Source organism: Heptranchias perlo, chromosome 6 (assembly GCF_035084215.1).
Source record: "Heptranchias perlo isolate sHepPer1 chromosome 6, sHepPer1.hap1, whole genome shotgun sequence".
NCBI classification, from domain to species: domain Eukaryota; kingdom Metazoa; phylum Chordata; class Chondrichthyes; order Hexanchiformes; family Hexanchidae; genus Heptranchias; species Heptranchias perlo.
In genome coordinates this window covers 99,538,120-99,610,208 of record NC_090330.1, presented here as the reverse complement: position 1 = coordinate 99,610,208, position 72,089 = coordinate 99,538,120, and the positions used below count along the sequence as shown (strand labels likewise).

The 72,089-nt window shown below is 42.7% G+C and overlaps 1 protein-coding gene across 1 annotated transcript; it reads right to left on the bottom strand.

The window, feature by feature from the left end:
- Positions 1-36,354: 36,354 nt before the first annotated feature.
- Positions 36,355-69,148, bottom strand: LOC137323095 (endothelin receptor type B-like). Its single transcript, XM_067986502.1, has 8 exons — positions 68,842-69,148; positions 67,755-68,304; positions 52,523-52,635; positions 52,205-52,409; positions 50,589-50,738; positions 44,867-45,000; positions 42,414-42,522; positions 36,355-38,217 (listed from the first exon to the last, which is right to left on the bottom strand). The coding sequence occupies exons 2-8, from the start codon at positions 68,211-68,213 to the stop codon at positions 38,065-38,067; spliced, it is 1,323 nt and encodes a 440-aa protein (XP_067842603.1). The 5' UTR covers positions 68,214-68,304; positions 68,842-69,148; the 3' UTR covers positions 36,355-38,064.
- Between the last annotated feature and the right edge of the window lie 2,941 nt (positions 69,149-72,089).

Below are 72,089 nucleotides of genomic sequence, written 5' to 3'. Positions count from 1 at the left end.
GGTTGGCTTACGTGTAGCATGACATGAACCCAAGATCCCGGTTGAGGCCATCCTCATGGGTGCGGAACTTGGCTATCAATTTCTGCTCGACGATTTTGCGTTGTCGTGTGTCTCGAAGGCCGCCTTGGAGTACGCTTACCCGAAGGTCGGTGGCTGAATGTCCCTGACTGCTGAAGTGTTCCCCGACTGGGAGGGAACCCTCCTGTCTGGCAATTGTTGCGCGGTGTCCGTTTATCCGTTGTCGCAGTGTCTGCATGGTCTCGCCAATGTACCATGCTCTGGGGCATCCTTTCCTGCAACGTATGAGGGAGACAACATTGGCCGAGTCATAGGAGTATGAACCATGCACCTGGTGGGTGGTGTCCTCTTGTGTGATGGTGGTATCTGTGTCGATGATCTGGCATGTCTTGCAGAGGTTACCGTGGCAGGGTTGTGTGGTGTCGTGGACGCTGTTCTCCTGAAAGCTGGGTAATTTGCTGCGAACGATAGTCTGTTTGAGGTTGGGTGGCTGTTTAAAGGCGAGTAGTGGAGGTGTGGGGATGGCCATAGCGAGGTGTTCGTTGTCATTGATGACATGTTGAAGGCTGCGGAGAACATGGCGTAGTTTCTCCGCTCCGGGGAAGTACTGGACGACGAAGGATACTCTGTTGGTTGCGTCCCGTGTTAGTCTTCTGAGGAGGTCTATGCGATTTTTCGCTGTGGCCCGTCGGAACTGTCGATCGATGAGTCGAGCGTCATATCCCGTTCTTACCAGGGCGTCTTTCAGAGTCTGTAGGTGTCCATCCCGTTCCTCCTCGTCTGAGCAGACCCTGTGTATTCGCAGGGCCTGTCCATAGGGGATGGCCTCTTTGACGTGGTTAGGGTGGAAGCTGGAAAAGTGGAGCATCGTGAGGTTGTCTGTGGGCTTGCGGTAGAGTGAGGTGCTGAGGTGCCCGTCTTTGATGGAGATTCGTGTGTCCAAGAAAGAAACTGATTCTGAGGAGTAGTCCATGGTGAGCTTGATGGTGGGATGGAACTTGTTGATATTATCCATTTCCCTCAGCATCTTTGGATGTATCCCATCAGGTCCTGAAAACTTTGTCATCCTATAGCTTTTAACTTCTGACTAACTCCTTTAATACTTTTATTTTATTGTAATATCTCTCATCTCACTTTTTTTATAGCCAATTTCAGAGTTACCTCCTCCCTGGTAGTCTTCTATTTTGTAAACACTGAAGCAAAGTACTTGTTAAGTATCGCCACCAATTTCTGCTATCCTCTACCAGCTCACTATTGTTTCGTCTCAAGGGGTCCCATCTCACATTTAACAATTCTCTTTTTACTGATATATTTCTGGAATACTATTCTTTTTATTTTTTGAGATTATCTCCTCACACTCCCTCATGCTTTTTTCATTATTCTCTCATATTCATTCTTACTTTTATCATTTTTACCATACCCAGATGCCCTCATCATTAATTTGTTTGATTCTAGCCTCTTTATTTATCTAATGACATCCTGAAAGTGATGGTAACCATCTTCTGAAGTTGATGTATAATTGTTACAATTTTTTGCATATAATTTGATATTTTTCAAAATTAGGCAATTTTTCAATTCTACTCAAATATTAATAATCATAATTGGAGACGCACAACCCGGAAGTCACATTAAGGACCTCCAATTGAGTCGCGATTACTTGAGACAATGCACGCAAAATTTTTAATACCTCAATAATTATACTCCTTACACTTTAAATATCTGTAATGTTTTCATTTTTCAAAAGACAGTCCATTAAATTCTGCCTATAGAATGCAGACCACCAATACTATCTGCCTACATGACGTCACCCAATAATTATTAGTTTGTGCGACTACCTCGGTTATAAGAAAATTGATTGTCCCAATTGTTTTCTTTTCTTTTTCTGTTTTGCGTTCCTCCCTTTTTGTTTTCTGCCAAAGCCGGAGCTGTGTCTTTTGCCAGGACAGTGTATCCTACAGCGATCTCAACACTCAGTGCTGCCAACAATGTATGACAAAAGTTGCAATTGCAATATATAATATAGACATTTCGGAGTAAATTTTAACATATCGGCGGGAGCTCAGCAGTGGGGTCAATACGTGTGTGAGAAACCCGGAAAAATTTTGCATGCATTGTCTCAAGTGATCCCGACTCAATTGAAGGCCCTTAATGTGACTTCCGGGTTTCGCGTCTCCAAGCTGCGCAGCGGGCATGCTGCGCACTTGAATGACATGCTGGGAGCTGGAGTATTTAAAGAGCCATTACGACCATGGATTTTGAGGGAGAAAGGAGGAATTAAGCCAAATGGGACAACAAACATCGAAGCCAGCACCCCGGTTCAGTGACTCTTCTCTTGAGTTGCTACCAGCTGGTGTGAGGAGCAGGAGGGATACATTGTACCCGGTTGACAGGAGGAAGCACCCTGCCTCTGCCACCAAGAAAACCTGGTGAGGTGGCAGAGGAGCTGAGCAGCAGGAGCACCATCTCAAGGATATGGATGCAATGCAGGAAGCACTTTAATGACCAAACCAGGTCAAGAAAAGTGAGTACAGTTACTGATTCACCTACAACCTGTGGTGTACATTAGCCCCCTCTCTGTCCTGCTAAGCCTATTCCATCACTTTATCCCTTACGCCCACTTAAGGCTCAGTATCAACTTAGCTTCATTTTCTGTGCACTTCCTCACCTCCCCATTTGTGAACCCACCACTGCCATTCACTCAATCCTGATGCAATGTGATCTATCTGTCTGATACTCACCCTCTGATACATCTCTTTCATTCGCAGCCTCACACAAAGCAATGCATCCATCAGGTGACCCCATCTCCCTCACTACTCACATGTCTGTTCTTTGTCCCATTGTAGGGGGAAGAGAGTACAAAATGCGCGGGAGATGAGTAGCACTGGAGGGGGCCCAATCACAAATAATGGCCCCGACAGAGGCGGAGGAGGAGGCCTTGGAGCTGAGCCGAGCAGTCAAATGCCTGGCTGTCGGAGATGCTGAGACTGGCACCCCGCAAACGTCTGGTAACAGAACTTTAACATCCTTCACACGCTCATGAATTGTTGTTATCAATGATTGTCCTGTTACACACCTCAATAAGCTCATCGCAAAATAACTTCTGTGATGATTCTTAATATTGCCCTTCTTGCCCTAATATTTAGCCCTTCATTTTTCCTCCCCTCCCCTCTCCGAAGCTGATGGGAGACTCTATTTCTATGAAGTAGTCAATGAGGACATTCAGCTGAGTACACATGAGAAAGGTGGTTTTGTGTGTCAAGCACCCCTGAGATGACGACAGCCCCCACCAACCCCCAGCCCCCCACCCCGGGTGCCGCGTAAATTTATTAAAATGATACCTGGACTACAAGGGTTAAATTACAAGGAGAGATTACACAAACTAGGGTTGTATTCCCTGGAATTTAGAAGATTAAGGAGCGATTTGATTGACGTTTTCAAGATATTAAGGGGAACCGATAGGGTAGAGAGAGAGAAACTATTTCCGCTGGTTGGGGATTCTAGGACTAGGGGACATAGCCTAAAAATTAGATCCACGACTTCAGGAGTGAAGTTAGGAATTACTTCAACACACAAAGTTGCTAGAAGTTTGGAACTCTCTTCCGCTAACAGCTGTTGATGCTAGCTCAAATTGTTCATTTTAAATCTGAGATTGATAGATTCTTGTTAACCAAAGGTATTAGAGATATGGGGCTAAGGCGGATATATGGAGTTAGGCCACAGATCAGTCATGATCTCACTGAATGGCGGAACAGGCTCGAGGGGCTAAATGGCCTACTCCTGTTCCTATGTTCTTATGTTCTCCCAAACCCCGCACCCCCCACCTGACATTTCACATATTTCTAATCAAAGAAATGGATGCTGAGTCAAAGAGGAACTATTAGGAGGGGTGAGCAAAAGCTTGGTCTAAAGAGGTGGCTTTAAAGGAGGGCCTTAAGGGAGGGGAGGGAGGTGGAGAGTTGGAGCAAAGTTTAGGGAGGGAATTCCAGAGCATGGGGCCTAGGGGACTGAAGACATGGCCGACATGATGGGGCGAAGAGAGGGACGGATGACCAAGAGGCTAGAGTCAGCGAAATGGAAGTGGACAATGGAAGAGAAGGGAATTGTTACCAACATTGAAGGAATCCATATGTACACTGCCGATACCCAGCTCTATCTCACCACCACCTCACTCAACCCATCCATTGCCTCTGTGTTGTCAGACTGCTTGTCCAACATCATTTGATGAGCCGAAATTTCCTCCAGTTAAACAATTGGAAGACCAAAGCCATTGTCTAAGGCCCTTTGAGTTCATCCAAAACTCTGCTGTCGGAATCCTAACTCGCACCAAGCCCCGTTTCGTCCATCAACCCTGTGCCCAACATTGGTTCCTGGTTCACCAACCCCACAAATTTTAAATTCTCATCCTCGTGTTCAATCCGTCCATGGCGTCTGCCCCTCCCTACCTTTGTAACGTCTTCAAGCTCCACAACTCTCCTAGAAATCTGCATTCCAGATCCGAACCACTCGCTGCATATAAAAGTTTTTCCTCATGTCAATTTTGGTTCTTTTTCCAATCACCTTAAATCTATGTCCTCTAGTTCTTGACCCTTTCGCCAATGGGAACAGTTTCTCTCTATCTATTCTGTCTAGACCCTTCATGATATTAACTACCTCTATCAAATCTCCTCTCATCCTTCTCTGTCCCAAGGAGAACAACCCCGCTTCTCCAGTCTATCCACGTAACTAAAATCCCTCATCCCTGGAATCATTCTAGTAAATCTTTTCTGCACCCTCTCTAAGGCCTTCACATCTTTCCTAAAGTGTGGTGCTCAGAACTGGACACAATACTCCAGTTGTAGTCGAACCAATGTTTTGTAAAGGTTCATCATGACTTCCTTGCTTTTGTTCTCTATACCTCTATTTATAAAGCCCAGGATCCCATATGCTTTTTTAACCACTTTCTCAATCTGCTCTGCCACCTTCAATGATTTGTGCACATATACCCCCAGATCTCTCTGTTCCTGTAACCCTTTTAGAATTGCGCACTCTAGTTTATATTGCCTCTCCTCTTTCTTCCTACCGAATGTATCACTTCACATTTTTCTGCGTTAAATTTCATTTGCCACATGTCTGCCCATGCAACCAGCCTGTCTATATCCTCTTGATGTCTATCACTATCCTCCTCACTGTTCACTACACTTCCAAGTTTTGTGTCATCTGCAAATTTTGAAATTGTGCTCTGTACACCCAAGCCTAAGTCATTAATATACATCAAGAAAAGCAGTGGTCCTAGTATCAACCCCTGGGGAACACTACTGTACACCTCCCTCCGATCTGAAAAACGACCGTTCACCACTACTCTCTGCTTCCTGTTACTTAGCCAATTTTGTATCCATGCTGCTACTGTCCCCTTTATTCCATGGGCTTCATTCTTGATGAAAAACCTATTATGTAGCACTTTATCAAATGCCTTTTGAAAGTCCATATACACCACATCAACCATTTCTGTTACCTCATCAAAAAACTCTATCAAGTTAGTTGAACACAATTTGCCTTTAACAAATCTGTGCTGTCTTTCCCTAATCAATCCACACTAATCCGAGTGACTGCTAATTCTGTCCCGGATTATCGTTTCTAAGAGTTTCTCCACCACGAGGTTAAACTGACTGGCCTGTAGTTGTCTGGTTTATCCTTACACCCTTTTTTGAACAAGGATGTAACATTTGCAATTCTCCATTCCACTGACAGCACCCTGTATCTAAGGATGTTAGGAAGATTATGGCCAGTACTGCCGCAATTTCCACCCTTACTTCCCTTAACAACCTAGGATGCATCCCATCTGGACCGGGTGACTTATCTACTTAAATACATCTAGCCTTTCTAATACCTCCTCTTTATCAATTATTAGCTCATCCAGTATCTCAACTATATCTTCCTTTACTGAGACTCCTTAAATCTCCTTCTTTAGCTCGGTGTCAATTTTTGTCTGATTACGCTCCTGTGAAGTGCTCGGGGTCATTTTATTACATTAAAGGCGCTACATAAATACAAGTTGCTGTTGTTGTAGCAGAAAAATGAAGGAGAAACGGATAATGGCAAGTCACAGTCACACAGAATGTTTTAGTGACTTTGATTAGGGCAGTCATCGTTCTATGGGTAGATCACAAACTGGAATAGAAGGGAGAGAGAAAACAGGGAACCATAGGCCTGTTAGCTTGACATCAGTAATAGGGAAAATGATAGAATCTATTTTTAAGGATGTAGTACCAGGGAACTTAGAAAATCATAATATGATTAGACAGAGTCAACATGGTTTTTTGAAAGGGAAATCGTGTTTGACAAATCTATTAGAATTTTTTGAAGGTGTAACTAGCAGGGTAGATAAAGAGGGAACCAGTGGGTGTAGTATATTTGGATTTTCAAAAGGCATTTGATAAGGTGCCACACAAGAGGTTGTTACACAAGATTAGGCCTCATAGGGTTGGGGGTACTTTATTAGCATGGGTAGAGGATTGGTTAACGGACAGAAAACAGAGATTAGGAATAAAGGGTCATTTTTGGGTTGGCAGGTTGTAACTAATGGGGTGCCACAAGGAGCAGTGCTTGGGCCTCAGCTGTTTAGAATATATATCAATGACTTAGATGAGGGGACCGAGTGTAATGTATCCAAATTTGCTGAGGTGGGAAAGTAAGCTGTGAGGAGGACGCAAAGAGGCTGTAAAGGGATATAGACAGTTTAAGTGAGGGAGCAAGAAGGTGGTAGATGGAGTATAATGTGGAGAAATGTGAAATTATCCACTTTGATAGGAAGAAGAGAAAAGCAGGATATTTTCTAAAAGGTGAGAGACTAAGAAATGTCGGTAGTCAGAGGTATTTGGGTGTCCTTGTACATGAATCCCAGAAAGTTAACATACAGGTACAGCAAGCAATTGGGAAGGCAAATTGTATGTTAGCCTTTATTGCAAGGGGGTTGGAATATAAGAGTAAGGAGGCCTTGCTGCACTTATATAGATCTCTGGTGAGACCGCACCTGGAGTACTGGTCTCCTTACGTAAGGAAGGATATACTTGCCTTAGAGGGGTTTCAACGAAGGTTCACTAGATTGATTCCTGGGATGAGAGGGTTGTCCCTTGAGGAGAGATTGAGTAGAATGGGCCTATATTCTCTGGAGTTTAGAAGAATGAGAGGTGAGCTCATTGAAACGTATAAAATGCTTAGAGGGCTTGACAGGGTAGATGCTGAGAGGCTGTTTTCCCTGGCTGGAGAGTCTAGAACTAGAGGTCATAGTCTCAAGATAAGGGGTTGGTCATTTAGGACCGCAATGAGGAAAAATTTCTTCACTCAGAGGGTTGTGAATCTTTGGAATTCTCTATCCCAGAGGGCGGTGGATGCTCAGTAGTTAAGTGTTTTCAAAACTGAGATCGATAGATTTTTGGACACTAAGGGAAACAAGGGATATGGTGATAGGGAGGGAAAGTGGAATTGAGGTAGAAGATAAGCCGTGGGGCCGTATGGCCTACTCCTGCTCCTATTTCTTATGTTCTTATTATCAATAATAAGGGTGAGTATTTGTTGCTCAGTGGCAATGATATATTCAAGACCATTGAGGAGAAAATTAGACATCAGTTTGAAATGGTAAAATTTGAAGATCGACCTTTTAAGAAGGAAGGTGATGCGTTGTTAGTAGTTTTGAAAGTGGTGGGAATAATATCCGAGGATAAGAAAAGATTGACAATGCTGACAAGCATGGAGGCTGAGACGGGAAAGTATGATCAGGAGCTGAGTCAGAAGGGGATGGCTGACTTCATGGAGAAAATGAGTATGATGGGGTTGGGGGGGCGAATGTAGGTGGGAAGGAGACTTGAATGACAAGCAGTTTAATGAGGTTGTTCAAAACTGTTCAGTGATGTAGCATGTTACATACTGCAGTGTGTTGACCTTGACTGGCAAGATAAGGGTTTCCAGATTTAACTTCCCATGTGCAGCATTGAGTTTCCGGTTTGCCGGACATTGTGAGGAGGAGGCCATGTGCTTCACCACAGGGGAAAGGAGATTGAGGAAAAGTCCCAAACCAGAATACTCGCTTCAAAGTAGAGAAAAGAGACCCTAAAGAGGAGAGAAAAATAATGAAGCAAAATAAAATAGGGTTGATTTTTTTTTTAAGAAAAGATTTAATAACATCAAGCTTCTTTTCCAGGAAATAAAAAACTAGTCCTCGATAAATTCTCACGATCCTAACTATGAACTTGTTTGTACAATGAATTGCGATGGTTGGAATGTTTTTATTTGACAGTGACAGTTAATGGGCCACTATTTCATCTGTGCCATAAAACTCTTGTGTAAACATTTTGAGCTAAATTCTTTGTTGAGTAGAATGACACAAAACTTTATCTTAATGTTGGCAGATTATCAGATTTTTGGGAAGACTAATTGCAGTGATAGATATTTATGTGCAATCTAAAATATGACAGGCAAACTGAGTCCTTTTCAAAAAAATGAGTTATTTTTTGAATGACGTTTCAGTAAATAATGTTTGAAATGAAATAACAGCTGTTGTTGTCATGGAATTGTACTGATCCTCTCAAACTACTTGATTGAATTTCAGCCTTATAACTCTAGGCTCAGCATTCATTATTCTAGGTTATGTCATTGCAATTTGTAACTTGTGGTAATTCTGTGGGACTTTTCTCATGAATTGTAAGGTGAACAGCATGTGTACAGCAAGCATCAAAAGCTTCATGACATTAGTATTGAGATGTAGAAAATGAGTGATGCAGTATTAGGTAAAACACATGAGACAAATGGTGAGTTCGGAAAACATAAACCACTTGTGACAAGAACAGCATGTGGCTGAATGGCCTCCTTCTTTGGAATAGTCAAAGGTTCTATGGGATAATTTTCCAAGTATGTGCTGGCAGGTGTATTTTTCCCCCCTCTTGCAATATGCGCCAGTGATTGGTGAGGTTCCCCATTGCCAACAAATACTTGGAAAATCATGAACCACACTTCCTTGTATCACTCAGTGGTTTATTTTCTGTCCTTCACTATTTGGTTGACATATTTTGTCCTTGCTGTGCACAAAATTGGCTGCTGTGTTTCCTAGTGTTACACCAGTGACTATACTTCAAAAGCACTTCATTGGCTGTGATGCACTTTGACATATCCCATATTCTTTTCTTTTTATTTTCTTCCTTTTCTTTTTTTCCTTTTCCTCTACTACGTCTGGAGATATAGCCATAATTCTGCTCAAGTTCGTATGTTCTAAAGAGGCGAAGGGGAAATGGGGAAAATAAGTTCATACTGCTGCAGTATGGATGTTTTTCTGAGGTTGAAGTTGAGGCACATTGTTGGGTCAGATTGGCTGAAACTTTACTGTGCTTCTGGCACTGCTATACATGGCTCGGGAGTGCTAGATCCTGACACTGGGTGCCAAATTATTCAATTCCCAGCACTGATGTCTTAATTTGAACAAGCCTAAAATTTCAAAACCATAAAGCCATGTTTGTAGAGACCAATGTTAAGCTGAGATGGGAAGGATGCCAGTTTTATACAGTCAGTCCATCAAAGGTCAATGTTGGGAGCTTGACCTGTGATCAAAGGTTACACTGTTCACACTGGGATGCTCTTCAAAAGTAAGCTTGAATGTAAAACAGTGGCTACAAAGGAGGGCCTAGGAAGATTTAACAGAGCAGAAAGAGAGAATAAGATAGGAATAGACCCAAAGAAAAACAAACACGTACAAGAGAGGAGTAAGCCATGATAAAGATGGATAGTAAAGTAATATCCCATTTATACAATGACTAATAACAGTAGAAACAGTTCCACCATTTAATGCAGTTGCCTATGTTCCAAATTTTCCTCATTTTATTAAGCTGAGTGAATTTGGACACTGGCAATAATAACTGAACAACTACATACGTGCAAAGGTTTTGTATGTGCAGATGTGTTCACAACTATGCAATTCTGGATATGAGTGATTGGGGAAGCAGGATAGCCCAACAAAGTGAAAATAACAGTTTTCTCAACAGGGCAATGGCAGGGTTGCTACAAATGAGCTCAGTGCCTTGCGTTAGGGAAGGAAAAATCTGCCAGGATTCCTGCTTCCAATTACTGTGCAGTAACCCTGCTAGATTGTGTATGTATGTGTACGTGTTGGGTAAGGACAGGACAGGACTCAACTGCAAAGTCTTCAACAGTCAGATAACCTGCCAGTTCACACTTTCAAGATTCGTACATGAATAATTGTCTCTTGGGTCAGGTGCCGAAAGGCAACTGCTGTCCCTGAAGCACTGAATGGGAGAAGGAAAGGGGAAAAATTAGAGGAAATAAAATGTGAATCAGTGCGATTCAGTTTGATTTGGATTTTAAATTGAATTTGAGCAGCGGGCATGTCAGGAGTTGTCCAAACTTGGAACTAGAAATTTTTGGGTCTGGATCCTGGCAGGGTTCATTCAGGTCGATAAAACAAGCCCCATTTTATCTCTCTGAATAGGGTGACTGCACAGTGTAATACTATATGACACTGTCGCATTATCTATCCTTGGACATGCCTGGCTACTCTGCAAAAGAAAAGGAGAACAGCTCTATATCTAACAGCCATTCATATCTAAGTGAGACCAAGTTCTGTGGATCTCTTTCTCTCTTAATTTGAATTTAGACATCACAGAAACAAGCATGAAGATCAAACGAGTTAAAACTATATTCCTATTTTATAATAGTGTGTATGTGAGTCAGTCCCTACTTCTTTCAACAAAGCTACAGAACAGCTGCCAAAACTGTCAGTCTCCTGAAACACATCCAGAAGTTGACTGTAATTCAACATATTACCTTGTCAAGCAGCTGGTCACTGACTGGTCACTGACTCCTCATTCATCCGATTCATATATCAAATAATTCAAATCAACTCCACATAAACGCGTGTAGTCAGTCATGTAATGCATTGCCTTGTGAACCATTTGACAACACAAGATGTTCCTAATGATGAACATGAAAAACAACAGAACAACTTAAATTAATAATGTAAATAATCTAATAGCAGCTATTGGATGTTGGGAAGAATGTGCTGATTTTACTCCAAAACCAAACACCAGAAATGTCCCCTTGGGAGTGGTGATGTGCTGGCATAGAATATTATAGCTCCAAAAAAATGGTAGGGGGCATAGGATCACACTTGGGGTTTACCATAAGGTGAATGATGGATTTCAGCCACACCACTGGGGGACCCAGTGAGCGGAGGCCAAGTAGAGAGAGAGGGAACATTGAAGGCAGAGTTACTGTTCTGCTGCTCTTGTGTACTGCCAAATGGCAGGTTAAAGTGTAATTTTGCACTTATTGCAGTTGCAAGAAAGCAGGACACTAGCTCACATTTCTATCCAGGGTATATAGAAAAAAATGTAAAGGAAAAATGTCAGGCCATTACAAATATTGTAAAAGATTACACTCATTCAAGTTTTGAAAGCCAATCAGTGCAAATAATCTCCTGCTGAAGCTTTTTAGTTTCTGAAAAGCAAATATTTATCATCATTTTGTTCTGACTAATATCATCCAATGTAGGTCTTACTGTGGAATTCACAGGACATGGGGATGGTTATTATAACGAACAAGAATTTGCCTCACCACAAGATACATTAAACTTGGAATTACTGAGGTCGATAAGAAGCAGTGCAGTCAGCTGTCCCACTGCTATTTACAGCTATGTGTAAGTAAGTTTAATAAATAAAAATATCCTTTTATCTTTGGGTATCCAGATCCATAGGAATATCATCAATCTGATGAATGAGGGCCATTTTGATGACTGTCTTGTGGCTCGTTCTGTAACTATGAGTTGTTTAGTTTGTGTGAAAAGGCTTATCTGTTTCCCATAGTGTTATGCATCTGCCTCATAGCATTTTGACTATCTGTTTACCAACTATCAGCTGTTGTTAAATATGGGAGACTGCCTTTATTCATCATGAAATTAAAAAGGAAGTTAGGAAAGCAAAGAGAAGGCATGAAAAAATACTGGCAAGTAAAATTAAGGAAAACCCAAAAATGTTTTATAAATACATAAAGAGCAAGACCATAACTAAGGAAAGAGTAGGGCCTATGAGAGTCCAAAAAGGTAACCTATGTGTGGAGGCGGAAAATGTGGGTATGGTTCTTAATAAATACTTTGCGACTGTCTTCACAAAAGAGGGGGACGATGCAGAGATTGTAGTTAAGGAGGAGGAGTGTAAAATATTGGATGGGATAAACATAGTGAGAGAGAAAGTATTAAGGGGATTAGCATCTTTGAAAGTAGATAAATCGCCAGGCCCGGATGAAATGTATCCCAGGCTGTTAAGAGAAGCAAGAGAGGAAATAGCAGAGGCTCTGACCATCATTTTCTGATCCTCCCTGGCTACAGGCATGGTGCCGAAGGATTGGAGGACTGCTAATGTTGTACCATTGTTTAAAAAGGGAGAAAGAGATAGACTGTGTAATTATAGGCCAGTCAGTCTAACCCCGGTGGTGGGCAAATTATTGGAATCGATTCTGATGGACAACACAAATCATCATTTAGAAAGGCATGGGTTAATCAAGGACAGTCAGCATGGATTTATTAAGGGAAGGTCGTGTCTGACTAACTTGATTGAATTTTTTGAGCAGGTAACAAGGAGGGGTGATGAGAGTAACGCGTTTGATGTAGTGTACATGGATCTTAGCAAGGCTTTTGACAAGGTCCCACATGGCAGACTGGTCAAAAAAGTAAAAGCCCATGTGATCCAAGGGAAAATGGCTAGTTGGATCCAAAATTGGCTCAGTGGCAGGAAGCAAAGGGTAATGGTTGACGGGTGTTTTTGCGACTAGAAGGCTGTTTCCAGTGGGGTCCCGCAAGGCTCAGTACTAGGTCCCTTGCTTTTTGTGGTATATATTAATGATTTGGACTTGAATGTGGGGGGGCTTGATCAAAAAGTTTCCAGATGATACAAAAATTGGTCGTGTAGTTGATAGTGAGGAGGAAAGCTGTAGACTGCAGAAAGATATCAATGAACTGGTCAGATGGGCAGAAAAGTGGCAAATGGAATTCAATCCAGACAAGTGTGAGGTAATGCATTTGGGAAGGGCAAACAAGGCAAGGAAGTACACAATAAATGGAAGGATACTGAGAGGTGTAGAGGAACAAAGGGACCTTGGAGTGCATGTCCATAGATCCCTGAAGGTAGCAGGACAGGTAGATAAGGTGGTTAAAAAGGCATACAGGATACTTTCCTTTATTAGCCGAGGCATAGAATATAAGAGCAGGGTGGTTGTGCGAGAACTGTATAAAACATTGGTTAGGCCACAGCTTGAGTAATGCATACAGTTCTGGTCACCACCTTACAGGAAAGATGTGATTGCACTAGAAAGGGTACAGAGGTGATTTATGAGGATGTTACCACGGCTGGAGAATTTTAACAATGAGAAAAGATGGGATAGGCTGGGGATGTTTTCTTTGGAAAAAAGGAGGCTGAGGGGAGATTTAATTGAGGTATATAAAATTATGACGGGACTAGATAGAGTGGATAGGGAGGACCTATTTCCCTTCGCAGAGGGGTCAGTGACCAGGGGGCATAGAATTAAAATAATTGGTAGAAGGATTAGAGGGGAGCTGAGGAGAATTTTTTTCATCCAGAGGGTGGCGGAAGTTTGGAACTCACTGCCTGAAAGGGTGGTGGAGGCAGATACCCTCAACACATTTAAAAAGTACTTGGATGTGCGCTTGAAATGCTGTAACCTACAGGGCTACGGGCCAAATGCTGGAAAGAGGGATTATGCTGGATAGCTCTTTTTCGGCCGGCATGGACACGATGGGCTGAATGGCCTCCTTCTGTGGCGTAACTTCCTATGATTCTATGATTCTATGAACATTTAAGACATTTGTATGACATTCTTCCAATTGCTACTTTAGCAGAGGTTTTAACCCATTAAAAATAGATGGATGAACTGGTTAATACCCGTGTTCAAGTTAACCATTCGCTAATGTCATAAATTGTCATTTCTAAGCTAATTTTATTTAGAATCATTCTGCTGATTATACACAAGCGAAGAATAAATGCATATGTTTACAGCCATTCTGAAGCAAACTTGAGAATTGCAATCTTGAGAGGTACTTGCAGGATAAGCTTGTTGTTAGAATGGACATCTTGAACCTCATTTAATATGAGGCTATTGATCTTTGTCCTGTTTGCTTGTCCTATTCTCTCTCCGCTTGCACAAATAATAAAACTTTTATCGTATACTTTAGAGGCATAATTATGGCTTTGGATCGATAAGTGTCATTTAATTTTATTTGAATAATATTTCAGTTGGTATAATGTAGTGGATGGAGTACACTGGCATGGTGAAAATGGTCCATTTGACTTGCCTTCTGGTTTTCGAGATCATGATCTTGCCATCCTGAGACTCCCAGATGGGAATCCATAACCAAACACTCTGGGTGCTAAATTAGGCCGTGTAGCGCCTGTTGTTTCGGCGCTACACGTCCTTTCCGACATCCAAGATGGCGTCTTAGCTGTGCACGCATGTTTCCAACGTGACTTGTGCCGGACCTTAGTATGGGAGTTAGCGCATGAGTAAATACCGAACGCTGGAAGCATGTAAAGTAGGGAGAAAATGCACGCAATCAGTGTGCAACGCTGATTTAAAGTGATAGACACCATTTTGGACCTTAATGCTCAACTCAACACAGTCTTAATCACGCACACCTGAACGTGTCTAACAGTGCCTGAAGGACCCCCCCACCCAAGCTATTTAAAGGGGCCATGTAGGTATTGCAGGTTAGTTGCTGGATTATTGCTTCTGGCTGCTGGTGGAGTAAGAATTGTTTTTTGAAGCTCCCTATTGTTAATGAGAGTTCCTACACTACTTTTGAGAGCGGTTTAGCAGGTACTGCCTTACAGTTCGGAAAGTTACATCCGTGGCTGAACAACAATCCTGCCAACCTTGGGCAGTCTGCTAAGGTTCCCGCTGGGCATTTAGCACGACTGGGAGCATGTAGAGAGGCCACGCATAGCAGGTCAAGCTGCGAGGAGATGGAGGACGAGGAGGCGCAGGGCATTGAGCAGGAGGTCCTACCCAATGAGGGGCTTCCGGGATCAATTCTCCTACCTCAACATGACCGAGGAGGATTGCATCCAACGCCTGAGGTTCACCAAGGAAGCCGAGACCGAGATGTGTCAGCTGGTACGGCCACAACTACAGCCTCAGAGCAGGGCAAGAACAGCATTGCCTGTGACTGTGATGGTCACCGTGGAACTGAATTTCTACGGCTCAGGATCATTTCAGGCCTCTGATGTTGACATGTGCAATATCTCACAGTATGCAGTGCACAGCTGCATAAGGGAGGTCACAGACGCACCATACCAGATGAGGAACAGGTTCATCACTTTCCCTCTTGACAGAGACAAGCAGAATGAGCGAGCCCGGGGGTTCGCTCGCATTGCTGGCTTCCCCATGGTGCAGGATGCCATTGACTGCACGCACATTGCCCTGCGTGCCCCGCATATCAACTCAGGTGCCTTCGTCAACCGAAAGGGATTCCACTCCGTGAACGTGCAGCTGGTGTGCGACCACATCCATCGAATCATGGAGGTCGATGCCTGCTACCCTGGAAGCAGTCATGACGCCTTCGTCATGCGACAGTCCAATGTGCCAGCTATCTTTTCACCCGACTTGGCAAGTCAAAGACTGGCTACTGGGTGACAAGGGCTATCCCCTCACGCCGTGGCTCATGACACCGGTCAGAAACCCATGCACATGTGCACAGCAGGCCTAAAATGAGAGCCATGCTGGCACACGCAACATCATAGAGCACACCATAGGCCTCCTCAAACAATGCTTCTGCTGCCTGGACTGGTCTAGAGGAGCCCTGCAGTACTCCCTTGAGCGGGTGGACAGATTCGTGGTGGTATGCTGCATGCTGCACAACCTCGCCATCATGAGGGACCAGCCTTTGCCACCAATGATTGGAGAAGACCCTGAGCCAGAGGTTGAGGAGGAAGAGGCTGAGGAGGAGGAGGAGGAGGAGGTATAGCCAGAGGAGGAAGTGGAGGAAGACGCAAGGGTGCAACAGGAACCACACGCCTTGTCTGCAAGGGCTCTGCATGCTCTCCTGATCCGTGCCCACTATCAATAATGTCAACTACATCCCCCAACTCACCAACAGTCCTACACTCCCCACCTTTCTGCTCCCACAAGACAATCAAATCGCCCTCCATCTGATTGCACATTGGTTTCCCCCTCAGCTCATTGCATAAATAAAAACCACCACCAAATGCAAATTCAAAGTCACATTTATCAATGAATAAATGAAATTATGCAAACGGAACAGAACTATTCACCCTTGTGCATTCCCTTAGTGCCTTTTGTTCATGTGCCTTTACCTGTCCTAGTGCTCCTATGAGGTGCTTCCCCAGTGGCTGGAGCACGGGTGGTGGGAGGTTGCTGGCCTTCTGGCAGGTTTTACAGTGCACCAAGCATTTGGCGGTGTATGCCCATCAGCCGTCTTCTGAAGTCTGGCCCATTGAAGTCCTCATCTGACTCATCTGCAGCAGAACTAGTGAGCGACCTCGCCCTCCGGTGAGCTGGCACCTGTGGTATCCGTTCCCCCCGCCCCGGATCCTGTGCACTTGTGCTCGGTGTCTCACCATGTGCAGATCCCTCCTTTAACTTAGCCTCTAAAGGACGCGCAGTGTCAGTCTCTGAGCTGGTGGAAGCAAGTGTCAGATTGAGTGATGATGTGCCTTCAGCGTCCCACCCCCCCCCCCTCCTCCACCTCCTCCTCCTCGGAAGGTGCTGCCACGTGTTCTTGGGTATCTGCAATGACAAGGGAAACAGGTTGAGTTGTGGAGCAGGGATAGGAGCAAGTAAGAGGTGCGTGCTGACAGCATCTGCAGCACGTGAGTCGGAAAAGATTATGGGAGGAGGGAGATGTGGGAAAGGAGAAAGAGCATTAGATATGCAGAGACCCCCTCCATTGGGACCTCCAGCACGGCTTGCTATCACGGCTGCAGTGATGGCCTGCCCAATGATCCTTAGCACTCTCTCCTCTAGGGGGATGAGGACGTGTAAGCATCCCCGTCCACCCTCAGGATCCTCCTGCTGCTGGCTGTAATGCGCCACCTTCTCCTACAAGACAGAGGACAGTGTGTCAGTGAGTATCCTGCAAGGTGTGTGGGTGATGTGCCTGTCATGGTCGAATAGCTGCCAGTTTGTGTGACCTGTGCATGGTGGTTGTGTGGCCTGCAAGTGTAGTACTATGTGCGGGTGAAATGCAGCATGCCGAGTGCAGCATTGCATGTGGATGGGCAGTGTTTGTTGATGGGTGGGTGACGGGGAGTGTGATGCAGTTGGTCAGATGTGTGCCACTTGACGCTTGCATTGACTCACCTTGACCACGCATGTCAAATCATTGAACTTCTTTCGGCACTGCATCCACTTGCATGTGCAATGCTCCTGCTATTGACTTCTTGTGCCACAGCCTGCCAATGCCTGCGGAGCTGCAGTCTGGAGGGTCTTCTGCCACCCTGCGGGAACATGTTGGCCCTCCTTTCTTCCACCCCTTCCACCAGGGCCTCCAGTGCATCATTGGAGAAGCGTGGAACCCTCTCTCGTGCCGGTCCTGCTATCCTCGTGGTCATCGTTCCCTTCTCTAAGTATACTGTGTACCTGCCTTTTGAAATGTGCACCTGCACCTTTAAGAGGTGCAGGCTACTGATGACGTGCGCTGTGCACGCCCCATTTCCAACTTCCTCATTCTCCATGCAGCCTCTCAGCAGCGCGGGTAGCGCTGGCTGCACAGAAATAGCATGATAATTAGCAGACAGTACGAAGTTCACGCGCTGCCTGTGTAGGGGCCATCGGGCGCGGGGTACTAACGCATCACGCTAACCCCGCCCGAAAATGGCCCTTATCCAATTTTTCCCCCTCTGAGTTCTCGAGCAACAGCCTAATGCACCATAAAGTCAGTGTCCATTTAGAATGATATTCTTAGCTCTTTGTGCACTATGTACGAGATTACTAAACCATGAATATCCTTCCTTCAAGGGCTGCTGCTGAGGAATGTCATTTGTTGGCAGACACATTATTTGATGCAGGCCAGGACAAAGTTCAGTTCTTTGCCCTTTGATTGGCTGAAAACACTGATCTTTGGAGCTAGTTTTTAGGCAATTGAATGACAAAAGTTGGAATCAATGAGAATATCTTACATGGAGCTTAATTTTCTGGTGCTAATATGGTATTTTGGCCCCGACCTGCCAACATTTAAAAACAAACGCTGTTCCCAACAGCTCTGTAGATAAATGTGCTCCTAATTCTTAGTCCAGAAAAGTTGCAGGTTTAATCCCTAATCAGTGCAGTTAACCAATCTCGATCGTCCCTGGGGCTCAAGAGAATAATCTACCTGGTTGCATTGAATAACGCTGGAAAATGGAGGGATGTGGTTTTCCGATGAGGTCAGGGTTAGGCCCATGTAATAGCTCATGTTGTTAAATACCAGTTCTGCTTCAAAGCTCACACATGAAGAATGGCAACTTAGGTGAGGTACTGTATTAGTTAGACGGGAGGAGTAAAGGAGAAAATTTGGGGGAAAAGTAATTGAGAAATTGATCAGTGCATTAGCGATCTCTTGACTTCTGCTCCCTTCCCCATCCCTCTTATCTTTCCAAATAATTGGGAAAATAATGAGTAAAGAAGGTTTTTTGTTTATTTTGCTAAAGGAAGTGGTATGTTGAGCAGAAAAAAACAACATTCTGCCTAAGGTCTATATCATGGGGTTACATTCACGTGTCATGTTCCAAACCGTTTTGCCGCAAGTGTGGTGCCTTTGTTTAATGTGGAGTATTCATGTCAGAGCTCTTTATATAACACAAGGGCAAAAAGGAGAGACAATAGACAATCATGAGTGAATGCTTATGAAATTTGGAAAAGCTATTTTGAGTTAATTGAGTTTTGACTAGTACATTTGTTTCAAACCAAACTATAAAACATTCATCTATTCAGTCTGGGCTTAAGTCAATCCCAGGCCCCAGAGGTAAAAAGGACAGCATTCTCAACCACCCTAGCGCCCAGCTGCAAAGGAGATTTGAAACCATTAAACAATGAAGATGAACAGCGTGTCTGCCAAGGAAAGAACTCTTCCAGTTTTTGTGAAACAGAGATGATGTCCAGCAACTTCTGTTTTTTAAATCATACTTTTCAAAAGCTTTACCATACAATTTTAAGGCTGCAATGCCTCATAGATGTATGTCATGTTTTTATCGAGAGCACGACTCACCAAAACATTTTTAAAAATGGAGTGCAATCCATATTGGAGAGCTTTATATTTTATATATCATAGATTGAAGTCTTGAGGGTTATGTTTTGTTTAGAATTGGTGCAGACCTTTGACCCACTCGTAACCGATACTGCTGGCAGTCCCTTAAAAATAATTATATACAAACATGATCAAGAAATCATGCTATAAAAATCATTGAAATAGGTCATGTTTCAAAAACAATTTTTGGTATGCAATGCACTTTAGTGATAAACTTTAAAATCGTAGCATTTATTTCCAGCTTTTAGAACAATGTATGTCTGTTTATAGCATTTGGTTTGAAAATGGGAGATATCAGTCTTGTATTTTTTTCTAGATGTGGCGTCTTCAGACATGTTACGGAAGGGCTCACAAGGATAATAGCAAATAATCCCTTTATATCTACAGAGAGTTTCATGCTATTGTAGGTATGCCAAGGCACTAAGGCTTCTTTTGAAGGTTTCTTTTTTGCTGGCGTTAATTCTGGAGAATGAATTTAATCCTTTTTATCACAGCAACAGTGGTACGTCTCACTGAAGCATCTCACTGACGCCTACTTGACCTTGTTTAGTCTGCAGCAAGAGGCAGGGGTGGATGGCATTAGTCTGAATGTACACAAATACAGGGGAAATAACTGAACAGCACAATTTCTGTATACATGCAATTTGCTAGGATAGACAAAGTATTATTTACAGCCAAACTTGCATAGATCATGAAATGACTCTGCCAATACTTGTCAGGAAGAAATTCTGACTTTACTCTCATTCATTTGACATCCAATTATGCTTTTAAAAAATTGTCAAGAAATTTGATTTATTCCCTTTGCATATGTGCATCTTTCTTTATATGCATATTCAACTGTATTAGCTCTTAACTATTCTTTACATATTCTTTATTCCTCATATTCTATTTCTGTTCTATTTTTGATTTTAAAAAAACCCTCTTTTCCACCAGAAGTCTGGTCTACCTATTATAATCATGGTACAGGAGGCTATTCAAATGGGGGGAATGAAAAGGAAAGTGGTACTGTTAGCGGACAGTATAGTCAAGGGGATAGATACTAATCTCTGCAGCTGTGACTGGGAGTCCTGAAGGCTGCACGGTGCCAGGGTTAAGGACATCTCCTTGCGGCTGGAGAAGAACTTGGAAAAGGAGGGGGAGGATCCAGTTGTCGTGGTCTATGTAGGAACCAACGGCCTAGGTAGAACTAGGAATGAGGTTCTGCTGAGGGAGTTTGAGGAGTTAGGGTCCAAATTAAAAATCTCTGGATTACTAGCTGAGCCACCCGCAAATTGGCATTGGGACAAATAGATTAGATGGTTAAATGCGTGCCTGAGAGAGTGATGTGGGAAGCAGGGGTTTCAATTCATGGGGCACTGGCACCAGTACTGGGGAAAGAAGATGCTGTTCCGTTGGGACGGGCAGGCCAAACTGCGAGGAGAGGGAGGAGGAGGAGGTGCAGGGCACTGAGCAGGAGGCCATATCCAATGAGGGCCTTCAGGGACCAATTCTCTTACCTCAACATGAGCGAAGATCAGTGCATCAGACGGCTGAGGTTCACCAAGGAGATCGTGATGGAGATCTGTCAGCTACTGCAGTCACAACTAGTGCTCTCTGAACGTGCAGTTGGTGTGCGACCACACGCATTGTATCGTGGAGGTCGATGCCCGCTACCCTGGGAACAGTCATGACGCCTTCGTTATGTGGCAGTCCAATCTGCCAGCTATCTTTCACCTGGCTCGGCAAGTCAAAGGCTGGCTACTGGGTGACAAGGGCTATCCCCCTCATGCGGTGGCTTATGACTCTGGGGCGGCATGCATACACATGTGCAGAACAGGCCTACATTGAGAGCCATGGTGCCACTTGCAACGTCGTGGAGCACACCATAGGCCTCCTGAAGCAATGCTTCCACTGCCTGGACCGTTCCGGAGGAGCCCTGCAGTACTGCGCTGAGCGAGTGGGAAGATTCGTGATGGTATGCTGCATGCTGCACAACCTCGCCATCATGAGGTGCCAGACTTTGCCACTGATGATCCGACAAGACCCTGAGCCAGAGGGTGAGGAGGAGGATGAGGCAGAGGGTGAGGAGGAGGAGGAGGAAGAGGCTGAGAAGGAGGAGGAGGAAGATGCAACGGAGTAACAAGGAGCACACGCCTTGTCTGCAAGGGCTCTGCTTGCTCACCTGATCCGTGCCCGGTATCAATAATGTGAACGACATCTCCCAACTCACCAACAGTCCTACACTCCCCACCTGTCCGCTCCCACATGACCATCAAATCGCCCTCCAGCAGATTACGCATTGTTTTCCCCTTCAGCTCATCGCACAAATAAAAATCACCACCAAATGCAAATTCAAATGCACATTTATGAATTAACAAAGGAAATTACGCAAACAAAAGGTGACTTGTGTATTCCCTCAGTGCCTGTTGTTCGTGTGCCTTTACCTTTCCTAGTGCTCCTATGAGGTGCATCCCCAGTGGCTGGAGCATGGGTGGTGGAAGACTGCTAGCCTTCAATTGAGGGGCGTGCAGATGGCCTTGGAGGATGACCTCAAGCAGCTATGTTGCCAGGAGGGCCCAGCTTCAGACTGCAGCATCTCAGGATGGGTTGCAGCCATCTGGCCTGGCTTACTGATAGGCAACAACAAGGGCACTGGCGTAGTGGCAGGGTGGGAGCAGGAATGCTGTCATCCAGAGAGCGGACAGCAGGCCCGACAGTCATGGTGCCACTGCACTCCTGGTGATCAGCTGGAGAACGGATTGCTGGAGTGCTGCGACATCCTGGGATCCCCGTTCCACAGTGGTCCCCAGAGACACGATAGCAGCAGTCTGAGCTTCCACTGCAGCAGTCTGAGCAGCCACCGTAGCTTGCAGACCTTTGATGACATCGGTTTGTGCTGCAATGGAAGCCGCGACATCGGCCATCAGACGCTGCTTCATGGTGGGTTCCACAAGTGTGCTGATAGAGGTGACCACCCGTTTCAAGTGGGAAAGGATGGGCTCCAAGCTCTGCGCAAAGCCCTGTGCCAAGTTGGAGCTGGACCCCTCCATGCCTCTTCTCAATGTGCGCAGGCTTTCTGGCAGACTTTCCAGAGCCCCATGCATTTGGTGGTGTACGCCCATCAGCCGCCTTCTGTAGACTGGCCCATCAAAGTCCTCATCTGACTCCTCTGCAGCAGAACTAGTGAGCGACCTCCCCCTCTGGCAAGCTGGAACATGTGGTATCCATTCCCCTGCCCCAGCTCCTGTGCACTTGTGCCCGGTGTCTCACCACATGCAGATCCCTCCTCTAACCTAGCCTCTATAGGACGTGCAGTATCAGTCTCTGAGCTGGTGGATGCGAGTGTCAGATTGAGTGACGGTGTGGCTTCAGTGTCCTCTTCCTCCTCGGACGGTGCCGCCATGTGTTCTTGGGTATCTGCAATGACAAAGGGAAACAGGTTGAGTTGTGGAGTGGGGAGAGGAGCAAGTAAGACGTGCGTGCTGACAGTATCTGCAGCACGTGAGTCAGAAAAGATTGTGGGAGGAGGGAGATGTGGAAAACGAGAAGGTGCATTAGATATGCAGAGACTCCGTTCATCGGGACTTCCAGCGTGGCATGTGGTCACGGCTGCAGCGACGGCCTGCCCAATGATCCGAAGCACGGTCTCCTCCAAGAGGGTGAGGATGTGTAAGCATGCCTGGCCTTCTTCAGGTCCTTCCTGCTGCTGGCTGTTATGCGCCACCTGCTCCTGCAAGACAGAGGGCAGTGAGTCAGTGAGCATCCTGCAAGCGGTGTGGGTGATGTGCCTGTCATGGTTGAATAACTGCCAGTGTGTGTGAGCTGTGAGTGGTGGTTGTGTGGTCTGCAAGTGTGGCACTATGTGCAGGTGAGATGCAGCATGCCGAGTGCAGCATTGCATACGGATGGGCAGTGATTTTTGGTGGATGGGTGACGGGGGTGTCATGCGTGGATCAGTGGTGCAATTGGTCAGATGTGCCACTTGACGCTTGCATTCACTCACCTTGACCACTCGTGTCAAATCATTGAACTTCTTTCTGCACTGCACCCACGTGCATGGTGCCACGCTCCTGGCGTTCACTTCCTGGGCCATAGCCTTGTAATGCCTGCGGAGCTGGAATCTGGAGAGTCTCCTGCCACCCTACGGGCATAGGTTGGCCCTCCTTTCATCCACCAGGCCCTCCAGTGCATTGTTTGATAGTCGTGGAGCGCGCTTTCGTACTGGTCCCCCGATCCTTCCTGCCATCTTTCCCTCCCTCCCAGTAGACTGTGCACCTGCACCTTTAAGAGGTGCAGGCTGCCTGTGATGAGCGCTGACCACGCCCCATTTCGGGCATCCTGATTCGAATTAGCAGGCAGCACAAAGCTCACATTCTGCCTGCACAGGAGGCACTGGGTGTGGGTTAGTCGCGGATCGCAGTACCCGTGCCCGGTTAGTGGCCTTGTCTAATTTAACCCATAAAGAGTTTAACAAAGGTAAAAGGGCACTATGACTAAGGTCACATCAGGGAAAAATAGTAAAAAGTTAAAATTAAAGGCGCTATATCGGAATGTATAAAGCATTCGTAACAAGATAGATTAATTAATGGCACAAATAAAGATAAATGGGTTTGATCTAGTAGCCATTACTGAGACGTGGTTGTAAGGTGACCAAGGTTGGGAACTAAATATTCCAGGGTACTTGACTTTAAGAAAAGATTGGCAAAATGGAACAGGGGGCTGTGGTTGGGGGTTGGGGGGTGATGGCCCTGATACTAAAGGATGAGATAAAGGCAGTAATGAGAAAAGATCTTAGCTCAGAAAATCAGGATGTAGAATCAGTATGGGTGGAGCTAAGAAATAACAAGGGGCAGAAAGCTCTGGTGGGAGTAGATTATAGGCCCCCTAACAGTAGTTATAGTGTTGGACAGAGTATAAATCTGGAAATTAGATGAGCATGTAACAAGGGTAATGCAATAATCGTGGGGGACTTCAAACTTCACATAGACTGGGCAAACCAAATTGGCAAAAGTAGTTTGGAGGATGAGTTAATGGATTGCATTTGAGACCTTTTTCAAGAACAACATGTCAAGGAACCAACTAGGGAACAGGCTATTTTAGATCTAGTATTGTGTAATGAGGCAGAGTTAATTAGTAATCTTATAGTTAAGGATCCTCTGGGGCAGGGTGGTTATAATATGATAGAATTTCATATTGAGTTTGAGAGTGATGTAGTTAAGTCTGAAACTAGGGTCTTAAATTTAAACAGAGCCAATTACATAGGTATAAGGGTTGTGTTGGCTATGGTTGATTAGGAAATTAGATTAAAAGATATGACGGTAGATAAGCAATGGTGAACATTTAAAGAAATAATTCATAATTCTCAATGAATATGCATTCCCCTAAGGAATAAAAATCCAGATGAAAAGTGATCCAACCGTGGCTAACTACAGAAGTTAAGGATAGTATTAAATTAAAAGAAGAGGCTTACAATGTTACCAAAAAGAGTAATAAGCCTTAAGATTGGGAGGGTTTTAGAAATCAGCAAAGGATGACCAAGAAAATGATCAAGAGGGAGAAAATAAAATGAGAGTAAATAGCAAGAAATATAAAAAAAGATTGTATGAGCTTCTACAAGTATGTAAAAAGGAAGAGATTAACGAAAGTAAACATGGGTCCCTTAGAGGTAGAGACAGGAGAAATTATAATGGGGAATAAGGAGATGGCAGAGACATTATACAAATACTTTATATCTGATTTCATAGTAGAAGACACAAAAAACATACTGGAAATACTGGGGAACCTAGGGTCTAATAAGAGTGAGGAACTTAAAGTAATTAAGATTAGAAAAGAAAAAGTACTGGTGAAATTAATGGGACTAAAAGCTGACAAATCCCCTGAACCTGATGGTCTACATCCGAGGGTTCTAAAAGAGGTGGCTGCAGAGATAGTGGATTCATTGGTTGTGATCTTCCAGAATTCCCTAGATTCTAGAACTGTCCCCATGGATTGGAAGGTAGCAAATATAACCCTGCTATTCAAGAAAGGAGGGAGAGAGAAAATAGGGAACTATAGGCCAGTTAGCCTGATATCAATAGTAGGGAAAATGCTAGAATCTATTATTAAGGACGTAGTAACGGGGGATTTAGAAAATCATAATATGATCAGGCAGAGTCAACACGGTTTTATGAAGGGGAAATCGTGTTTGTCAAATCTATTAGAGTTTTTTGAGGGTGTAACTAGCAGGGTAGATAAAGGGGAACCAGTGGATGTAGTATATTTGGATTTTCAAAAGGAATTTGATTAGGTGCCACACAAAAGGAAGAGATTAGCGAAAGTAAACGTTACACAAGATTAGGGTTCATGGGATTGGGTATAATATATTAGCATGGATTAAGGATTGGTTAACAGACAGAAAACAGAGAGTAGGAATAAACGGGTCATTTTCGAGTTGGCAGGTTGTAATTAGTGGGTTGCCACAAGGATCAGTGCTTGGGCCTCAGCTGTTTACAATATATATCAATGACTTAGATGAGGGGACCGAATGTAATGTATACAAGTTTGCTGACAATACAAAGCTAGGTGGGAAAATAAGCTATGAGGAGGATGCAAAGAGGCTGCAAAGGAATATAGACAGGTTAAAAGAGTGGGCGAGAAGGTGGTAGATGGAGTATAATGTGGGGAAATGTGAAATTATCCACTTTGGTAGGAAGAATAGAAAAGCAGAATATTTTCTAAAAGGTGAGAGACTGAGAAATGTTGGTAGTCAGAGGGATTTGGGTGCCTTTGTACACGAATCACAAAAAGTTAACATGCAGGTACAGCAACCAATTAAGAAGGCAAATGGTATGTTAGCCTTTATTGCAAGGGGGTTGAAGTATAAGGGTAAGGAAGTCTTGATGCAATTATACAGGGCTCTGGCGAGAACACACCTGGAGTACTGTATACAGCTTTGGTCTCCTTATCTAAGGAAGAATATACTTGCCTTAGGAGCGGTGCCACAAAGGTTCACTAGATTGATTCCTGGGATGAGAGGGTTGTCCTATGAGGAGCGATTGAGTAGAATGGGCCAATATCCTCTGGAGTTTAGAAGAATGAGAGGTGATCTCATTGAAACGTATAAACTTCTTAGAGGGCTTGACTGGGTAGATGCTGAGATGCTGTTTCCCCTGGCTGGAGAGTCTAGAACTAGAGGTCATAGTCTCAAGATAAGGGGTTGGTCATTTAGGACCGAGATAAGGAAAAGTTTCTTCACTCAGTGGGTTGTGAATCTTTGGAACTCTGTACTCCAGAGGACTGTGGATGCTCAGATATTGATGTATATTCAAGACTGAGATCGATGGATTTTTGGATACTAAGGGAATCAAGGGATATTGTGATAGAGTGAGAAAATGTAGTTGAGGTAGAAGATCAGTCATGACCTTATTGAATGACAGAGCAGACTTGAGGGGCCTATTTCTTGTTATGTTCTAACTCATTTCTATTTTCTGTCTCCTACTCCCGCTGTCCACTTTAGATATGGAGCAAATCTTTATATTATAAAGAAAATATTTTTGCTGGCTGAGAACTAGCTCTAAAGGGTTGATTTCCAGCCAATCACAAGTTCAAATTCTTAATAGTGATATGGTCATAACATAGATGTGACCAGGTCAACCTTTGATGTGCAAACTGCATGAAAGCATGAACCTGCTGCTGGCAAATAATAAATTCAATAGCAGCCGTTACAATCTGCCAACATGCTGATGTGTAAGATCATTTGTTATGTTCAAAGGGTTAATAGTGTGCTGCTTTTCATTAAAGTTTTTTTTTAAAATTTGCTTTTTGGATAGTGCACTAATACACTACACTGATGTGCTGATGTGCTATAGTATGATAGGCTGAAGATTCTCAACCAAATAGAAGAACATGAAAGGGTATTTTGTTATGATGAAATGTTAATGTTTGCTATTATTCAAATATTTTATTACCACAGAATAATATTGCTGCAATTAGATGGTTGCAAATCATATTAAGTTTGGTCAGAAAGAGAATATGAGCATTATATCTTATTGTGATCATTTTTAATATTTCCTTTACTTGGTCATTTCTTTTCAAATGAAAAGTATAACTTCTACCCAACTGTCGGAAAGATGTTACAAGCATCTTGATTCCAATTATTGTTGGTGCAATTTAGAATTTAAAAGCGGTTTAAGGTTTAATCTGGTAAAAAACTGAAACCAAATTGCCACTTTTTGGATTTTCGTTATTTTGAAAAGTGATTTTAGTGAATACTACCTTTTTCTAGTATCTGAATGCTCCCTGAAGAATAATCTTCTTGGCATTGCAATTGTATTCAGCTTTTTCAATAACAAAACTGCTTTACTTTCTATGGAGATTTGGTTTATAAAATAGCCACTTTCAATGTTTAAAAAATGACATAATTGCAGTGCACCAGAGCAGTTTCAATGGATTGATTAAATGTTTTAATTCTTGAACGTAATGGTTAAAGAAATTTTCAGTCTTCTTACAGAAGAAAAGAAAATAGATTTTGAAATAAAGATTAACCTACAGTGTGATTGGACAGTATGTAAGAGCATAAGAATGTGACAAATGAAAGATATATTTGAAGTACATGTTGCTCTCTGTTTATCTTCTGCTGTTGTTCAGTTTTCTCACTACAAACACACATATCCAAATGTTTCTACTGGCACGGCATTCTTTCCCTCAAGTGAACCATTTCCTTTTGCAAGCATTTCAATGTCAAGTCCCATAACCACTTGCTTAGCTGAGCATGAAATATCAGCCAGCATTCAATTTGGATCATTGTAAATGAATAGCAGAATAGCAGCCTGAAGTGTCTGGAAACATCTAAAGCAAAGCTGAAGAGGATGTGATGAATTGAAATGTTGACTTGAGTTTTTCTTTTCAGATTAGAGGACCAAATTACGTAGAGAAGGTCTTATGTAATTGATACTTTTGACACATAACTTTGAGGCCTAGAAATTCCTCTTTAGAAATGATTCCAATCTTAGCAATTTTTGCCTTTTTTTAACAAATCTGCAAGAAAGAGAAATTTTATATCTGCGATTTTTGGGGTATTAAATTAATTTGAATTCACACACCATTCATCAAATTGTCGGAACATACCAACAATAATCTTGCTGAAGCACCAATTAATGAGAAAAGGAGGTAACAATTAGCTGATACAAGACATGCCTCTTCTGTGGATCCAACTGTAAAAGAAGGAAATTTGGTCTGAATGGAGGAGGGAATACCTGGATGTAAAGTCTGCTTCACAGAGGAAGCCCTGCAGGCTTTCTTTAATGGTGCGAGGAAGCACTAAATTGGACTTTTTCGAGTTGAAGGGGAGCACACCAATAATTAAATAGTTTGCTAGATGTGGGGAACAGGTCACGGAGATTGTGAATACAGTGTCGCCTACCAGCTGCACTTCGACGGAAGTAAGGAAGAAGCTGTATGAACTTAAATGAAGTACAAAAGTAATCAATGACTACTGATGTTAAAATCCTGAGCAGCCCACAGAAAGTTGCAGGTGAACAAGCCTATACCTAAATAGTGGCATTCACAGAACATTTTAGAGCAAGTGACTTCAGTTGACACCACAAAACGAAGCAAAGGACATAATAAGCAGTACACAAAATATGCATATGGTATGATGGGTGATGCAGATGTAAGGCCAAATAGCTATAGACGCAACTAGAACTGTTAATAATTCAGCAAGTAATGTACCATTGCAACTAGAAAACTGATAGAAATGGTATTGGATCACGTATGACAGCATAAAGGCTGCAGCAGAATGACATTGTATGAAATGTTGCATGATCACATTCTAACATTTCTATAACACTCCTCACACGCAGAAACATATATCAAAACACTTTACTTTATGGATGAAAAGAAACAGTTGTCATCAAACAGGAAGGGGACAGAGAAAATTGGAGAAGGGGTGTTAAGACATAGTGGAAGAGAATGTCTTTCAGGACTTTTTTTGAAAGCAGGGAGGGAGGCAGCAAGCTGGAGGAAACTAAACAGGGGGTCCCAGAGGGCAAGTGTATAGTGTGAATGAATGACCACCAATGATGGAATAGGGATAAGGGAAGGACAGTGTCAGAGAAACGCAGAATGCGATGGTGAACATGTGATAAGACAAGGTCATGTAGAGAATTGAAGCTGAGGAGAAGAATTTTGAAGTTAACTTGCTGGGGTACAGAGAGCCAATGGAGTTTGTATATGAATGAGGGCAGTGGTACTGTGAGACTTCAGCCCCGATATTGGCGGGGAGGCGGGATGGCAGCAGGTGGGGTGATTAGGCACGTGGGTAACCCGCCCAATAAAATCTGTCCGTTTCCCACGTGATCGCGGGTCAATTGGAGCCACTTAAGGTGGCTTCTGGATTTGCCGCCCGAAAGCTGCGCAGTGGGCGGACTGCGCACCCGCATCACAGGCTGTCAGCTGGAGGAGCTCTATTAAAAGGGGCAGTCCTCCAATGGCTGCTCCAGGAGCAAACACCACAATGGAGCAGCACAGGCGAAAGGCTGTTCCTAGATTTAGTGATGCCTCACTCCAGATGCTACTGGATGGGGTGAGGAGGATGAGAGATGTTTTCTATCTGGCGGATGGGAGGAAGTGGCCTGCCTCTGCCACCAAGAAGGCCTTGCTCGAGGTGGCAGAGGAGGTTACCAGTGGCAGCAACATCTCCCGCACCTGGATCCAGTGCAGGAAGCGCTTCAATGACCTAACTAGGTCAGCCAAAGTGAGTACACTTACTCATTCTCCTACATTCTGTCTTCCACATCACCACCCCCAACCCCCAACTCATTCTGCACTGCCAACACTACTCTATCACATCACTCCTCACACCCACTTAAGGCTCATCCTCAACTTACCGTCACTTCCTCAGCACTTCCTCACCTCCCCATTACTCACCCCACCACTACTACTCAACCCAATCCTCATCCAATGTCATGACTCTGTATCATGCCCACGCTCTGATACATCCCTTTCACGTTCAGCCTCACCCAAACCAATACATTCATCAGTTGGCCACATCACTATCACTCACTCACGCATTTATACTTTCTCCCCTTATAGGAGAAGAGAGCCTCGAATGCACGGGTAAGGGCGAGGACCGGAGGAGGCCGGAACAGATAGTCGTCCTCACAGACCCGGAGCAGGAGGCGCTGGAGCTGAGTCGCAACCTCGAGTGCCTGTCCGTCGGGGACGTCGAGACTGGAACCCAACAAACATCTGGTGACAGAACTTTAACATTCAGCACATACAATATGAATTGATGTTAACATGCCCTGCCATCTCCAGCACCTCAGTATGCTCATCACAAAATGAAACATCTGTGATGATGCTTAATAGTGCCTTCTGTTCTCTTACAGGGCCTTCAGCAACCGCTGTGACGGTAGAGGGCGATTCCTCAGAGGACCTGCCGGCCTCTGAGGGTGCATTGTCACATCTGAGTGAGCCATCCACCAGCGCAGATACTCACACCTTAGTGGACGCTAGTCCACAGTTAGTTGGGGTCGCACATGGTGAGTTACCACACACATGTGAGCATGAGAAGACACTGGTGGCAGGGGCAGCTGTGGAGAGTCCGTGTCGGTGGGAGCACTCCTCTCCAGGCTCTGCTCAGCTGGACACAGATGCTGAATCCTGGGGGCCACCCTTTAAAAGGAGAATGATCGAGGGACAGTAGCACATTGGCGAGGTGCTGAAACAGGTGTTCACGCACACTTTCCACAATACCGCAGAGGATGGAGGGGTCCAGCTCCTGCATGAGTGGAATGGTGGCACAGGTATGGGAGGGAATCTCTGAGATACTGTCACAGGGACATGGGCAACTCTCTGAGATAGTGTCACAGGGACGTGAGGGTATCTTTGACATACTGTTGCGGCTAAATGCGGGAATATCTGTGATGGAGAGAAGGCTAGCCTCCATTGAGCTTCAAGCACGGCTCACAATTAAGTCCATTCAGGCCCTGACAATGGCTGTTCGGACTCACAGCGAATAACATTCTGCTGCCTTAAACAGACAGGCAGATACTCTAGCACTGGCCTGACAAGGCTTCACACATGTCCTCCAAACTGTTGTCCAGCAGAGTGGTAGGAGTGGTGTGGGCCTGACCCAGGGGAGGGATGATGGTGAAAGGGGACATAGAAGTGGGGTGCCACTCAAAGCGCACCCACATCTCACCCGTTGCCCGCTTCTCAACCAGTACCCACAAAGCTGCCTCCTCTCCTGGTGGCTGAGTCTGCCGCTGCACAGGTGCAGGTGGAGCAATCTTTGGAGGGGCCCTCACGGACATCAAGACCCAGAGGGCGTCAGCCCAAAGCATCTAATCAGTCAGGGCATTAACCAGAGCAACCTGCCTCTACATCTGCTGCAACCACAGAGGATGTACCACATAGAAGTAGTCGGAAGCGAAAGGCAAAGGTTTTGTAAGCACGAAAGGGATGTACAAGGGTGTTTGACGGTTGGTCATGTTTTTTATTTATAGTTGCTTTTTGTTAAACTCACATTAAATATCATTATTGTCACCACTACTGCCAAGTCTTGGCCATTCTTGAATGGCTTCTGTAATAAGGCCCTTTCATGAGGTTCACCATGAACGGCAACACTTGATGCCACCCATTGGGTCACTCTACAGTTGGTGTATGTGTTGTTGCAGGACTGTTTTGTGTAGGGAGGGCTGGGGGGGGTGGGGCGCAGGTCTGGGCACTGCTCTATCCAAGTGGTGTGAGGACTGGACTCTTCACACTGTCTGATGTTAGGAGAAGCGTTCACATAACAGTGACTCCCTGGCCTCACGAGCAGCCAGGTGAGCTGCTGCTCTGCCCATGAGTTGCTCCTGCTCCTCCTCCGCCTCCTCCTCCTCCTCCACCTCCTCCTCCTGCTCCTCTGCCTCCTCCTCCTCAATGTGGGTGGCAGATGTGGATGGGGCCTCCTCAAGCGGCACCTCTCTCTGTTGTGCCATGTTGTGCAGGACACAGCACACGATTATAATGCATCCCACTCTGTCTGGTGCATATTGAAGTGTTCCCCCAGAATGTTCAAGGCACCTGAAGTGCATCTTGAGCAGCCCTATGGCATGCTCAATTGTATACCTGGTGGCGATGTGGCTGTCGTTATGCCGATGCTGTTGCTCGGTGATGGGGTTCCTCAAAGGTGTCATGAGCCATGTGTGCAGGGGGTATCCCTTGTCCCCGAGGAGCCAGCCCTTAAGGGTGTTCGGTGCGTGAAAGAGTGGCGGGATTTTGGATTTCTGGAGGATGAAGGAATCGTGGCAGCTGCCAGGGAATCTGGCACACACGTGAAGGAATCTTTTGCGGTGGCCGCAAACGAGCTGAGTGTTGATGGTGTGATAGCCCTTCTTGTTGATGAACAGTCCTGGCTTGTGTGGAGGTGCTCATATTGCTATATGTGTGCAATCGATTACACCCTGCGCCCGTGGGTAGCCAGCCACAGCGTGGAATCCCACTGCCCTCTCCGTCTGGCTGAGGTCGTCCATGGCTGAGGTCGTCTAGTGCGAGGCCCTGTGAAACAAGCCGTCGGTGACTTGCCTTATGCACTTGTGTGCAGATGACTGAGAGACCCCGGCAATGTCCCCGGTTACACCCTGGAATGATCCAGAGGTGAAGAAGTTGAGGGCATTTTGACAGCGACAGGTAAGGAGATGCTGCTCGGCCCAGCTGGGAGAAGCTCGGCATGAAGGAGGCTGCAGATGTCTGCGACTACCTGGCGACTGACTCTGAGCCTCCGTAAGTACTGCTCCTCAGAGAGGTCCAGGAAGTTGAGCCTCGGTCTGTAGATCCTGTTGCTCTCTGTGCTCTTGTGCAGGTGCCTGTGGCGCAGCACTGTGTTGTGGAGCTCCATGTGGCGGAGGTGGACGCCATGCCTGGTGAGGCTGGTAATGTTGTTTGTCCGCAGATGTAGTGGTGATTGCAGCCATGGCGCTCCCCCAGCCTGACGGCGTGAGTTTGAGGGGGCCCGCAAAGTAGTTAAATATGTTTGAACAACAGAGTTTTGGGTGGAAAGTAAGAATTTTCAGTGAAAATACAAAGATGTTGCAGCCAAAACTTTGTCTGAAGTGACAGAGTGCCCTGCTGCAATAAATGACGTTTTCTCCCCACCTGTCAAATAAGCATTTGCATCTCTCACTGGCTGCTGGCCGAAACATGTCTATTGCAATGGGAGTGTTTCCCACAGCACGGGAAACACGCTGAGGATCCTTCAAAATCGCACCCCTGCCAAAATGTCGAGTCAATCAAGTACTTCAACTATCTGACAAACTATGCAAAGTATCATCATGCCGGCTTTAATTGCCGGTGGGACTTACGCATTCGGGAGGCGCACGCGCACCCAAACACGGCACTGGGGAACCCGGAAGTCAGCGGGTTGGAGCAGGGCTCTGAACCCACTCGGGATTTCAGCGATTTTCAGAGCCCCCCTACCCCTATGCACCCATTCCTTCACCCGAAAATCGAGCCCTTTGTGTGGGTGAGGGTGCAGCCTGTAGCATTTTGAATGAGTTGAAGCTTGCAAGAGAAACTCAAGAGGATGAGGACTTATGGTGATGTCTCACAATTGAGAGACCTTACCACATAAGAGGGCACTTGCAGACATCAAGGTAGCCATAAGGGGCATGATGGATGGTGATGCTCATGGATGGGGCTAAACTGCTGGTTTGCAGCATGATTTTTGTGCATACTGTTGCATTGCTAAAAGTTGTTGGAATCATCTGGTGACAGAAGGTGAATTAGCAGTGCTTACAAGAAAGCGCACACTGAGTGCTGCAGCAAAATTATTAACAGAATCTATATTGTAATAAAATTATAGTGTCTCTTCCGATAGCATTGCAAGAACACAGGAAAAGTGAAGCTCATCCTTCACATTAACAAGCCTGTATACAAGGCCTTGCTTTAGATCAGAAAGATGCTGTCCCAAGGCTAGAACTTGCAGCACAGCACACCATATCAATACTAGCTCTTAAAGCAAACAGCAGCCTGAAGACACATACCCCATAGAATATAGTCAATGAATTTGAGGAGGGATTGCATAATGAGCGAGAGACTGTGTTGGTAGCCAGAGAAGAGCAGACTGTTACTAGGTGGAGGTCCAATATATTGACTGACCCTATTGCATTGCTTTGGGATTCAGACCTCCTTGGGCAAGCTTTCAAATAGATGATGGTGTACAATCATAAACATGTACAACAGTTGCTGGAATCCAGTGACGGCAGAGTGTGAGAAGTGGAAAGTTTAATGCTGGTGCAGTGAGAGGTGCCCTTCTGAGCTTGGGACTAAGTGTACTGTTGAGGCAGATTCATGCAACATTGCGCTGCAGTTCTCTGCAATACACCTGATTTGGGAACTGCTTGATGCTGATGCTAATTGCCAAAAATGAAACCACTACCACTCCCCAGCAATGACATTTTTCACCAAAATTCATCCTAAAAAACGAATGGGCCTGAATTTGATGGAACAGTGTGTTCGATGGTGAGCACTGTTAATTGGACATTTTATCTCCCCGTCATATCCCGCTATATTTGTACCACAATTTGCTGGAACATCAATCCGATAACAGTGTAGTGAGGTCAATGATGAATCAGGTACCTCATGGGCAGGGTGATCAATGGCAGATCCCGCAGACCAACCACATGGCACTATAGAAAGCTGAGAACAGATGTCGTAGCTCAGATTGAGGTGTAGCACTGGGAGCTAAGTGAAATCAACGTAAATCAATTTAAAAAAGTTAACTTCAGTTTTAAAAAAAATAGTAAAATGCTGTAAAAATTAATTTCCAGTGTTTGCTCATTCCCTTTTCCACAGAGGTATTGCAAGACCATGTAAAAAAAGAGTACAGAACTTTGGAGACGACGACCTGTGGGTCCTCCTCGATTGGTTGGAGCTGAGGTGAGAGCGGCTGCTGGGGATCCCCAAGGGCGAGGACTCCCCTCAAGGTCAGCCAGGTGACGAGGAAGGAGGTGGTCGAATGAGTGCCACGTCGGTCGTGCAATGGTCAGGAGGCAAATGCAAGAAAAAATACGATGACCTGACCGGGGCAGGCAAGCTAAGTAATCTCTGGCGATGAGGCAGGCGGCCCAAAATTGATGTCTCCCATCGGGGAAGTTGCCTGTGAAGGTGCGACCAGCACTGACAGCTCGCCCCAATTATTCAGATGAGGCCTGAGGACTGATTTCCATTGATCCTCGGTGCCTCTTGTTTCGGCAGGTAACTGACTCCACAGCGCCAAGTCTGGGATCGAAAACCAGCCAAGACTAATTTCTACGCCTGAGAAATTAAACTAAAACTTAAACTGGATAAAATTAAGGCTAACAAAACATTTTTTTAAATCGTAACGATTATAGAATGTGTGGTAAGGGGTGACAAGAGAGATTAGAAGGGCTAATTACAACAGTGACTACCCTTCAAAAGTACTTAATTGACTGTAAAACACGTTGGGACGCCCTGAGATTGTGAAAGGCGCTATAGAAATGATCCTATAATATAAGAGGAAATAGTAAAGGCTTTTCCAAAAAGTAAAAGAATAAGTTAGAGATGGTATGAAAGGAAATCTTGTAGAGGAAGAAGATATGATACATTAAATTAAATATTTTGTCAGTTTCTACAAATGATGGTGAAAGTGAGAATACAAGTATACGAGTGGAGGATGTGGAGCAATCGTTAGAGATAATGGTGGAAAGGGATTGTTTCTGAAAAAACTAACAGAAATAAAAATGGATAAGTCACATCCTGATGGCATGCACCCTAGGTGTTGAAGGAAGTCCAAGAGGAAAAATAACAGAAGCTAATACCATAATTTTCCAATCCTCCTTAGATATGAAAATTGTGCTGAGAGTTAACCTGTATTTTCTCTTTACAAATGTTGATGAAACTTCTGTTTTGTTTCTAAAACTAGTAGTGGTTGTTCATTAATCATCATATCATCAGATTAACATTTATTTACATTCTGATTATGATTTAACAGCAGGATGCAATGGCAGAGTGTAAAATGGAGTATTTATTATTGGCTGAATATTTTCAGTGAAGAAAAAAGGTTCAGATTTAAGGCAAAAAAATCTCATAAATCGTAATTTATTTTGTATGAAAAAAACATTCACATTTGTACTGCATTAAAGGCATTATAGAGAAAACACAACGTTTTACAATAAAATAACTGAAATGATTATTAGAAATATACAGAAGAGAATTAAGAAGCATAACTCATCACTTTGAAAATGAAAACATTGTCACATTCTTGGACATGGAGCAATCATTTGTTTCAATACATTTTTGGGATATAACAGATTATTTATACATATAACAGAAATAGTTGTTAGAATACACAAACTGTGGCCAGGGTAATTTATATTCAGAAATGCACTATAGCGAAATTAATTGAAAAATGTAGATGTCATATAAACAATATGTACAAGAAATTCAGAAAGTACTTAGTTTGATTCATAGTGTTATTACATCATTGATGAAAACTATGTGCCAATTAAATGTTAAATAATTGTGTATTTTGAAATGGTTTTTGAAAAATATACATTTAATACTTTAACAAAAAATAATACTGCAAAATGGTGTAATTAAATTCACCTTTTTAAAACAAACATGAAAGTCATGATTTAATTTGCTGACAATATGACTTTCTCAATGAAAATGAAGCCTTATGAGCTTCTGTTAGAGGCTTGGTGATGAAAGAAAGGTCACAATAGTTGTAAATATTAACATAACATGGTAACACTTGCTATGTGATATTGATGAAAGACAGCAAGGGGGCAAATTTCCTCCTCGTAATTCATAATGAAATCGTGAACACATTTGTTATACTCGCATTTACAATTTCTCTACAAATAGAAAAATGGAGGAAATGTCCATCCCACCCAAAGTAGTTGTTCACTAAACAGTAACACAGGCAAGCAGGAGAGGGTGGGTGGTTTTCATCCGGGAACAGCAATTCAAATTGAGTAGGTCAACTTCAATACATTGAAACGTTCATTACAGAATGTTGCCATGGATTAAAATGTATTCATTATGGGTATTGAACCATTGGTGAATATTCACAGCCCAGTTGTTTTTTTTAATAATATGATTAAAATGTTATTACTTATTCAAATAATTAATATCACATGCCTCTATGATGTTGATGCAACACCCATGACGGTGTAATAAAATTCTCTTTATCATGTAAGCTCGCTATATGAGTAAGGGGTAAATAAATTGAAACGGGCATGGGTCCGGCCCAAATTCCAAGTTATGAATAAAATATTGTTCACGAAAGTTTGAGAAAATTGTTTTCTGGACAATATGGCTTATTAGTTTACTGAAACCCATAGAAACCCATTTGCTAGCATGTAATTTATGCTAATTGAAACTTAGTCATCTTATCTTGTGGCTCAGGCTTAGTCTGTAATCTATTTTGCAACAGGTTAGTTTAAATTCTGGGGATGTACTGGTGACCTAAAAGTGCAGAGTCAGACCATTCAAGTGCCTTAACAATGGTTTCCCCTGTCAGTTGGTCTGCCCTCATTTTCTTCCTAATTTAGTTACTTTTTAGGTTGTGGTGAATGCTTAAAGACTGTGTGAGCTTTTCCAGATAGCGATTCCTTAAATGATGTATGTATCTGGAATCCACTGCAGTATCTGACCTTTCTTTGGGCGAGGACTATGATTTGCAATTTGATCTTTTGTCTTTCCTTATGGTGTGGTTAACAATTTTTGTGCAGCTTTAGGCAGTGTCAACACTCCTCCTTGAGATGGATGTGAGGAATACGGCCTCTGTTTTATGATGAACTATATTTATTACTGGAACGTGAATTGCTGTGGTCCAGTCCATAATCGATGCCGTTCGACTTCCACTTGATACAGGACTGCTTCTCATCCAGGGGCAACACGTGCATCATAGTCTTCCTCTGGAACCAGCAGCAAAGGCAGGACTGTATATAACAAAGAAAATGTTATAATTCCCATCATACTGAATAGTTGAGAAAACCAAGAGAACAGTTTAGTGAACAATCAGTTGAGTAGTGCTCCTCATGAATGGAAAAGATCCATAACCTATGAGCATTTCATTTACAATCCACTTTGACACAAGTGGCACAATAAGACAAATTCATTATACAGTGCAATTTTCTTGGTTTTTTCCAGCTATATTATATTTTTCTCTTTTCCTGTCATTTTGGTCTGCCCAGTTCATAGGCCATACCTCGAGTTGAGAGGGAAAGCAGGAAACCAGCAACATGGCTTTTTCCAATACCACTCTCAATTCGGATATGTAAATATGAGAGTTTGCCAGAGTGCCACACCCTCTTGTTTTCTCTTCTGAAGGCCCTGCACTACTCTTGGTGTCTCTTCCCACCCCCTCTCCCCCAACTAACTCCAATTAACTCACTATGTATGAAACTTTGTGCATCGATTATCGATGAGATTCTTTGTCTGTTTTACAGGAGGAAATAATTCTTGCAAACTCAGGACAGCAATTACACCCAGAGTACTGCAGATGGCTGCCAACTCCCAAATGGCAAATCACATAAGATAGAATCATACAGCACAGAAGGAGGCCATTCATCCCATCATGCCTGTGAAAGAACTCTTTGAAAGAGCTATCAAATTACCCCCACCCCCCTGCTCTTTCCCAAATAGCCCTGCAAAGATTATTATATTCCCATTCATTGGAATCATTACTCTATTGAAGAACCAAATAGAATTAATTCCCATTGTACAAATACTAGAATTGTTAAGTTTAAGTAACTGGTTATAATTCCATTTCCCAATGAACGAGGAATTCATCACTATTGCCGCAACTGCTTAACAAGCAATTAAATGACTATTAGATTAGATGCACAAACACCAATTTCGGTGTTTATAACTTTAACTTGATACTATTTTTAATACCAACTGTAATTAATGCCAATAAAATCACTTACTGTTGTGGCTAAGTTACTATAATTATGACACACAATTTTCATGGTTTTTAGAGATACATTTTATTCTCAATTTGTTGTAATTATATTTTTTTTGCAGGAAAAAGTTACAAATTAGTTTCAGCCATAATATTGGAATATGATCCGTGTTGGTTAAGTTATTTTAGCAGGGTCACCAGGTATTTCACCATCAATTTGTTGTGCATGTTCCAGAGAATACAGACTTCTGGCAATATGCAACTAGTAATTTGCATGCAAAGTTAAGCATGTTTAAACTGAGAATGATTTCAAGTACACTGAACTCTGAAGACTCAGCTTTGACATTTTAAACAAAAACAAATTTGTAGAGCATTTAAAATCGGCTGTGGACATAACCAGAACATCAATGGTGCAACAGTTTTTTTTTTAAATAATGACTCTAATATCAGCATTTATACAAAAGCCCAAATGATGGTTGCTTGTGAGAAGGTGACTGCTTCATATAGGGAGCAAAAAAGGCTGAAGTTTTAATATACCATGAAGGGCTGTTTATGGCCTTCTCAAACATTGGCAGGCTATTCATCCATTTTAGGGGGAGGGGCAATGGGATGTATTCCAGACCTGTCCTCGCCCACCACCCACACATATGGACCTTCCAGAAGGCATCACTGGATAGTAGGAAGGAGGGGGCCCCATGGAGGCACCAATGCTCTGCCTGGCTGAGGTCAGCTAGCTAATTTCAAGCTGGGATTCTAACTTTCCTCTTCTCTCTACCTCAATGCTGCACCATGTAGTGCATTGAAATCAAACATTATATACATTTTTTGAGTGCTTTTTCCTGTAATACTTTAAGATTTTTAAATTGTTACTTGGACAATGTTGTCTTCCAACATTACTGTTAGTTTTCAGGCTGCACCAGATATTTAGTTGATGCTGAGCACAAAGGAATGATCCTGTAAATAAACGCCTGCTCACTACACGCTGAAGTGCTCCTTATAAACATGATATCTGGTGAAGCAGGGTCAGACAGAACAGCTTTGTTACTGGAAATGGCATAACTCCTCTCATCCTTTTAGTCGGGAAACAGAAGAATAATCATAGTCAGACCACGTGACTTAGATTATAATCCCTGAATCGGGTTTATTAATAGTTAGAAAAAAATAGTAGCAATGAGTTATAACAACAGGGTTCATTAACTTACAACTTCGTGGGGGATTGTACTTTGGGGTGCATCTTTCAGGTGAGACGACCTTTAAAAGGCCCACTGTGGCTCAGGTAAGTGTTCTAGGCCACTTCTGGGAACATTTTTCTTTATTTTCTGTTGGCACGTAAGACTTTGTGCCAGTTGTTAATAATTCTTTTTGCCCCCAACTCTCTGCCCTGGCACCAATAGATTTTGACAATAGGGATTGTCTTTAGTTGACATGTTTGGAAGAAGAGGATAACCTATGGAGGAAGCCCAGGTGCGTTTGATTGTCCAAGAGGTGCTCTGTACCCTCCTGTCGACAGCCACACCCCCGTACCTGTAGATATATGTGAAGTTTCCATGCTTAGGCAGACATAATGTTAGTTGTGTTAGTTAGTTAGTTGCGCCTCGATTTTAAAATTCTCATCCTTGTGCTTAAATCACTCCAGGGCCTTGTCCCTCCCTATCTCTGTAACCTCCTCCAGCCCTACAACCCTCCGAGATCTCTGTGCTCCTCCAATTCTGGCCTCTTGCGCGTCCCCAATTTCCATCGCTCCACCATTGGCGGCCAACCCTAACCCTAACCCTAACCCTTCAGCTGCCTAGGCCCTAAGCTCTGGAATCCCCTTCCTAATCCTCTCCACCTCTCTACCTCGCTCTACTCCTTTAAGTCACTCCTAAAAACCTACCTCTTTGACCTAGCTTTTGGTCACTGTCCTAGCATCTCTTTATGTGGCTCGATGTCAATTTTTGTTTGATAATGCTCCTGTGAAGCGTATTGGGACGTTTTTACTACGTTAAAGGTGCTATATAAATGCAAGTTGTTGTTGGTGGTAGATCCTCTTCTCAAAGGAAGCTGTGTTAGCAAAGCCTTGGTGGCTTCACTACAATCTTTGAATGGCTGACCAATTATTATGCTGGGTGGTTCTTTGGAAGTACCCAAACACAACATGTCAGGCTTTATGTGGTGCTGCATGAAAGGCATGCCACGATTGTTGATTGTTTGGCTGCAGCCAAAAAGATGCCACTAACCATTCCTGTATGTCCTGGCATACTTACCCGTGAATGACCACAGTAATATGGCTTCAAAGACTCTAGGTCATGAGGCATGCAGATGCTGACCTTTGCCATTTGCTGTAAGCACACCTGCAGCTACTATTCAGCAGAGAGCGAGCACATATAGGGACAGTAACAGTCAGCTGTGGCCTAAAACTTGGCTGCACCTCCTTGCAGGCATGCTGCAATACTGCCCTATGAGCAGGGTACCATGGAGCAGTACAGAAAGCCAACGTCCTCGCAAGCATTCAGCATGCCACCACCTCACCTTCAATAAACATCAAATAGAGGGTTGGGTGATGGGATGCTCTTGTTGTTTGTCTGCAGACTCATGTCTACACTTAGGATTCCCTTTCCCTTCATTTTTGCCTGCCGCGTCTTAATTGCCTGCACTTGCAGCCTTGACAAAGGCTGATGATGGGTTGCAATGCTTTAAATGGTTCTAGAAAAGCTTGATGAATTTATGTCCTCCCATTGTGACCCTGCCTTTTAATTGTCCTGTCAATTTAAATTTCACTTACACAATGTTCCTCTCTCACCACACTTGTCATCCCTAGACTTGTATGAATCTGCGGCTGGTGTTGTGAATGATTATGCAAATAAGCTTGGCCCAGAGAATTGAATGCTATTTGCACTTGGCGTTTCAGGAGGGATTTGCACCAGTTCTACACTGAGATGTGAAGCTGGAAATTGGCCCATTTATGGATTTGTCACAACAACTATAAAAATTACAAAAGCCCTTAGAGGATTTATAATTTATTCTGTAGAATTATTAATTTCAAAATATAAGGTTAGTTAAAAAGTATGATTAATAGTCTCATGAACATGATTTTGATTAGCTAATTATCAGATAAACCTTAAAGTGATTAATATTTTAAGATCTATCGTTAAATTTAAACTTTAGTCATTGAGCTTCAACTTCAGCAACAGCTCTGAGCAAACAATAAGCGTTTTAAAATACAGATCTTCAAAACAATTGTGCTGCTACCTGAAAGCAGTTCTTGAATCTATTGCTGACAAAGTAGAGTGCGATTGGATTGATGCAGGAATTGAGCGAAGCCATGTTGATGCCGATATAATTCATCACCAGGAGAAAACTGGATGACAAAACAGAAACATTAGAAATGGTTATTTAGAGAGTTGAAGTATTTAATTATACATGCAAATATGTATTAAACATTTCAGGTGCTAATTAACAGTGTATCAGGAAAGAAACAGGTCTGAGTATATGTATGTAATTAATATGCTTATGTGAATTTACACCACTTGCATTAAGCCCATTAAGAATGATTCACTTACAGAAGTACACATATTTTAATGTCTCAATTTTATCTTGTATGTATGTATATATGTATTAAAGAATTAACTTGCATTTGTAGAGCATTTTATCATGTTCTAAGGACATCCCAAAATGCTTTATGGCCAATGAGTTACTTTTCAAATGCAGTCACTGTTGTTATGCAAGCAAATGTGAAGGGCAATTTACTCATGGCAAGGTCCCACAAAGAGCAAATGAACAAATAAAGAATGGCCATATAATTTGTTTTAATGGTGTTGGTTGAAATTGGAATGTTGGCCAAAACACTGGGAAAACCCCTTGCGCCTCTTTGAATAGGGTCAAGGGATCTTTAACATCCTCCTGAGCAGACAGTTTAACATCTTATCCGAAAGATAGCACTTCAGACAATGCAGAATTCCATCAGATCTGTACTGAAATGTCAGCATAAATTATTTGCTTAAATCCATAGTGGGATTTCAACCTACATGTACATATCCAATGCATACAATGAATGAATCATTCATTTGCTATGATCAATTAATCCCGTTGTGGATGGTGGAGTTTCCTCAAGAGTGGGAGGGAATGTCATTGCTCTAGTTCAATTTGACAACAGATCTGAGATTGTTTTGGGAGAAAAGTCAATGAGTTTGCAATCCCGGCAGACTTTCAGGGGTCGGGGGAGCTTCCCTACTCAACATATCACCGGCAGGTGCCCTCACCACTGTGGGCATATCTCGGTTGCCCACCACAATGGGCCAAAGAACCAAAACATATGAGCAGACCCTTTGGGGTCCAGGCGATGACCCATGCCTCAACCCCAAAAGGCTCCACATCTGCTGGCTAGGAGGCTGGTATGCTGCCTTTCACACAGCGTATTGGCCAGTTGCTGGATTCCAGGCCAAGGCCGATGAAACCCCAGCCTCTGAGTCTCCTCCCCCTGGCCATGCCCTCTCTGGTGTAGGGGCCATATTTGGGCTGAATGGAGATTCTGCCATAAAGTGCCTTCCCCTCCCCCTATTAGAAACTGGGTGCGGAGGTTGCGAATCGGTATATGTGTGTGCTTCATATCCAGTATGAACATAGTATCGTCTAGTGTCATTAAGTTGTAAGGTATATCTATTCTAAGGTGATAGGCATTACAAATTAATAATTTTTGTAGGTGAACATTACCACTGAGTGACCTATATAGTTATCAAACTATGATGCTCGGATCAACAAATTTAATTATTCTGTACTCATCAGAAAATGGATTTGTGCAATTAAACATAAATATTTTTTACAAGACATATCAAAACAAATTATTTCAGAGTTTTGAAGTATTCAATGCAAGCTTTTCTTTAGACATTTCAGTACAACACAGTAATCTATTTTTATTCATCGCTGTATCTGTTATAATTCATATATTTAATTTATACAGTAATGTGTCTTGCACATTTTTTTTCTTTCTCCCTGCAATTTTGTTTGTCCTCTTCTTCCCCTCCATTCCTAAAGGAATCAATTCTTACTGGGATATAGTTCCAAGGGCATGGCCTTCCTCTGGTACCTCTGGACTGGGCCATTCAGCCCCTCGAGCCTGTTCTGCCATTCAGTTAGCTCATGGCTGATCTGTATCTTAACTCCATTTGCCCATCTTGGTTCCATATCACCTTAATACCCTTGGCTAACAAAAATCTATCGATCTCAGTTTTGAAATTTTCAATTGACCCCCATCCTCAACAGCGTTTTTAAGGCAGCAGGCTTCCACTACCCTTCGAGTGAAGAAGTGCTTCCTGACATCACCTCATGAATGGCCTAGTTCCAATTTTAAAGTTATGCCCCCTTGTTCTGGACTCCCCCACCAGTACACTACTTACTGTGCCACCGAAATTGAAAATAAGATTTAATTTATTCCTGTATCATAAGAAATGTTTTAAATTAAATTGACATAAACTGGTAATGAACATCCATAATACTAATCACAATCGTTAGCTGCCCTGAAAGATTCAAGATCACTTTATACATTTTAGAAATAATTTCTATAAATAAATGCCAGGAACTAATTAGAAAATAGGTATAAATATTTGAAATTACATAACCTTCCCTAAAGCACAAAATTTCTCTGTACGTTACATACACTGCCCTCTTATGGTAATCTGGCGGCTTCACACTCCGTTAGGTCTTACCTCAATAGTTCACATCTGTTGGGATCATATTCATTGTAGAATATTTTCTTTAAAATTCTGCTAAGGTGAAGTGGAAGCCAACAGAGGGCAAAAAGGAGCACTAAGCAGAACACAGTCTTTGCTACCTCACGACGCTGCAAGGAAATGATCAGAATGTTATTTACACAATTGAACTCTTTGTTTGAAGGAGCTTCAAAATTAGTAGTCAATGACACTTTGAGGATATTATTCGTGCTGAGCTCTGGATGAAAGCACTTGAATAACCATTTCCACAACAGTAATACAGTGACACGCACTCAACATTTTAGCACATTACTCCCCTGCGTGCCTTTATTGAGGCATGAAACGTGCCAAAAGTCAGATGGATTTCTGCCACAGGATTGATTTGTTGGATGTGTTGGTGTAACAACATTTATTCACTACCTCGGGGAATGAGTTTCGGGGAGAGGGGCCTTCATAAATTTTTCTGTAATTTCAAGTAACAATCCCTCGGAGACCAATGGAGTGGAGTGGGCAGATAGGTGGCAGATGCAGTTCAATGTGCAGAAATGTGAAATACTATATTTTGGAGGGGGGGAAAACAGTGAAAGGAGTACACCCTAAATGGAAAGATTCTTATCCAAGTGGTTGAATAGAGAAATCTAGGATGCTATTCTTTAAAGGTGGAAATGCAGGTTAGAAAAGCCATATGACGAGTAAGATTCTGGGATTTATGGATAGGAACCATGAGTACAAAAGCTAGGAAGTGATGTTGATTTTGTGCAAATCACTGTTAGTTAGATCACTGTTTGAGCATTTCATGCAGTCCTGGGCACTCTGTTAATGGAAGGTTATTACAGCTATGAAAAAGGTACAGTGAAGATTTACTAGAATACTACCAGGAATGAGAGGTTATGGTTATGAAGAAAGGCTCAAAACATTGGTACAATTTTCACTGTAACAGAGAAGGTTAATGGAAATTTTCAAAGCGATGAAAGGTTTTGAGAGGGTAAATAGCGAAAGATTGCTTCCACTGGTTGGTGAATCAGTAATGAGGCGACACAAACATAAGACTGGAAAAACCTAAAAAAGAATTGTTTTCACAGCGAATTATTAAAATATGAAATGTTTTACCACAATTGGCTATTGAGGCAGAGACTGTAATATCAGTTAAAAAAGAACTAAATAAATGCTTGTAAAGGAAGACTATAAAAGGATATGGGGAAAGAGCAGTGAAATGGGATTATAATAGATACTCCGGTTGAAGAGCTAGTGCTAGCTTAATGAGACAAACTGTCTCCTTCTGTAATTTCAGAGATTCTGCAAATCAGGTTTGGCACATCTAGGTTTGTGGAGCAGTTTAAAGCAGTCAATTCCATTCTACTTGGTCCAAACAGAATGCAAGTTGTTGAACGATGATCAACTAAGCAGATAGGGTGAGATGAAGTAGGATGGGAGGAGGCTCGTGTGGAGCATAAACACCAGCAAAGACCAGTTGGGCCAAATGGCCTGTTCCTGTACTGTAAATTCTATAGTAAGCAATGGGACGGAGATTAAATTGGAAACTTTTAACTAATCTTGATTCAAGTGGAACATTTCTTGGCTAAACAGTAATGTGTTCAACAACATTTCGCAGCAATGAGATATGCACTTTTTTATGCTGAGAGGAACAAAATTACATTCTGTACCATTTTTTTTAATGGACAGTGTGTGCTTCTTTATGGGGAAGAGTACCAACCTGGCAATAATGGAGATCTATCTGTGTACGATGCAATCGATTTTTGCTAGTAGGTGAATTGAAATCCAAAAGCTGACCTTTTGAAGTATAAGAACATAGGAACAGGAGTAGGCCATTCAGCCCCTCGTGCCTGCTCTGCCATTTGATAAGATCATGGCTGATCTGTGATCTAACTCCATATACCTGCCTTTGGCCCATATCCCTTAATACCTTTGGTTGCCAAAAAGCTATCTATCTCAGATTTAAATTTAGCAATTGAGCTAGTATCAATTGCCGTTTGCGGAAGAGAGTTCCAAACTTCTACAACCCTTTGTGTGTAGAAATGTTTTCTAATCTCGCTCCTGAAAGGTCTGGCTCTAATTTTTAGACTGTGCCCCCTACTCCTAAAATCCCCAACCAGCAGAAATAGTTTCTCTCTATCCACCCTATCTGTTCCCCTTAATATCTTATAAACTTCCATCAGATCACCCCTTAACCTTTGAAACTCCAGAGAATATAAGCCAAATTTGTGTAATCTCTCCTCGTAACTTAACCCTTGAAGTCCGGGTATCATTCTAGTAAATCTACACTGCACTCCCTCCAAGGCCAATATGTCCTTCCGAAGGTGCGGTGCCCAGAACTGCTCACAGTACTCCAGGTGAGGTCTAACCAGGGTTTTGTATAGCTGCAGCATAACTTCTGCCCCCTTGTACTCTAGTCCTCTAGATATGAAGGCCAGCATTCCATTTGCCTTCTTGATTATTTTCTGCACCTGTTCATGACACTTCAATGATCTATGTACCTGAACCCCTAAGTCCCTTTGGACAGCCACTGTTTTTAACTTTTTACCATTTAGAAAGTACCCTGTTCTATCCTTTTTTGATCCAAAGGGGATGACCTCACATTTGTCTACATTGAATTCCATTTGCCACAGTTTTGCCCATTCACCTAATCTATCAATATCGCTTTGTAATTTTATGTTTTCATCTACACTGCTTACAATGCCACCAATCTTTGTGTCATCGGCAAACTTAGATATGAGACTTTCTATGCCTTCATCTAAGTCGTTAATAAATATTGTGAATAATTGAGGCTCCAAGACAGATCCCTGCAGGACTCCACTAGTCACATCCTGCCAATGTGAGTACCTACCCATTATCCCTACTCTCTGGTAGACAACTAATTATTACTAGTTAAGTGTTCTTGTACAGACTTGCATCATAGTACACTAGATGGTCAGTACAGCCGAATTGTCTGTGAAAACAATTTCACTGTCATGCAAGATTAAGTTGTTTTTTTCAAGGCAATATTGAAAGAGTAGATGTGTGCATTTCAGCCTATTTACATGGCATCGTTAGATATTAATGGGCTTTCAAACTCTACATGTTTAGAAAAAAATCTTATTTTTCTTTCATTGGCTGAAAAATTTGGGCCTTCAACATCTTAAAATTTTTCACAAATTCTCTTAAAAGATGTGCTGCTTTTCAAAAAGTTTACTGCTTTCAGCTTTAAGCTGCCTTCATTTGTTACTGACTAACAGGCAGCAGCTTTAGCTAAAGAAGAAGCAGAATTTTATTCTGTCACTATCCTTTACCAGAGATTGTACATGCATTAGAAACTGTAAAATGTTGTATCATTTAAGTGTCAGCATACATGCCAATAGTCTGTGTTTCACACAGCTGTTGGCATTTTCTGGTCGGCACTACTCTATCATATTGCTTAAATGAGAAACTGCTCCAGCTCCCCTTTCAGCACCATTCCCAGCTCTGTCCCTGGGCACCATTCCTGGCTCCTGCTACCATCACCCCAGGGAACTGAACACAGCAGCAAGCTGTGAGCAGGAATTCTCATGATCATTTTGAGAAGTCAGGAATTCGTGCTCAATAGCATGCAGGACATTCAAATCTCTACAGCAGCAACAGCAGGTAGGAGCTAGAAGTGTCCCTAGGAGGAGAGGTGAGGGGGATTGCCAGCACTAGTGCTGAGAGGGGCAAGAGTGCCAGCATAAAATAAAGAAGGGGCAAACTTGCCAACTGAGGAGGGGAAGAGAGAAAAAATTGCTTAGCAGAGGGTGGTGAGAATGCCTTCATGTCATTGTGACAACTATATAAACCATTGTAAAACGATTTAACGACGAGGTTTGGTAACATGAAAGTATAATACTTACCCGCATCAACGAACAATTTCTCCACAGGAAATGAGGGAAAATCCCCACAATTTTGTGCCACAATCTTCCACAATACAAATGATATGAGGGGTGATTTCACAATCTGCTGCCTCTCTCTGGGAGTGCCACATTGCAGAATTGCCCCCATCAGGAGTACCTGTGATTTGTGCCATGACAATTTGTGCCTCACTGCACTTTCAGTGTAGCTGAATCTCACAGGCCTGTATTCAGAGCTGGTTTTATGTCATCAGCTTTTCTGAAGCTGGCCAGCAATTTAGTTTTCCAGCTTGGCATGTATATTTTGGAGACTGTACAAGTTTTAAAGAATATGCAAATATTAGAAATTGTACAAGTAATAGCAGAGAAATATGCCATTATGTGAAGGTGTATTAAAGGGGAAAGTGAAAATAATGGCAGGGAATGTTCTTACATTAGCGAATTAACCACTCCATTCCCCAGAATTTTAGAATGTTGCTCTCATTTTTTGATAAATGTAACTAAATCTTCAAAGGAGAAACGTCGTCAGATTTAAATTTTGGGGGCCGAGTACGTTTTACCTGCAGTCAGATTGATGCTAATTTTGGGGCAGTTTTAAGTTCAGAGGTTTCCTGCCCCAACTGATAGAGGGATCAGAATATTCTGTCATTCAGTTCTTGGCAAAACCTAAAAATAGAAAAACTAGGGACAGATAATAGCTGAAAAGCCAAGAGTTGTTAGAAAGGTTGAAAAATAACTTGAAATGAACATCAGCAGATTCTTAGTAGAAGTTTGAAAAGATAGCCCTAGAAATTATGCAGTGAAATACTGTCATATAGAAATGTAATGCAATTGTATCACCTTCCTTTACTGACAATTTTAACAAAGGCATTAATAATAGAGGAATTTGGTACAATACACTAAGCGTTCTTACAATAATATTGCATGGTTAGAGAGACTAAAGTACTGAGTAACATCCCTCCTTCACGTTGAAACTCAGGGATAAACTGGAGAAAACCATGAAAGGCTACAAAGTTATTGGAAAATATAGGCAATCTTTCTTTTTAATAATGAGTTTTGTTAGAATATTGTACTTTGTTTTTATATTGCATTCTTACTTGCTCAAATAATTTATCACCCTACAGCTGAAATGAACCCTTATGTCATTGAACATTGAGTTTTAATCTTTGTGACTGGTAACGGTGATAATCACGCAGGAGACAAAACCTGCAATAAATAAGGAACAATCTTTTGTTTGTGCTTAATTAGTTGATCTCAATCCCTGGGTTAAGGGTGGGAAAAATCAGCAATGGTGGGACTAGGGGTCGGGCTTAGCTATACTGGCCCCATAGTCGAGCAGTCCACCAACATTTGTTGTGTGGGCTTGCATGTGGAATGGCCACTTAAGTGAGGAAGTGGAGTTTGAGCAGCAGCCAGGAAGGAGTCAAGGTCTTCATGAAAGGGAGTGTAAAAAAAGTGTGTGTGGGGTCGGGGGGGGGGGGGAAATGGAGGAAGTTAGACTTCCTGTTAGAGATTGAGGCCCTGAAATTCCACGAAAGCTCCACTGGTCTCCCGCCATAACCCCAGCTATTTCCCGTGGGGCGGCGGGGGGGTGGGGGGTTTCGACTGACTCCTGCCAGAGTTATAACGGGAGTTCGGTAAAACCCCTCTGGAATTTCAGGACCTGCATTTATTGTTCTAAGGTACTCTGATAGTCACGTCAACTGTACTTAATTGGGGAAAAAATTAAATGGTCAAAGTACATAGTAAGCAACGTGGAAATTAAATAACTATTGATTTTTTTTAAGCTATTTATATTTGAAATGTATTGCTCATTGCTGAGTTGCAACAATAAAGTTTCAAATTAAGATTCAGTTGCTTACTTGTTTCAGGTGATCATTCAGAGCGATCTGCATCCCACTTTTCTTCCTTAACATCTCGCAAGTCATTAAAGAATAAAACAGAGCCGTGCATGCTAGAGGCATACAGAAATAAAAAGCAAGCAGCCACCAATCTTTCGCTGCCTTGTAAAACTGGAAGTAGGAAGGAAGAAACACACATTAGATTGAGGACAGACAATGATGCTGAAAGAGTCATGCTTCCACAGTCCTGACTCCATTCGACCAATATTAAACTTCTTACACACTGAACATTTGAAGCAGCTTTGAATTCAGAATTCTAGATTTATCATCAGTCAGGGTTGCCAACTCTGTTTGGACATATTCCTGGCGGTTTCATCACATGACCTCCCTTCTCCAACCGCCCCGCCCAATCAAACAGCCTTTTTTTCCCATCTCCAATATTTTTATAACTAATAAACGAAAGTGTTCACAGAAAATGAAAAAAAAACATAATTCTTTTAATGCCACTATGATTTTTCTCCCGGGTTGCTCGCAGTACTATCCTGGAGACTAATCTTTAATTCCTGGAGACTCCAGGACAATCCTGGAGGGTTGGCAACCCTGCCACCAGTAGTACAAACATATTGGCCAGGAATTTCCTTGGTGTTGTTCTATCTCCACCCCCGTAACTTTGCCAGAAGTGTGGCAGGAACCTAATTTACTCTGGCAAAGTTATGGTGGCAGCAGCTCCGAGGAAATTCCCCATCATCATTTTACTATTTTATTAGAGGGGTACATTTTATGTTCAGAAACAGAAAGGATGTCAGAGCTGGGAAATAGATTTTGTATTTACTTTTTGGCCCCCACTGTCCATATGAAACACTCTGAGGTCAAGCATAGCATAAAGTGAAAACATATCATTTACTGCGCAGAATAAATTTCTGTGTCCCTCACCATCTGTCTCCCTGCATTTCAAACCACAGCAATTGTGCGTAAATTTACACTAATTTTGGGAAGTTTTTGAATTGTGGACTCACAGCCATAGGACTCTTACACCTGATGGAGAGAAAGACTCTCCATTGTATAAATCTGATCCGGATTCAAACTGAAGTGAAACAAGACCGTGCTAATCGGCTGAATCACGCAGTTCCCCTCAGATTATACATTTTGTTCATCAGGAGAATGAACTTCCACAGAGTCTATGTCATCAACCTAGAAATATTTATAAAGTGATACCACAGATACAATGTACAGATAAAAACTAAATCTGCAAGTGCTGGAAATGCACAGCATCTGAAAAGAGAAAAGACGGATGAATATTTTGTGTGTGGATCCTTCACCAGAATGGGTCTCCATCTTAAACATCATCAGTTCTGATGAAGGGTCTACACCTAAACCATGAAACTGTCTTTCATCTTTTCAGATGCCAACCATCCTGCTGTGATTTTATTAATGAATTCAGCACACTGAATGTTACAGTCTATTTAATGAATTCGGAATGGCTTTGTAAGGTAATTTCACTTCGATGTATCCTCAGTTCTATATCTAGCTCCAAATTAAAATGTCTGCACACACTACTCAACCCAATCTGATCCGAAAAGTGTATTCATCAACGTGACTGAATTTCATCAATTAACAGAAATGATGGAACCTCATACCTGCATAAATTGAGTTTTCTGAATGGGATGAAGCAAGCAGACACTGTATTTCTTGCCTCGATAGTCCATGTTTACCAGATCATAGGCTATGGTTTCAGGAACTGCCAAAATAATCGACACTACCCAGATGAGTATGATTTCAATCACGGTCCACATGGGAACTCTGATCCCTTGAATACGACTCCAGGACGCTACTGCTCGATATCTGAGATTGGGAGAATCCGTGAAACACCCCATTAAATATAAAATGTCTTATGATAGCAAGAAGCAAGCATGATAGGACAGAGAGAAGCGTATTTGACTGATATGGTAAATTACCTGTCTATACTGAGTGCACAGAGACTGAGAACAGTGATTCCAACGGATGCTTTTTGCATAAAAGGCATTAGTTTACATATTACCACCCCAAAAGGCCAGTCTTCGGCAAGGAGCTGGAAAGAGAAGGAATCATTACAAATTAATTTCTGTGAGATTAGTAGTTTTAAGAACGTGACATCAATAAAGTTATTAAATACTGAAAGCACAGTGTTACTGATTTACCAGAATGTATGTAGAGATCCATCAACTTTTTTCTGGTTTTTACCCCTTTTATTGGTCTATTTTTTCTCCTCCAATTCCCTTTCCAATTTACATCCCCTTGTCTCTTTTCTCCTAAATGCACTGACTCATGCTTTGCTATCGGTGATTGCCCTCCAGTATCGCACTTAAGGAAATGCTCTTGAAGTAAGACCAGGATGACGAGTGTCAGCAGGCTAAATGACTGGAGGAATCATATCAACAGGAAGAATAAGGAGGCCACTTACTGCTTGGATAAGAGTCTATATGGGGTAGAGGAGCAGGGTACAGATACACAAATCACTAAAAGTAGCAATGCAGGTTAATAAGGTCATAAAAAAGGCAAACCAAACACTGGGGTTCATTTCTAGAGGGATAGAATTAAAAAGTAGAGAAGTTATGTATAGAACCTTGGTTAGCCCACACTTGAGTCATGTGCACAGTGCTGGTCTCCGTACTATAAAAAGGATATCGAGGCATTGGAGAAGGTGCAAAAAAGATTCATAATAGTGATACCAGAACTGAGAGGAAAGGCTGAAAAGGCTGGGGCACTTTTCTCTAGAAAAGAGAAGGTTGAGGGGTAACCTGATAGAGGTCTTTAAGATAATGAAAGGGTTTGATAGGATAGCCGTAGAGAAAATGTTTCCACTTGTGTGAGAGTCCAAAACTTGAGGTCATAAATATAAAATAGTCACTAATAAATCCAATAGGGAATTCAGGAGAAACTTCTTTACCTGAAGAGTGGTAAGAACATGGAACCCACTACCACAAGGAGTAGTTGAGACAAATAGCATAGGTGCATTTAAAGGGAAGCTAGATAAGCATACAAGGGAGAAAGGGATAGAAGGGTATGCTGATAGGGTTAGATGAAGTAGGGAGGGAGGAGACTCGTGTGGAACATAAACACCGGCATAGACCAGTTGGTCTGACTGGCCTGTTTCTGTGCTGTAGACTTGATGTAACACAACCCAATCCTGTCCTTGCCCAATGTCCAAACATATGCATTTTCCAGTAGAGCCACTGGTCATAGAGAGCAGAATCCCAGGTCATTTCTGTACCTTCCCTAGCCCAGTGGTATTAGGTTTTGGGGTTATACAGATGCCTTTTCTGGTCCTTTGTATATTACATACATAGAATTACATAGAATATACAGCACAGAAACAGGCCAACCCAAAAGCAAAATACTGCAGATGCTGGAAACCTGGCCATTCGGCCCAACTGGTTCATGCTGGTGTTTATGCTCCACACCAGCCTCCTCCCACCCCTCTTCATCTAACCCTAATCAGAATAACCAATTTCTTTCACCCTCATGTGTTTACCCAGCTTCCCCTTAAATGCATTTATGCTAGCTGCCTCAACTACTCCATGTGGTAGCGAGCTCCACATTGTAACCACTCTCTGGATAAAGAAGTTTCTCCTGAATTCCCTATTGGATTTATTAGTGACTATCTTATATAAGTGGCCCCTGCTTTCCAATGTTCTTCAGTAATGCTAACGTCAATTTTAGCAGCCCCCCCACACTCCCCACCCTGACAGAGATGTATTAGATCAACATAAACCAGGGATCAAAGCTGTTTTTATGAATGAGCTCACCCCTGAAGAAATTCACTGAGCCCTGAGGGGAGCTACAAATCATCACCTCAGATTGTTCCTACCACTACCACTACTGGCAGACCTATAGCTGTCAGTACTTCACCCCAGTATTATACAATTCAAAATGCTCTCTCCAGAGTTTGGATAGAAATTTGAGCACAATACCAGTGACAAACATGTTAACACACTTGTCTGAAATTCCTCTGTCCACAATCTAAGGCTTGTTTTAAACAATTAGTGCTTTTGATAAAGTAAGAGGAATTTCATGGGAATGCATTAACGTTACTGGAATCATAGAGTGTGATTTCACACCCAAATCTGTAATTGTACTGCTGGATGTTTTCAATTTTTTACAGTTCAAGTGGACATAGTATGGCAAATTCAGTGAGGCTATGCACCTGGAGGAGAGTTAGAGAATCAAGCTATAGTGTTCTAGTCCTGTCCACCATATGCACTCCCATCTGGCAAAGCTCTCTCTGGGAGCACCATCTCACTGGACAGTATTACATTTCACATATGATACCATTTTGCTGCACTGAAATCCTCATGATAACAATGCTAATGATGCCTCAACGCTTTCTCATCCGCAAGTGACACAACCTCTCTTAACTCATTCTCTCACAAGTGAAAGTGCTGCTTGGTGTAACATTGCATTTATTCGATAAGCATTCTTGAGTCTAGGATTATAAAATATTCTGGGACTGTGTGAGCAATGCAAATTAGTAGGTGAGTTATTCACACAAGTACACTCTGCCTTTCCTACTTTTACCAGAATGAGGTGTCAGCCCTGCGGACAGTGGAAATATAGCTGGAGCTCCTTAGCAGGAACAATTTTATGCTAAGTACGCTGCCTTTTAAGTGCTGCTAGGGAATAGATGCAGTTTTAAACAGGATTTAAAGGGACTTAAGAGCTACACATAGATATTGAGTAACATGCAGCTTTACGTGTGTTGCACAACACAAATAATGAGAGGGAAGTATGACTAGTTTGTGTATATTGTTTCAAAATAAGATCCTTGGGACAAATTCTGGCATCTTATTCCATACAATGTGTATGAACTTAATGTTGCTTGCTGTTGCTGTTAATGGTTTTCTTTTTCTAATGACTGGAATGTCACAGCCAAGGTATGTCCTGTCCACAAAAAACAGGACAAATCCAATCCGGCCAATTACCGCCCCATCAGTCTACTCTCAATCATCAGCAAAGTGATGGAAGGTGTCGTCTACAGTGCTATCAAGCGGCACTTACTCACCAATAACCTGCTCACCGATGCACAGTTTGGGTTCCGCCAGGGCCACTCGGCTCCAGGCCTCATTACAGCCTTGGTCCAAAGATGGACAGAAGAGCTGAATTCCAGAGGTGAGGTGAGAGTGACTGCCCTTGACATCAAGGCAGCATTTGACTAAGTGTGGCACCAAGGAGCCCTAGTAAAATTGAAGTCAATGGGAATTAGGGGGAAAACTCTCCAGTGGCTGGAGTCATACCTAGCATAAAGGAAGATAGTAGTGGTTGTTGGAGACCAATTATCTCAGCTCCAGGACATTGCTGCAGGAGTTCCTCAGGGCAATGTCCTAGGCCCAACCATCTTCAGCTGCTTCATCAATGACCTTCCCTCCATCATAAGGTCAGAAATGGGGATGTTCGCTGACGATTGCAGTGTTCAGTTCCATTCACAACCCTTCAGATAATGAAGCAGTCCGTGCCCGCATGCAGCAAGACCTGGACAACATCCAGGCTTGGACTGATAAGCGGCAATTAACAATCGCGCCAGACAAGTGCCGGGCAATGACTATCTCCAACAAGAGAGAGTCTAACCACCTCCCCTTGACATTCAACGGCATTACCATCACTGAATCCCCCACCATCAACATCCTGGGGGTCACCATTGACCAGAAACTTAACTGGACCAGCCACATAAATACAGTGGCTACAAGAGCAAGTCAGACGCTGGGTATTCTGCAGCGAGTGACTCACCTTCGGACTCTCCAAAGCCTTTCCACCATCTACAAGGCACAAGTCAGGAGTGTGATGGAATACTCTCCATTTGCCTGGATGAGTGCAGCTCCAACAACACTCAAGGAGCTCGACACCATCCAGGACAAAGCAGCCCGCTTGATTGGCACCCCATCCACCACCCTAAACATTCACTCCCTTCACCACCAGTGCATCGTGGCTGCAGTGTGCACCATCCACAGGATCTGCAACAACTCACCAAGGCATCTTCGACAGCACCTCCCAAATCCACGACCTCTACCACCTAGAAGGACAAGGGCAGCAGGCACATGGGAACAACACCACCTGCACGTTCCCCTCCAAGTCACACACCATCCCGACTTGGAAATATATCGCCGTTCCTTCAACGTTGCTGGGTCAAAATCCTGGAACTCCCTACCTAACAGCACTGTGGGAGATCCTTCACCACATGGACTGCAGCGGTTAAAGAAGGTGGCTCACCACCACCTTCTCAAGGGCAATTAGGGATGGGCAATAAATGCTGGCCTTGCCATCGACGCCCACATCCCATGAACGAATAAAAAAAACATTAGACCAAATGAGAAGAAACACAAATAAGAAAGCTGAAAGAAAAAAGGAAAAAACAAAGGCATTTACACTAATCAATGGAAGAATAATGTTAAGATGTAATCAGCATTTACAGTGCTTTCAACTGTTGTATATTGTATAAAATAAAAAACAGTTCAAAGCAATGTCTTATTAATTAGGGGCATAAAAATTTGTGCAACATAAAGAAAAAACCATTAGGCTATCAAGCTTATTCAATCAAGCTGATTGACTTCTGCAGTTAGTCCCATCTGTTATCCATTGATTCCCTTATTCTCCAAACCACAACCTCATCTGTCAGTAGTATGTCTTAGATTTTAAACCTTTAAGATACAACAAAAATGTGTCCAATCACCTACAGATTAATCATACTGGAAGAAGGAAAGAATATGCTTTTATGCAGCACCTTATCACATCCTTAGGATGTCCCAAAACTTCTTACAACTAACAGATTACCTTTGAAGTGCAGTCACTGTTATGCAGTCAAATGTAGCAACCAGATTGCGCACAGCAAGGTCCCATGTACAGAAAATGAATGATCAGATAATCTATATTTGGTAGTATTATTTGAGGAAGGAATATTGGCCAGGACAAGGGAGAGCTCCTTGCTTGTCAAATAGTGCCATCAGATCTTTTATATCCACCTGAGCAGTCAGATGGGGCTTTGGTTTCACATCTCTGTCCATTGAAGTCAATGGAAAGGAAAATCGAGTGGGATATACAACAAGTGGCCGATCTGCAACCGTCAGTTTTCCGCCTAGTGGAGAAAGTTAAAGTCTACCTGGTTTCTGTCAGATGAGATGTGAAACCAAAGCCCCAGCTGCCTACTCAGGTGCATTTGTTCCAGAATACAATCTTTCTTCTAAAGTCTTAATAATCAGTAGTTGCTAAATGTTTAAGCATATTTTCTTGCCCTACATTAGTGAATCAAATAACGTGATGTCTTGGCTTCTGTTTTTGCTCATTTCCCTATTCATGTTACAATGTGAATCTCATTTTGTTTTGCTGAGAATAAAGTAAGTTCTCACACGTACAGCATGCGTTGGTGGTTGCCCAAGTGGGTGGTTCATTAGATGATGGATGGGTGGAAGGACTCCAGATGTGCATAATCCTTGACATAAAACAGCTTCCATAAGCTTAGAACTTTGTCTGTTATAATGAATTGTAGGCTATAGTGGATGCCTTGTAAGGTATCAAAAAATGTAACTTAGACAGTGGGCAGCTAATTTCTGTTAATTTTATAAAACATAGGAAGATATTTTTCTTTTTTTTTCACAGATTTTAACAGCCACCAATCAAAATGTTTGTTTTGAGTGACTTTGTGCAACATGAATTAGCTTAGTAGGAAGAATTAAAAAAAAAATTCCTGACACATCTACGATAATGCTGCCTTCATATCTCTCAAAGTTAAAAAATGATTTAAACATTTCAAATTGTGAACATTTTGTGACTCCGACTGTTGACTCTGGCAGAGGTACCTGCACAAGCCAAGGACTACTCATCATCGTCACTACTGATGAAGGAAGGGCAGAACCCACTCCAGTAAATTTGCAACACTACACAGTCTGTGGGCCCGCAGCAGGTGTAGCGTTTCCAATCCAGGATTGTCCTAGAGTCTCCAGGAATTAAAGATTAACCTCCTGGACACTGCTGCAAGCAACCCAGGAAAAAAAATTAAAGGGGTGTTAATAAAATTGTTCTTTTTTTCATTTTCTTCAAACACTTTCATTAATTAGTTATAAAAATATTGGAGATGTGTTGGGGGGGGTGGGTGGCGGTGGAGGCTGTTTGACCAGGCGGGGTGGCTGGAGGCGGGAGGTCATGTGGTGAAACCTCCAGGCATATGGTCCAACCAGAGTTAGCCAACCCAAAGTAGGTGGCAGACCTTAGCAGTAGTCAATTCCCGAGAGGATTACAGTGCGGGGGTTAACTGAAATCCACACATGCTTTAGAAATGACTTACAAATTCCAGAATATCTGATGTAAAAGGGATGTGAAAAGGGTAATAAACCCTGGGCCATCCTTAGCAGACTCCCCACACTACTGGCCTAATCCAGCTGTGGATTGCACAAGTATTGGCTCAGCAGCAGATTTAGTAAAGCCTCGTTTCACTGACCCTCCATTGTAGATTTTGTGCATTGTGTAATGGAGAAACTCTATGACCTTTTAGGTATGGCACACTGATAAGCAAGTTCCAGGGACAAAGATTTAGCAATATGACGCAAACCATATAAGCCTATGCTCAACCGCTGTGAGAAGCCAAATGGAGATTTGGGCGGGGGGGGGGAGATCGCGGTTTCAAAAAGATCACCAAAGCAAGACAAGAATATTATTGTAAAGTAACAGCAACAGACAGATTTAGACATTAAGTTAAGCATTAGTCATTTCCCTGCATCTACATGACTACTTTTTAAAATCAAAATTAATGCACAGAGGAAAATATCTTCCCACAATGCTACTGCTGAAAACCTCACAGTGAAGGTGGAACAGTTTAACCATATATCCAACCATTTAATTGACGACTGATATTCAGTTTGACAACATAGAATGGATCCAGCCTGTTCAAACTGGACCACTGGTTACCATAATATAAAGAAAAGGTTAGTGAAGTATTGATGTTCTGCCACTAAATGTTGTTGGTACATTTAGTAAATATTAAATCACATCATACTTGCAATTCATGCTAAAGACCTAATTATTTTTGCACCAGCTTTAACTCCATGTTGCCTCCTTGAATCCAATATTGGATTCCAAAAAATTGTAAATGGGAAGCTGAACGGACTAACCTGTTCTAAATACCAAGGTGACCGCAGTAGGATTGAGTGCACAGTTGATTGTATCAATATTTACAATTAGGTGTATGTAACAACATATACATATTTTAATGCTATTAAATATCAAATATAACCTATTAATTCTTGAGGTCTTGTATAACCAATTCTTTGAGCCTTTGCCATAAGATCCATCAACTTTATGACCACCAAATTTCTAAATAACTCCCACTACACCCTCCTTTGGTGGCGATAGAAAGACAACATTGCAAAGCTAATAAAACAAATTATACATCAAAAAAGTATGTTATAGTCTATTTAGAAAAAAACATCTGATGCCTCATAACAGATTTACAGCAATGGTTCTACTTCCAATGTCGAATGCTAGAAATAAACTGCTCAAGCTTTGCTCTAGAGGTTTAAGGTTTTATCTGAACTCCTTGATCGAATCATTGGCTTGCAATGCTGCTATTATGTTAACTTGGCTGATGTGAATAGGCATGTTAATCAATTCTACCACATTCATGCTAGCCAGGCTACACTCGCCACAAACCATCTAGTGCTCGGGTTTCCTCTCGAATTTGGAGCACTTACAAATGTGATATACATGATGCATACCATGTGTACCTCCACATGTACAGTAGTGCTCCAAGTTTTGAGAGAAGCAGAGCTCTGTGTGTACATCTGTGTGTGTGGCCCACATACCCTGGCAACATTCATTATATCTAGTACTGGCTCACAGTCGACTGGCCTGAGGGGTAGGTGTAAAGCAGTTCCTATGCATGTTAAGACACAGTGAGGTCTTAGCACGTACTGGATTCTAGGATTTTAGTTGGCAGCTGTGGTAGCCTTACTCCATTTTTAGACCTGTTCAGACAAAGCTGAGTGCGATTTGACCACTCTATATTGTGATTTTTCTACTCAATACATTCATTGCAGAAAGTAATATAATAAAAACTTAATTCACTGATGAGCGACTCGTATCTAATTTCCAATGGCCACTCCACAAATGAATTACAAAAGTAAAATATTACAGAGATTTTCAAATACCTCGAAGCTTACTGGACTTTAGAATTTTAATTTTTTTTAGCTTATTAGTTTCAATATACAAATTTTTAAAAACTTTTTTCAATTTGTTGAGAATGAACGTATTGGATAATTCAAGGACATCACTGATCATAATTTGTTTGATTTTACAGTGCTGTAAACTGTCAAGTTTTAGAAATTTGTACACTGAGACTGGTCTCATGTTAACCAGATACACTACTCATGACTATCTAAAAAACAATCCACTGTTGGAAATGTAATGGTATTTTAATTGTTGCATTTAAAACGCCAATATTGAAAGCGACATTATCTCTTTTCAATCAGCTCATTTCTCAATTTCCTGTCCCTTTCACACAAGGAAACAATCAGCCAGCATCTCCGCCTGTACAGCTGCAGTGTGGGAGGGAGGTAAAGAATACAATGGAGTTGAAACCCAGAAATTCATACAGAACTTCATACTTTCAAGGCCATATTTTCAACCGGTTGCTTTTTTTTAAGAAGAGCTACATTGTGAGTAAACAGGGGTCAATTTGGGTAGACAGTGCTAATGGAATACTTACTGATATTTCTTTCCTATCTCCCTCCATGCCCTCTCTAAGCTCATCTAGTTCACAAGATCCACCTCCAGCTCCCTCAACCCCATTCCTATTAAACTCTTGGCCACTCAGCTTCTCTCCTAACCACTGTGCTAGCTGACATTGTGAATGGTTCTCTCTCCTCAGGCACTGTCTCCCTTCCTTTCAAATCCACCATCAACCCCACCCGACCCAAAAAAGTCCAATTTCAATACCTTTGCTCTTGCAAACTATCATCCTATCTCCAATTTTCCTTTCCTCTCCAAAGTCTTGAATGTGTTGTCACCTCCCAGATCTGTGCTCATCTCTTCCGCGACTACCTGATTAAGCCTCACCATATAGATTTCCACCATGACAAGGCACCAAAATGGTCCTAACCAAAGTCACGAACAACATTCTCTGCAACTGTGACAATGATGTATTAATCCTCCTTGTCCTTTTCAACCTCACTGCAGCCTTTAACATGGCTGTACAGACCTTCCTCCTCCAAAGCCTCTCCTCTGATGTCTAATTCAGTGGGACTGACTCCTTACCTCTCTCAGGCCACAGTCTCAACCTGAACCAGACTCTTCACAAGCTCAGCATCCTATTTGACCCTAAACTGAGCTTCCATCCCATGTAATCTCCATCACAAAGACCGCATACTTCTACCGCCTTAGTATTATCTGACTCCACCCCTACCTCAGCCTATCTGCCACAGAGACCCTCTTCCTTGTCTTTGTCACGTCCAATCTTGACAATTGCCTCCATAAGCTTCAGTTCATCCAAAACTCTGTTGCCCGTATCCTACCCCGCACCAAGTTCGCTTGCCCATCATCCCTAGCCTCACTAACCTACATTGGCTCCTGGGCTCCCAATACCTTATACTTAAAGTTGTCCTTCTTGTGTTTAAATACCACCATAGTCTCGCCCTTTCCTATTTCTGTAACCTCCTGCTGTGCCATCAAACTCTCCTTTTTTCTGACTAAGCTCCATGCTCTGGAATTCACTCCCTGCATCCCTCTGCCTCTTCATCTCCCTCTCCTCCTTTAAGATCCTCATTTAAACCCAGCTTGTGATCATCCCTTCTAATATCTCCTTTTTTGGCTCAGCATCCTTTTTTAATGCATCTGTGAAGTGCCTTGGGACGTTTCTCTACATTAAAGGTGCAATATAAATACAAATTGATTTTGTAACCCATTTTAACCATACGAAAACCTTCAAAATGAGGGAGTAATGTGAAATCATCTAATGAACATGAATAAAAGCATCTAAATTATCAACTACCATGATGTATGGTGCTGCTTTTAAGATTTTCAATCCAAAAACAAACAATAAAATTACTGAAAAGTAAAGCAGCATTTTTCTTGTGAAGTACTTTAAAATGGCAATCATTAACAAAAACTGTTGATTAAGTGGGGCGGGGGAGAGAGATCATTGAAAAGCAAATTCAATATTAATGGCAGATTTACCATTAGTCTACTTAATGATCATGAAGATTTCAAAATATTGCTACAGCAATGAAGTCCATTCAGTAGGAAGGTAGGGTTTTGAATGATTACCGTAAATTAAATGCTCCTTATGTAGCAGAGGGAGTGAACAGCTGAAGAAGTGGAGCCTCCAGGATTTTATTTCTCTTTTAAATGGATTCTATGTTTAGAGCACAACAGTTCTAACCTGTGCGCTGTTAGTTTTGTGTATCTGTACGGATTGTGCTGGCAAGGAGTGTATACATACATGCATGGAAATGCCTTGCAACCTTCATTCGGGCTTTTATGCTAGGTGAGTAACTGCTGTTGTTGTTTATTGGGGAGAGGAAGAGGAACAATGTAAAAGTGAACAGTTAAAGCATAGAAGAAGAGACAAGAAATGCAAATCCATACTGTCATAGGAATAGTCAAGAGAACTATAGATCGGTTCAGGCATAACTATCTAACCCCATGGTAGTTGGTAATTTGGATGCTTTTATTCATGTTCATTAGGTGATTTCACATTACTCCCTCATTTTGAAGGTTTTTGTATGGTTAAAATGGGTTACAAAATTATTACAGACTACTACCACCTTCAGTTTCATTTTCAGATTCTAGGCACAGCCTAGAATTTATTGCATCTCAATTTTACCAGCTGAGGCAGAGGGCAGACAAGATCTTGGCATGAGTTGCTGCAAGTGCGTGGTTGATTCATGATTAAAAATATCATATCTAGGATTAGTCCAGTGATGGGGGAGGGGTGTGGAAGGGGTGGAATACAGAAAAAGAACAAAGGGGGAAACTTTAAAACCTAGGTGAAGGACCAAGACCCATAGTGCAGGACAAGACCAAGGATGAAAAGAATAGGAGAGTAGATATATTTATTAAGGTAAATCAAGAAGCAGTGGTTAAGTGATACCACACTTGGGTTTTAAAAGCCAGGTGACTGTAGCTGTTTTAAGTATATACATTTCGTAGGTTTTATGGTATAATAATAAACTTTAGTTTAAAGTGAAACTACGGTAAACAAAGCATGGATTGAACTTTCTGCCCTACCATAAATTTTACTGTATTAATATTCAGGTTATGCTTATTATTTGAGGCAAATGAAATGAAAGGCGATAGGAAGAGGGAGCGAATATATAAAAGCAAAAAAGAAAATGTGGATTAAAAAGAGTTTGTGCTGCGATGCCATATTTTGAGGAACAGTAATTGTTGTATTATTTAAATTATACATCTGTGTTCTTTCCACGGTATTCCTGCTGCAGAAGTGCAGGTAATTCATGGAATTCTCTATAATCTACAAAGCTGAACAAGTATTTTTAATACTAGCAAATATGAATTTTTGTATCGGTAGGAAGCTGGAATTTCCAATGAAAGTGGCATTTCTTGTTACCTTTTAGGACATCAACATCGCCAACATATATTAACTGGATATGTTAACAAAATATTTTGTGTGTTCACAATACAAAATATTAATGCAATATCATTTTAAATAGCATGTAATGTTTGAAATGAAACATTTTCACACCCCCATGAAAAATGCAGGAGGAAACATATCTCTTAGGAAAGAACTAGTAGAATGGGAATGAGGAAACACTATCTGTAAAAAGTTTGTGCCAAATAATTTCTGATAATACTTATTAAACCTTACTTTTATTGGGTGCCAAATATGATGTTGTTTCTTATAAAGATAAACATTCACGCTTTGTGCAGACTAAAATTAAAACAGAAATGTTTGACATAGTAATTGAGTTTAGGGGCTTTAGGTAAAATGCATTGTTCATTGATAGGGAACTGTGTGCACTCCCATCTGACTCCTTTTACAATACAGTGGCTACGTGTCTGGTAATGTAGATGTGCTTGGAACAATCGGGACTTTCTCAATTTGCATTTAGCTGTTTCAATTAAACAATTGCACATGTCACAACTGGACATTGATACCAGTTATGTATCTGTTAGCTGCATGAGAAATGTTAAAGGACCATTATTATTGGTGCTTTTTTGGTATTCCCACACATTATACCAGACTGTCCGATTAAAAGCCAGCCATACCTTCCATTTCCTTAGCTGGTTATAAAGAGCAATACAAAGGGATTGGCCTATTTTCTAACAAAGAGGAAACTAGAATGCGAACTGGACTTTCATGCACAAATCAAGGTTTTAGGATGCAATTATACAACACTGCTGATATAGGATTTTTAGCAATAGAATGCAAAATGCAGCTGGCAAGACCTGAGTTATACGGCAGGCTTTGCTGGACTGCAACTCGCACTTTTGCCTGTCGCAAAAGAACTCTGCAAATACGTATTTACACAGATCTGGGGGAGTATTTTTTTAATGAGGTAAGGGGGCAAACATCATTAAAAAGAATCAATACTAAGTTTACAAAGTGCCCAGCAGATCCAACAGAGAGGGATTGGGCACTTTTTATACCTGACTTCACCCTGGGGCTGAAGTTATAATCCACCCAGTGCAAAGCCCAAGGTGGCGAGATGGTCTTCTGAAGAAGTTTCACATCCTTGGTTTTAATATGTTGGGAGCAGGATCTCAATCCGGAGTTATACCGTTACTTTTGCTTGGATGCACATCCAAAACCGATATGCGTGTAGGTAGAAGTGGCAGTGTAACTCTGTCTTAAATATATTTGAATGAGTCTACTTGAAGTGTTTGTATTCAACAGCTGATGATATGGATTCGTTGACATAGAACAACATGCACAGATCATAGTATCATAGAAAGGTTATAGCACAGAAAGAGGCCACTCAGCAAATAGAGTCCGCGCCGGCTGTATGCAAGAGCAATCCAGCTAGTCCCACTCCGCCGCCCTTTCCCCGTTGCCCTGCAAATTTTTTCCTTTCAGGTACTTATCCAGTTCCCTTTTGAAGGCCATGATTGAATCTGCCTCCAACACTCCCTCGGGCAGTGCATTCCAGATCCTGACCACTCGCTATGTAAAAAGGTTTTTCCTCATGTCACTTTTGGTTCTTTTGCCAATCACCTTAAATCTATGTCCTCTGGTCCTTGACCCTTCCACCAATGGGAACAATTTCTCTCTATCTACTCTGTCTAGAGCTTCATGATTTTGAATACCTCTATCAAATCTCCTTGCAAACGTTTCTGTTCCAAGGAGAACAACCCCAGCTTCTCCAGTCTATCTGCGTAAATAAAGTCCCTCATCCCCGGAATCATTCTAGTAAATCTCTTCTGCACCCTTTCTAAGGCCTTCACATCTTTCCTGAAGTGCAGTGCCCACAATACTCCAGCTGTGGCCAAACCAGTGTTTTATAAAGGTTCATCATGACTTCCATACTTTTGTACTCTATGCCTCTATTTATAAAGCCCAGGATCCCGTATACTTTTTAACCACTTTCTCAACCTGCCCTGCCACCTTCAACGATTTGTGCACATATACCCCCAGATCTCTCTGTTCCTGTACCCCTTTTAGAGTTGTGCCCTTTAGTTATTGCTTCTTCTTGTTCTTCCTACCGAAATGTATCACTTCACATTTTTCTGCGTTAAATTTCATCTTCCACGTGTCCGCCCATGCCACCAGCCTGACTATGTCCTCATGAAGACTATCACTATCCTCCTCACTGTTTACTACCCTTCCAAGTTTTGTGTCATCTGAAAATTTGGAAATTGTGCCCTGTATACCCAAGTCCAAGTCATTAATATATATCAAGAAAAGCAGTGGTCCCAGCACTGATCCCTGGGGAACACTACTTTACACCTCCCTCCAATCCGAAAAAAAAACGTTCACCACTACTCTCTGTTTCCAGTCCCTTAGCCAATTCTGTATCCATGTTGCTACTGCCCCCTTTATTCCATGGACCACAATCTTGATGATAAGCCTACCGTGGGGCACTTTATCAAATGCCTTTTGAAAGTCCATATACACCACATCAACTGCATTGCCCTCATCTATCCTCTGTTATCTCATCAAAAAACTCTAACAAATCCGTGCAGCCCGCTTGAATGGCATCCCATCCACCACACTAAACATTCACTCCCTTCACCACCGGCGTACTGTGGCTGCAGTGTGTACCATCCACAGGATGCACTGCAGCAACTCGCCAAGGCTTCTTCGACAACACTTCCCAAACCTGCGACCTCTACCACCTAGAAGGACAAGGGCAGCAGGTACATAGGAACAACATCACCTGCACGTTCCCCTCCAAGTCACACACCATCCCGACTTGGAAATATATTGTTGTTCCTTCGAAATCCTGGAACTCCCTACCTAACAGCACTGTGGGAGAACCTTCACCACACGGACTGCAATGGTTCAAGAAGGCGGCTCAAGGCAATTAGGGATGGGCAATAAATGCTGGCCTTGCCAGAGATGCCCACATCCCATGGACAAATAAAAAAACAAAATCCGTGCTGCCTTTCCCTAATAAATCTACTCTCGTCCAAGTGACTGTTAATTCTGTCCTGGATTATTGTTTCAAAAGTTTCCCCACCACTGAGGTTAAACTGACTGGACTATAGTTGCTGGGTTTATCCTTACTCCCGTTTTTGAACAAGGGTGTAACACTTGCAATTCTCCAGTCCTCTGGCACCACCCCTGTATCTACAGATGCTTGGAAGATTATGGCCGGTCCCTCCGCAATTTCCACCCTTACTTCCCTCAGCAACCTAGGATGCGTCCCATCCGGACTGGGTGACTTATTTACTGTGAATACAGCTAGACTTTCAAGAACCTCTTCTTTATCAATTTTTAGCCCATCCAGTATCTCAACTGTAGCTTCCTTTACTGGGACTGTGATTCAGCAGTGGATTTGATCACATAAAGATGGAAATATATTTAAAGTGTTAAAACAAATTTCCATTGTCTCTAATCGCAATGTTTCCTCCATGGAAATGCAATGCATCCTTCAATCCACCTGAATACCATTGGATCTGCCTCTGTCTAATCCCGATCTCGATCCCATTACGAGGGATGCTGGATGAGGTCTCCCCCTCTCCCTATCCCTCCCTCCTGCTCTTGTGCCTTACCTTGTACACAGTGATGGGGATGTCGATGATGATGTGCAGCAAGTCCCCCAAAGCCAGGCTGGCGATCAGGATGTTCGGTCCATTCCTCATGTATTTGTTTTTGTAAATTATTCTCAGCAGAGTGGAGTTGCCGATGATCCCCATCACAAACACCAGGCAGGAGACGATGGTGTTGATGTATTTAAAGGTGCCCTTGATCTCCGGTCGCTGTTTACACATCGGACGGTTCATGCCGCGGGTCTCGTTTGGATATTGGCCGGAGATGCTGCCGTTGAACACGTCCCCTTTGAAAGATCTGGATATTTTGTGGGGAGTGGGCGCGATCGCTTCTGCACTGGATGGTTGCACCTTTGTACCATGCTGAGATTCGGTGTGCCCTTCCTGCCCCTGGACGGTGAGGATGGAAGTCTCTCCAAGTGTTAGGAGGATCAGTAGGACGAGGCTTCCAGAACCGACCATCCTGAAGATCCCGACACTCTCGTTCAGCACCAGGACAGTCACTGGGAACGGAGAGAGTTTTCCACTTGGAAACTATGAAGGGGAGGAGGAGCTGGAAGGGGGGGAGCAAAAACCATGGAATTATAACGCAGAAAATATCAACCAATTCCACTTGCTCATTTCATGCACTTACGGGTTCCGATCTATCAGGACTTTTAACTGATGAAATGTATGAGAATCGAGATTCCCCCAGTCAAAGTTCAGTCTATCTCTGATAAGATCGACTGCGTTTTACTCGGGCAAGTTATCTCCCAAATGAACTAATCTTACAGGGGGCTGGTAGCAATAGAAATGGTGAGAGAGGCTCCCTATTAGCGAGCTCATGATGTGGGATGTTTGAACTATAGGTTTCTGTTAATGTTTGACAAATAAACTCCCTTTTCTTTTGACAACGATGCAGAAAACAATTTGCGCCTTTCCCGGTCTTTCACAACACGCTGGATCTTCTATGTTTCACCGTATTGTTTACAAGTCCGTCCAACCTCACCCTGACTGACCTTTCTCTATCCTTCCAGAAATGATTCAACATATCTGATTGATTTTCAATCGTTTCTCTTAAAGACTTTACATGGCAAATGGAAATACTTACCCAGATATTCTGAGGAAAGAGTATATGTCCCTGTATCAGTCTTTGCAGAACTGCTCAAACAGTTGGTGTTTGCTCCAGATTACACACACACACACACACACTGGTTGGAGATGGAGTAGGAGATCTCTTATTCTCTCTGTCTCTCTCTCTGTTTTAAGTCCCAGTAAATGCTCAGGACAAGCGGCAGAAGTTTTCAACAGGCACTGTCGGCGATCACAGAAACTACTTTTATTCCCTCGGACTTTCTCCATCAATCAGCCCAGACCCCGCCTGCTCCCAAGAAACTGCATCACTGGCTCTCGGATCCCGGCGAGAAAACGTCACCTTTCCTTTCTCCAGAGGGTTTAGAAGGGAGCTCGGGTTGTGCGAGGCTCACATACTAGTGCAGATTCACATTATCGTCAGCCCCCCTACTAATAATTCACACGTCAGCGCCTGGCTCTTCAATTTGCGATCCATTTAATTGATCAAATCAAAGTAAACGCAAGTTTTTGCGGAGATCGCTCCGGATTTCACATCAAATTCATATTTTGTCTGTTTATAGCTGGAGAATTGTGTCACTGCGGAGCTAGATTTCCCCCCTAATGTGGTCGAATTGTGTAAATTGGTGTGAAACTGAAAAGGCAACCAAGATCTGAAGAAATCAGTAAACATCAAAAATAGATTTGTAGACAACAGAAAAGAGTAAGCCTGTTCTCCAACTCGGACAGACAGAAATGTAGATTGATCCATTCTTCTGATACAGGATGTAGAACTAAAATGTGCTTGTAAACAAGAATTATTTACAAGCAGCACTTTGGCCTTAATATTGACTTTAATAACTTCAGACCCGAACTTTAGCTCCCATTTTCTCTCTTGCAAGAGGTGCTGGCAATGTGGGAAGGGTGTTTTGACATTTCCAGGGTTGAGTGTTGGAGAACCATTGAACCATCTCCAACCTCCCTTTCCTCTCTACCCAAGTCCGTGCCCATCTTTCTCACAGTGCTATGTTTGAATCTCTCTAATGAACTCTGAAATTGCCCTAATCCAAGTCACAAATCACATTCTCTGTGACCATAACCATGGTGCACTATCCCTCCTCATTCGTCTCGACCTGTCTGCGGCATTTGACACGGTTGACCACACCATCCTCCTCCAACACCTCTCCTCCATTGTCCAGCCTAGTGGGACTGCCCTTATCTGGTTCCACTCTTACCCATCCAGTTGTAGTCAGAGAATCTCCTGCAATGACTTCTCTTCCTGCTCCTGCACCGTTACCTCTGGACTCCCCTCAGGTTCTATCCTTGGCCCCCTCCTATTTCTCATCTGCATGCTGACCCTTGGTGACATCATCTGAACACATAATGTCAGGTTCCACATGTATACTGACAACCCCCAGCTCTACCTCATCACCAACTCTCTCAACGCCTCCACTACCTCTGTGTTGTCAGACTGCTTGTCTGATATCCAGTCCTGGATGAGCAGCAATTTCCTGCAATTAAACAAGAGGAAGTTGGTAGCCATTGTCTTTAGCCCCCGCCACAATCTCCGTTCCCATGGCACTGATTCGATCCCCCTCCCTGGCCACTGTCTCAGGCTGAATCAGACTGTTTGCAACCTCGGCATCCTATTTGACCCTGAGATGAGCTTCCAACCACATATCTTCTCCATCACAAAGACTTCCATCTACATAACATCTCTGCCCCTGTCTCAGCTTATCTGCTGCTGAAACCCTCATCCATGCTCTTGTTATTTATTTCAATTATTTTATTGCTGTTTGTGGGACCTTGCTGAGCACAAATTGGCTGCTGCGTTTCCTACATTACAACAGTGAATACATTTCAAAAAGTACTTCATTGGCTGTGAAGTGCTTTGGGATGTCCCGAGGTTGTGAAAGGCTCTATAGGAATACAAGTCTTTCTGTCATTCTTTCATATCTCCAGAATTAACTATTCCAATGCTTTCCTGGCCAGCCTCCCAGCTTCCATCCTCCATAAACTTGAGCTCATCTAAAACTCCACTGCCCGTATCCTAACCTACCATTCATCCATCACCCCTGTGCTTGCTGACCTACATTGACTTCTAGTCCATCAATGCCTCGATTTTAAAATTCTCATCCTCGTGTTCAAATCCCTCCATGGCCTCACTCCTCCCTATCTCTGTAAACTTCTCCAGCCCTACAATGTTTCAAGAACTCTGCGTTGCTCCAATACTGGCCTCTTATGCATCCCCCACTCCCTTCACACCACCATGGATGGCCTTGCCCTCAGCCATCTAGGCCATAAGCTCTAGAATTCCCCCCCAAACCTCTCCACCTCTCATCCTTTAAGACGCTCCTTAAGAACTACCTTTTGTCCTAATATTTCCTTCTTTGGCTTGGTGTCAATTTTTGTCTGATTACGCTCCTGCGAAGTGCCTTGGGACGTTTAAATGTGCTATATAAATGCAAGTAGTTGTTGTTGAAAGGAGCATGATGTGGAGATGCCGGTGATGGACTGGGGTTGACAATTGTAAACAATTTTACAACACCAAGTTATAGTCCAGCAATTTTATTTTAAATTCACAAGCTTTCGGAGACTTCCTCCTTCCTCAGGTAAATGCATTTACCTGAGGAAGGAGAAAGTCTCCGAAAGCTTGTGAATTTAAAATAAAATTGCTGGACTATAACTTGGTGTTGTAAAATTGTTTACAATTGAAAGGAGCAGGTTGGGGTTGGGGGCAGACCATCCATCAGAACACTACTGGCCAGGTGGTTGGCACCCTTGGTGTAGACCTGTTTTTTATTCTGCCAAGCTCCTGCCTTCTGGAGGCTTCTCCACTTTGCCAGTTGTGCAGGCTTCCCTTTTTACTTGCCTATCACTCACCTCATTAATCTATTCTCACATTCCCTGTGTCTTGCTTATGTCTTTGATTTCTCTCATTATGCCTCCTATTGTCTTAAGCTAATATCACTTTTACCATTTATCCATCTCCTGTTCTCCACTTAACAGGCCATTCTGTTTCTTCTTATAGGTGTGTGTGTTTTCTCTCCCCCTCCTCCATGTTCTGTTCCTTTTTATAATGTTGACCATCAGTAATATTTTCCAGTCTTGACAAAGAGTCAGCACACCCAAACAGATGCTGTCTGATTTGCTGAGTGTTTTTGGCATTTTCTGTTTTTACCTACATGTCTCCTCGGGATTAATATCCATGTTAATCTATGACCTGAACCAGTGACAGTCCAGTCAGATAAAATCTTTAGCCTGATAACTGCCTACAAGTGTAATTAG

Coding starts and splice junctions, on each gene's coding strand:
- LOC137323095 (XM_067986502.1), bottom strand. CDS start 68,213: ATGGTCGGTTCTGGAAGCCTCGTCCTACTGATCCTCCTAACACTTGGA. Junction 52,410..52,522: donor TGTGCACTCAGTATAGACAG/GTAATTTACCAT, acceptor TCCCAATCTCAG/ATATCGAGCAGTAGCGTCCT. Junction 50,739..52,204: donor AGAAAACTCAATTTATGCAG/GTATGAGGTTCC, acceptor TCCTACTTCCAG/TTTTACAAGGCAGCGAAAGA.